Below are 72,089 nucleotides of genomic sequence, written 5' to 3'. Positions count from 1 at the left end.
CCCACTATATATAGGGGAAGGGGAGGGGCTGTGCCCCCATCTAGGGTTCCCCCCCTAGGGGTGGCGGCCAGCCCTAGATGCATCTGGGGGGGGCGGCAAGAGGGGAAGAGAGGGGGGGGGGGGCGCACCCTAGGTGGGCCTTAGGCCCATCTGAGCCTAGGGTTTTCCCCCTTCCCCCCTTCCCTGCGCCTTGGCCTCTTGTGGGAGGCGCACCAGCCCACCTAGGGGCTGGTCCCTTCCCACACTTGGCCCACGCAGGCCTCCGGGGTTGGTGGCCCCTCCCGGTGGACCCCCGAACCCTTCAGGTGGTCCCGGTACGTTACCGATAACGCCCAGAACACTTCCGGTGTCCAAAACGGGACTTCCCATATATAAATCTTTACCCCCGGACCATTCCGGAACTCCTCGTGACGTCCGGGATCTCATCCGGGACTCCAAACAACATTAGGTAACCACATACATCTATTCCCTATAACCCTAGCGTCATCGAACCTTAAGTGTGTACACCCTATGTGTTCGGGAATCATGCAGACATGACCGCGACATCTCTTCGGCCAATAACCAACAGCGGGATCTGGATACCCATGTTGGCTCCCACATGTTCCACGATGATCTCATCGGATGAACCACGATGTCGGGGATTCAATCAATCCCGTATCCAATTCCCTTTGTCAATCAGTACATTACTTGCCCAAGATTCGATCATCGGTATCCCAATACCTCGTTCAATCTCGTTACCGGCAAGTCACTTTACTCATTACGCAATGCATGATACCATGACCAACTACTTAGTCACATTGAGCTCATTATGATGATGCATTACCGAGTGGGCCCAGAGATACCTCTCCGTCATACGGAGTGACAAATCCCAGTCTCGATTCGTGCCAACCCAACAGACACTTTCGGAGATACCCGTAGTGCACCTTTATAGCCACCCAATTACGATGTGACGTTTGGTATACCCAAAGCATTCCTACGGTATCCGGGAGTTACACAATCTCATGGTCTAAGGAAGTGATACTTGACATTAGAAAAGCTCTAGCAGACGAACTACACGATCTTGTGCTATGCTTAGGATTGGGGCTTGTCCATCACATCATTCTCTTAATGAGGTGATCCCGTTATCAATGACATCCAATGTCCATGGTCAGGAAACCGTAACCATCTATTGATCAACGAGCTAGTCAACTAGAGGCTCACTAGGGACATGTTATGGTCTATGTATTCACACATGTATTACGATTTCTGGACAACACAATTATAGCATGAACAATAGACAATTATCATGAACAAGGAAATACAATAATAACCATTTTATTATTGCCTCTAGGGCATATTTCCAACAGTCTCCCACTTGCACTAGAGTCAATAATCTTGTTCACATCACTATGTGATTGTAATGAATCCAACACCCACGGTGTTTGATCATATCTCGCTTGTGAGAGAGGTTATTAGTCAACGGGTCTGAACCTTTCAGATCCGTGTGTGCTTTACAAATCTCTATGTCATCTTGCAAATGCAACTACCACGCGCTATTTGAAGCTATTCCAAATAACTGCTCTACTATATGAATCCGGTTTACTACTCAGAGTCATCCAGATTAGTGTCAAAGTTTGCATCAACGTAACCCTTTACGACGAACTCTTTTACCACCTCCATAATTGAGAAAATTCCTCAGTCCACTAGTTACTAAGGATAAATTTGACTGCTGTCCTGTGATCCATTCCTGGATCACTCTTGTACCCCTTGACTGACTCATGGCAAGGCACACTTCAGGTGCGGTACACATCATAGCATACTGTAGAGCCTACGTCTAAAGCATAGGGGACGACCTTCGTCCTTTCTCTCTCTTCTGCCGTGGTCAGGTCTTGAGTCTTACTCAATACTCACACCTTATAACACAGCCAAGAACTCCTTCTTTGCCGATCTATTTTGAGCTCCCTCAAAATCTTGTCACGCTATGTGTTCATTTGAAAGTACTATTAAGCATTTTTGATCTATCCTTATAGATCTTGATGCTCAATGTTCAAGTAGCTTAATCCAGGTTTTCCATTGAAAAATACTTTTCAAATAACCCTATATGCTTTCCAGAAATTCTACATCATTTCTGATCAACAATATGTTAACAACATATACTCATCAGAAATTCTATAGTGCTCCCACCCACTTCTCTGGAAATACAAGTTTCTCATAAACTTTGTATAAACACAAAATCTTTGATCATCTCATCAATGCATATATTCCAACTCCGAGATGCTTACTCCAGTCCTTAGAAGGATTGCTGGAGCTTTGCATACTTGTTAGCATCTTTCAGGATTGACAAAACCTTCTGGTTGTACATACAACCTTTCCTCAAGAAAATCGCCGAGGAAACAATGTTTTGACATCCTATCTGCAAGATTTCATAAATAATGCAGTAACTGCTAATATAATTTCAACAGACTCTTAGCATCGCTACGAGTGAGAAAGTCTCATCGTAGTCAACTCCTTGAACTTGTCGGAAAACATCTTAACGACAAGTCGAGCTTTCTTAATGGTGATACTTACCATCATTGTCTGTCTTCCCTTTTAAAATCCATCTGTACCCAACAGCCTTACGACCATCAAGTAGTTCTTCCAAAGTCTATACTTTGTTTTCATACATGGATCCTCTTGGATTTTATGACCTCGAGCCATTCGTTGGAATCCGGGCCCACCATCGCTTCTCCATAGCTTGTAGGTTCATTGTTGTCTAGCAACATGACTTCCAAGACAGGATTACCGTACCACTATGAAGTAGTACGCATCCTTGTCGACCTACGAGGTTTGGTAGTGACTTGATTTGAAGTTTGATGATCACTATCATCAGCTTCCACTTCAATTGGTGTAGGCGCCACAGGAACAACTTCCTGTGCCCTGCTGCACACTAGTTGAAGTGACGGTTCAATAACCTCATCAAGTCTCCACCGTCCTCCCACTCAATTCTTTCGAGAGAAACTTTTCCTCGAGAAAGGACCCGTTTCTAGAAACAATCACTTTTGCTTCCGGATCTGAAATAGGCGGTATACCCAACTGTTTTGGGTGTCCTATGAAGATGCATTTATCCGCTTCGGGTTCGAGCTTATCAGGAAAAAACTTTTCAGATAAGCGTCGCAGCCCCAAACTTTTAAGAAACGACAACTTAGGTTTCTCTAAACCATAGTTCATACGGTATCATCTCAACGGAATTATGTGGTGCCCTATTTAAAGTGAGTGCGGTTGTCTCTAATGGCTAACCCATAAATGATAGTGGTAATTCGATAAGAGACATCATGGTATGCACCATATCCAATAGGGTGCAGCTATGATGTTCGGACACACCATCACACTATGGTGTTCCGGGGGTATTAGTCGTGAAACAATTTCCACAATGTCTTAATTGTGTATCAAACTCGTAACTCAGATATTTATCTCTATGATCATATCATAGACATTTTATCCTCTTGTCACGATGATCTTCAACTTCACTCTGAAATTACGTGAACCTTTCAATATTTCAGACATGTGTTTCATCAAGTAAATATACTTAGAATCTACTCAAATCATCTGTGAAGTAAGAGCGTAATGATATTCACTGCGTGCCTCAGCACTCATTGGATTGCACACATCAAATGTATTACTTCCAACAAGTTGCTCTTTTGTTCCATCTCACTGAAAACGTTGAGCTCATTATCGGATGAACCACGATGTCGGGGATTCAATCAATCCCGTATACAATTCCCTTTGTCAATCGGTAAGTTACTTGCCCGAGATTCGATCGTCGGTATCCCAATACCTCGTTCAATCTCGTTACCGGCAAGTCACTTTACTCGTTACGCAATGCATGATCCCGTGACCAACTACTTAGTCACATTGAGCTCATTATGATGATGCATTACCGATTGGGCCCAGAGATACCTCTCCGTCATACGGAGTGACAAATCCCAGTCTCGATTCGTGCCAACCCAACAGACACTTTCGGAGATACCCGTAGTGCACCTTTATAGCCACCCAGTTACGTTGTGACGTTTGGTACACCCAAGCATTCCTACGGTATCTGGGAGTTACACAATCTCATGGTCTAAGGAAATGATACTTGACATTAGAAAGCTCTAGGAGACGAACTACACGATCTTGTGGTATGCTTAGGATTGGGTCTTGTCCATCACATCATTCTCCTAATGAGGTGATCCCATTACCAATGACATGCAATGTCCATGGTCAGGAAACCGTAACCATCTATTGATCAACGAGCTAGTCAACTAGAGGCTCACTAGGGACATGTTATGGTTTATGTATTCACACATGTATTACGATTTCCGGATAACACCATTATAGCATGAACAATAGACAATTATCATGAACAAGGAAACACAATAATAACCATTTTATTATTGCCTCTAGGGCATATTTCCAACACTCGCTTTCCAGCTCGCCGTGCCTTGCCAAACTTCGCCACAATCGCCGTCTTGATGCACTTAACTTTGCACTGGCACTCGCCGACGCCGGAGCACACCGCAGCGAGCACGGGCATGACGCGACCAAGTGTACAGTGCGCCGGTGCCCCTGCTCTCGTCGGCACCCGCATCCCGTGCTCGTCCGCGCTCACCCACAGTGGCCGCGTGAGCCATGGATGTTTCACCCCCTCTCTCTCACGCCGTTTGTCGCCGGGCGCCGTCTCCAGAGAACTCTGACGGAGCCCCAAGCCCCCTCCTCGCTCACCTATAAATAGGACCCCTCCCCTGCAGTCGCCACATCGCACCGTCTTCTCCCTCTCCGGCGAACCCCGACCGCTGCCGCCGCTGGAGAAGAAGATTGCGTGCCATTCCGACCACCTCTAGCCACATTTCAGGTACGTACAGACTCCTTGAAGTCTTGCGCATCCATCCCCTCCATCCACGACGGCGGCCGACCTCTCCTCGCCGGAGAAACGCTGGTGCATCGCCGCCTCTCCTCTCTTTCTCCCTGCCTCTCTCTAAACCTGACAGTGCGGGCCCACTGTCAGCCTCTCAGCCGTGCCCGAAGTGGTATAAGTGGTGGCGCCCCGCTGAAATACGCGTTCGATGTCACCCCCCCTCCGTTTTTCTTTTTAGTTGATTTTAATTCAAATTTTGACCAGAACTTTGACCAGCCATAACTTTTAAGCCATAAGTCCCAATGAATTCATTCTTTTTGCATTGTGTTTGTCTTGTAATTCTCTAGCAGCACACAAAATTTCAGAATTTTCTTTGCTGCCTAGAATTTCTGGTGATTTTCAGAAGTGTTCTTGACATTTTCTTTTTGTGTTTTTAATTCTTTTCAGAGAAGGAAACTTGCCTTGAAGGAAACCAGGAGGAGCGTGACTCTCCTATGTGCTAAGGCAAGCCACCACAAGCATTTGCATGGTGTCTCTTCGATCAATATTTATGATTTTCCAACTTGAATATGAGTTATTTTCATGCATTTAATCATTTATATAAATGATGTTTATGCTAGTTTACGTGTCATGCTTGAATTGCTTAGTTTATAGTAGTGTTTGAATGCATGGACTAGTATGAGGCAGTAGAAGTATGTTTGATAGTATGGTGATGATATGGTTATGATTTGGATATGATCGGTATTATTTTCGTATAGGAGTTATTGATTTTAATATGATAATGGCATAACTAAAAATGATAAGGTAGAAAAGCACTGAAGTTGAAACCAGTGAGTAAAAGTGATGAGTAGTGCAAGTAGCATGGTTCTAAGATGTTTATCCGTTTGTTTTCGTGCTATGTTGACATGTCGGATAGTTGCATGATCATGGCATACTGTGACTCGAGGTTATTTCATTTCAAGCTAAACCTGATGATAAACTCAACTTGAACATAATGTTGATCGGGTCATGGTGCCACTGAATCGAGCTTCCTGGTGCAACCACATTTGGCTTTATGGGAAGGCCATTATTCGGTCCGTTGTAATGCCTCTGGTCGGTACCTCCAATGAGGGAAGGTTATGGGCGTGCGGTACCAGGGCCCGGTAAGCAAACATAACCTTGTGTGCCCGTAGTTGTTGTTATGGTACCTTGTCTCGGTTTGGGACCGTTCATTTGTTTTGCCACGACAGTGGCCGTTGGATGTCTTTGGTAGACATCGGGGCGACCCATGACTTAGCCCAGAGGGGAGTTGGCCGGAGTGGCTGGGAGAGTGTCATGGCAATGGGAAGGTTCTGTCGGAATACCGTTGGTCCACCCGAATGGGAGAGCAAGGCCATGGGTTCTGTGGTGTGGGTACAGTGTACAAACCTCTGCAGAGTGTTTATTAATCTATCGATAGCTGCGTCCTCGGTTACGGACATAGCTCGTAAGTAGGTCACACCATGGGTCAATAGAAATAAGTTAATCTTGCACACTAAAGATATAGTGTGGCACTGGTTATAATGAGATCGTTGAGACCATGAGATGGTCGTTGTTGCGGAAGCCAAAGAGTTGGTTCCGTTTGTGATCCGGGAGTGATCACCGTTATGATGAGATTGGTATTGTTTGTGATCCGGGAGAGATCACCGTTTTGATGATATTGGTTACTAAGTAACCTATTTGGTAAGTGAGTCCGAGGGACTCGATGCACGAGCATGTTTACTGCATGAGTAGTATGTTGACGCTTTGCATGAGTAGGTGTCGATGGTTTTTCATTTAGCCTAGTTAAATGTCATATTATTGTTTGTCATTATGCTTCTGTTTGTTGTGAGCGTGCAAATACATTCAATGTACTGACCTGGTGTGTTCAGCTTCCGCGTAGTTGCCGTGATCGAGGCCCCTTCATGTTCATTAAATAATGTACATATTGTTCAGCCGCACCGTGTGTGCTGCTTGGCCTCTGGATGTAATAGCGAACCTACACTAGTAGAAAACCCCTCATTCGTCCCGGTTCGTGAGGGCTATTGGTCCCGGTTCACGAACCGGGACTAAAAGGGTCGTCACTAAAGCCCTGACACTTTAGTCCCGGTTCGCCCAGGAACCGGGACAGATGGGGACTCCACGTGGCCGTTACCCTAAAGGCTTCCACGCGTCTGCATTTCAGAGGCTTGGCTTTTTGTTTTTTTTCTGAAGGGGGGGGGGGGGTTGGGGGGTTTTGTAGGGTTAATTTACGGGGTTTCATATATTGTATTAGCTAGCTAATAGAGAGAAGTGTCCTCTCTTATCTCCGTGCTTGGTCGATGCTACGTATAGAGAGGACTCGACACGCTAGCTAGCTAGTAAGCAAATGAAGGAAACTATTAAGTATACAGAAGATCGTCATGAACATATACAGAAGTGATCGACCTCCCCTTCTCTGAGAAATTGGTCGAACAACAAGTTTTCGTATATCTTACCGTCGCTACTGGCTACATATATATATATACAATGTGTAAGATCTCTTACAATACCCTAACATATTAACTCAACTTCCAGATGCATGGTGGTATTCTCCGGCTTTATTGATGACGTGGTCAAGAAAGAATCCAGCCAATTCCTCTTGAATTCCTCGCATGCGATCTTCTGGTAGGAGTTCATCCCGCACCTGCCACATCTAATTTGAATAAGGGGGTTAATACATATATATGAATGAAACTCAACAGAAATGATGGTAATAAAATAAACTTGTGAATATTTTTGCTTACGCACTTCATATTGTCTTTTTGAGTAGCCCCGCCTATTCTTGACCGTCGCATTCTAGATGAACTCGGGGACGTAGTATCCACAGTAATTATTCCCGGCTTCCTGCCACAAGCACTTTACGAGAAATAGAGGTCAATCAAACTGATAATGAAGCATTATAAATGGCATTGATGATAGTAGTTAGAATCAACGGAGATGCGCGGAACTAGCTAGCTAGCTAGTAGTACTTACTTTCGGGTATTTCCATACCAGATCCCGCGGCAATGAAGTAACTTGTGCGGTGAATACTTTCCAAACCCTGCAATACAAAGAAAACAATTACTTGATATCGTGAAATGAACAAAGTTGCTTATATGGTGTGATAATGATCGAATCAACTTACTTCTCGAGCATCTTAGACATGGCTGCATACTCCTTGGGATCTTTCGTCTCGAGTCTAAGACGTTTACTAGTCCCTTCTCAAGCTTAATCTCTAGGAGAATATAGTGGAAGCTGCGCACGCATGCATAACTCATCAATTACATTAATTACTATAACAGTAATAATTTAGGGAAACAAAATATGCACAAGAGAGTAACACTCACTTGAAGTTGTCAGGAAAGAGTATTGTATCTTTGTTTTGATTTATTAACAAAGATCGTAGCAAGTTGTCCTCGGTTTCTTTGGCATTATATTTAACCGTAAATTCATCTATGAGATTTGTGTTAATGAACCCAATATCATACATTTCATTTTGTGTGCATTCGACGATCTTCAATCTGCATAATATAGTGAGGATAATTATATATACATGCAATGAAAGATCTGAGCTATATATAGAGACTTAATGACAGAAGTAGTACTTACAGACAGTAGCAAGTGACCGTTAATTTACCGAGGGCCTCTAGATTGAAAAACTGGAAGAACTCCTCAAATGGAACAGACAACTCCTCAATTCCAACGAGGTCGTGCACATCCTCTTTAACTTTCAGTGTCAAAGTATCGATTTTATTCCCAGTTGACAGCGCCTTTCTGCAGGTTTCCATGTACCAATCATGGAATCTTCGCATCATCGTTGTTAGAGTAGTTCCATCTTTGACGAGAGGCTTCCCGTACTCGTATTTGAATAAGTCCGGCTCCATTATATCAAAATGTGCATCGTCGTAATCTCCAGGACCGGTACCGGGCAAGACCCCCGGATGATTAGGGACGATATCGCTAGACACCTTGAGCGGGGGGCACGATTGGTTCGCTTGTTCGCCGAGCTAGGGAATTTTTTTCTCAGTTCTTCGTTCTTGTAACCTTTTGTCACTGCAAGTACTTCCCGACCGCTTCGCTTCCTTATATGTCTTTTCAGTAATGCGCTCATAGTTGGTTTTTGGCGGAGACGGTGGTGGTCACTGCAGGGCATCCAAAGTGCACTTCGCTTTAACCGGATCTATCTTCTCACTAGTAGAAAAAGGGTCATTTGTCCCGGCTCATAAGGGCCTTTAGTCCCGGTTCTGGAACCGGGACTAAAGGGTCGTTACTAAAGCCTCCCCCCTTTAGTCCCGGTTCTTACACGAACCGGGACTAAAGGCCGTCCATGTGGCCGCTATCTGGAGCTCCACCTTTAGTCCCGGTTGGTAACACCAACCGGTACTAAAGGTATTTTTACGAAAAAAAATAATTTTTTTTAAAAAAATCGATTTTCAAATTTCTGAATTATTTTCCAATTTAATCTCTAATCACCCCTCATCATCACTGCTCAATTTAACCTCTAATCTCTAATCACCCATCATCATTCCAAATCATCTAACTTCCCCGCCGGTCACCCATCCTCTGACTACTCCAGCCTGAGCACGCTTAACTTTCGGGTTCTATTCCCCCACAGTAGTTTTTTTTTTTAAATTCGATTTTCAAATTTCTGAATTATTTTCCAATTTAATCTCTAATCACCCCTCATCACTGCTCAATTTAACGCTCAATTTAACCTCTAATCTCTAATCACCCATCAACACCCCTCATTATTGTTTCCAAGTCTGCAATTGTTGTTTTCCTGACAATAGTAAGATGTCAATCCTATTAACCCTCAGGAGTTTAGCTTGAGCATGAAGTCACACGTTTCACTGTTTGAGTTTGAAACTATTATTCTAAAAAACAATAATTATTTAGTAACACTAGTATTTCTTCAATAAGTTGTTTGACCATAGTTTGACGACAGTTTGACCAGATTTGACCAAAATTCAAAAAATTGAAATAATTATTTAGTAACACTAATATTCTTGAATAATTATGTAGTAACACTAATATTTCTTGAATAAGTAGTTTGACCAGATTTGACCAGATTTGACCAAAATTTAAAAAACTGTAATAATTATTTGGTAACACTAATATTATTGAATAATTATATAGTAACACTAATACTTCTTGAATAAGTAGTTTGACCAAAGTTTGACCTGATTTAACCAAAATTCAAGAAAAATTGAAAATTGAGCATAACTTTTTATCCTTTTAGAATTTGAGGATTCTAAAAATTTGCAAACAGGCCGTAGGCACTCAATCGGATGTGGATTTTTGTGCTGAACATTTTGATATATTATACATTTTTTCTGACATCATATGCAAAAGTTATAGCCGTTTTACATTTTCACTACACTTTTTGCAAAACATGTCCAAATTTAAGTTTTTAAATTTTCATAACTAGTAAATGTAGTAACATAACTACATCTGGAAGGATTTTAATTTTTGAAGTTTTTATCATTTTCTTTTGCTTTTTACAAAACTGAAAAGGCGATCGGGGGGTAGAGTGTGAAAATGGGACCTTCAGTACCGGTTCGTGCCACGAACCGCTAATAATGACTCAAACCCCATTAGTTTTGGTTGGTGGCTCGAACCGGGACTAAAGGTCTAACCTTTAGTAGCGGTTTGTGCCATGAACTGGTACTAATGGGCATCACACCCTTTACTCCTGGTTCGTGGCACCAACCGGGACTAAAGGTCCCATTTGAACCGGGAAAATGCCTGTACGGTGCCCCCTAGCCGCTCGAACCGGGACTAATGCTCACATTAGTCCCGGTTCGTAATGCTACCGGGATTAATGCTCTTTTCTGGCCGAACCAAAGCCCTGTTTTCTACTAGTGTCTCCTCCGGAGATGGATGTCTCTTAGCTCTTTGCGTTGCGAAGTAGTCCATCACTTGGGCTTGACAGGTCTCCTCCTTTTCCTTCTCGGTCCTCTCATATGGTAACTTCTCAGGAGTCTTGAGAGATGGACCGAATCTGTATTGCCTCCCGCCTGTACTGCTAGACGCCGGAGCAGGCAGAGCGGCTGCGACTTTCTTCTTTAGTTGCTTACGAGGCGGAGGAGAAGGACTGCGACGCGCCGGAGCAGCCGGAGCGGCGGCGGGTCTCTTCTGCCCTTGCTGACGAGGCGGAGAAGGAGGAGGCTGGCTGGTCGGGCGCGTCGGCGCAGGCGGAGAAGGAGGCGGAGTGCCGCCACGCGCCGGAGAAGGAGGCGGAGTTCCCTGATCACTCGCCGGAGGAGTAGGCGGAGTGCCCTGACTCGCCGGAGGAGGAGGAGGCGAAGGCGTCCAGTTCGGAAGGTTGATGAGCTCCTTCCTCCATAGGCATGGAGTCTTCAAAGCAGAACCCAGCCGAATCTCCCCTTCACTGGTAGGGTGGTCAAGCACGAGCTCCTCAAATCCCACCGTTATTTCTTCCACCGTCACTCTAGCATATCCTTCTGGAATTGGACGGCAGTGAAAAGTTGCGCCGGGTTCAGGCGGTAGAACAGAGCCGACAGCCGCCTTGACTTTGTACTTCTCCCATTGCGTCATAAGGTGGCAATGTTGAGACTCTGTGATAGCATCCACGGGGTAGCTAGCAGGAGTCGTGAAGACAGGCTCCAGCTGAAGCTACTTGGTGGAAGCCACGCTGCCTCTCCGCTGAGATGGCGGGGTAGCTTTGGGGGTAGCTTCGGCAGGTCGCTTGCTTCGAACTACATCTCGTTCCTCTAGCTTCTGTACCCTTGAGTGCAGCTCGTGGAGTTCGCTCTGCTCCACCTTCCTCCTCCTCTCTTGGCATTTGTAACCGCCTGCGTCCAGAAACCCAGCCTTCCACGGAATGGAGCCTGGCGTGCCTCGTGCCCGTCTAGGGTGCTCAGGATTCCCGAGGGCCATTGTGAGCTCGTCCTTCTCTCTGTCTGGAACGAACGTCCCTGCCTGCGCTGCGTTAATATAGTGCTGAAGCTTCGTGAGGGGTATTCGCAGTTGCTCCCTCGTCCAAACGCACTTCCCTATTACAGGGTCCAAGGTTCCGCCAACCCCGAAGAACCAAGTCCGGCAACTGTCTGGCCAGTTCAATGTCTCTATTTCGACCCCTTTATCAAGCAGGTCATTCTCAGCCTTGGCCCACAACGGTCGGGCTTTGAGGTAGCCACCTGACCCCATGCGATGGTGATGCTCCTTCTTCGCAGCATTTATCTTGTTTATGGCTGACATCTTACTCCTCTCCGATGTCTTGTTTGCCACAAATGCGTCCCATTGATCTCTGAGATTCTCATACCGGCCGATGAATTCTGGTGTCTTTTTTTGGTCGACAAACTTTGCTCTCAGGTCATTCTTCCACTTCCTGAATAGATCTGCCATCTTCTTGAGAGCAAAGGACTTGATCAATGGCTCTTTAACTGGATTCTCCGGATCATCCTCTTCCGGTAGGGTGAAATTTACCTTCAGCGCTTTCCAAAGATCATCTTTCTGTCTATCTTCGACAAAAGAAACTTGAAGCTCTTCATCCTTAGGCTGATTCCATAGCTCTATGCTAATCGGGATCATGTCCCTAACAAGAAACCCGCACTGAGCAGTAAATGCCTCCTTGGTCCGGAGGGGTACAATCGGTTGGCCATCGCGCACGATTGGTGTGATCGTCAACCTTTCATCTGATTGCAACTTTTTCTTCGGGCCTCGTTTCTTTACCGAAGTTGTGCTCGATCCGGAGGGCTAGAAATAAGAAGAAAGACAAGAGTTAATATGTGTAGATACCAAAACAATGAATGCATCAATTAGCTATAGTCAGCACATGCTTAATTAATATATATACCTGGCCGGACTCTGTTCGGTCACCAGAGCCGTCATCACGGCCTCCTTCTTGCACCGGCATTCGGTCACCGGTCACGGTCTCCTCCGTTGTTCGAGGACCGTAGCCTGCTTCTTCACCCTCTCCTTCCAGACCATCACTTTCGTTGAGATACGACATGACATCAGCTCTGGCTACGATTATGTCCCCCAACACGCCTTCTGCTTCCTCGTCTCGGCCGTGCTCCATAGTTTCTGCAAATATTACAACATGGCAATTATTATACAAACATGACAGATGGATATATTAGTGGCAAACGTAGACCTAGCTATAGCTATTCACAACAAGGAATTATATTAATTAATGGCCTCGACGCTTCTCTAGGGTTTGGGGTGGCCTCGGCAACTCTTAAAGGGTTCGGGGTGGCCTCGATGACAACGCTCTTTTAACTTGGTAAAGGAGGGGGTATATCGACAAGGACGACATACATACATGGAAAAAATGTTATCGGGGAGGGGGTATATCGACCCCCCCTCATGTCGAAGTTATCGGGGAGGGGGTATCGACCCCCCTCCCCCCTCATGTTGAATATATGTTGAATTCCAGAGAGAAAGCATTCATCGAACAAAATTACAACAGAAAAAATTGACCAAGTTTTCATATATCATCATCATCATCTACTACAAAAAAAAATTGACATATTCTTTACATATGAAGATACAAACGTTTGCATATTCGACAATAATATCACCAAAAAAAATTCTATGAACAATAAAAATTCTAACTTTTGCATATTCCTAGAACCCTCCAACCCTCGACCCTCGACCCTCGAACCCTCGACCATAGAACCCTCGACCCCTCGACCCTAGAACACTGGAACCCTGGAACCCTTGAACCTCAACCCCTCAACCCTCGAACCCTCGAACCCTCGACGACCCTCGAACCCTCGACCCCTCGACCCCTATTCCTCCTCATGTCGAAGTTATCGGGTATATCGACCCCCCCCCTCATGTCGACGTTATCGGGGAGGTGGTATATCGACAACAACATACCCGATAAAGAAAAAAAAGAAAAAAATAGGAGAAGAAGAAAGGAATAGAGGTGAAGAAAAAAAATAGAAATTACTCTATTTTTTTCTTCTTCTCTTCTATTCCGTTCTTCTTCTCCTCTTTTTTTCCCTATTCTTATTTATTTCTCCTCTACTTCCACTCCTCTTCTTCTCATTCTTCCTTCTTCCTAGCTAGATATATTTTTTTTCTAAAAATGTAACTTTTCCATATATAAAACTTTTTCTTCTTCTTCTTCCTTCTTCCTAAATATATAAAACTTTCCTAAAAACAAAACTAACCTAAAATGCACTAAATCAGAGAACATACATAGATAAAACTTTTCTAAAAATCTAAATTTTGCATATATGAACATATATACACAGAGAACATACATACATATGTACATTTTTATAAAAAAGCAAAAAAAAAATCATCATATATATGAACAAAAAATCTGAAAAAAACAGGACATATAATCATATATACACACATACATATAATGACACATATGCACATAATCTCAAAAAAAATCATATATATTAAAAAAAGGGGGAAGGCCGGCGGCCGGACCGAACGTGGCGGCGGCGATGGGAGGGGGGCTGGGGCAGGGGCGCGGGCGACGGCGACGGCGGGGGCGGGCCGGGGCTCGGGCGACGGCGACGAGAGCGACGACGATGGCGGGGGCGGGCTGGGGCAGGGGTGCGGGCGACGGCGACGAGAGCGACGGCGACGGCGACGAGAGCGACGACGATGGCGGGGGCGGCGGACAGCGACGGGGCATCCTGGCGGCGTCGATGTGTTCGGCGTCGTCGGGGGCAACTGGTGATGAACTCTGCAAAATTCTGAAGTGCTACTTATATACCAAGAGCATTGGTCCCGGTTCGTGGCACCAACCGGGACCAATGCCACCCTTTGGTACCGGTTGGTGCCACCAACCGGGACCAAAGGTCTCTTTTCAGCAGCCCAAAGGGCGGGAAGCAGAGGGCTTTGGTCCCGGTTGGTGGCACCAACCGGGACTAAAGGGGGGCATTGGTCCCGTTTCGTGGCACAAACCGGGACCAATGCACCCCTTTAGTCCCAGTTGGTTCCACCAACCGGGACCAAAGGCCCTGTGCTGCCCGCGTCGCGGCACGAAAGTTTAGTCCCACCTCACTAGTTGAGGGTGCTCGAGAGTGGTTTATAATCCCCACTCCTCCTACCATCTCGAGCTCCTCTCAAATGCAGGCTTTCGGGCCTACACACGCTGTATTTGCCTGTGGGCCTACTGGGCCTTCTGCGGGCCTGAATCCTGGCCCATGGGTTGGTTTCTAGTTGTATTCAGGACGTGGTTGCCCAGTAGGTGGCATTTTTTTATTTTTCCCATTTTTTGTTTCTTTGGTACTTTTTTTCTACTTACAACAAAATACTTACTTTTGCTATTTTTATTTATTTTATTAAGGTTTATTTATTTTATTTTATGATAGTTTATTTTATTTTGTTTCTACATATTTATTTTATGCTTTCTTTTTGAATTTATTTTATTTTTATTATTTTTTCTACTTTCAACAAAATACTTTCTTTTTGTTTTCTTTTTTGCTTTTTGTATTTATTTTATGAAAATTCTTTTTGCTTTTTAGTTGCATAAATTCTATATAATTTTAGTTTCAATAATACTAGAGGTTTATAAAAGCTTTTTAGTTGATTCCTTTAGTAACAGTTCTAAGGCTGTTACAAAGGCATTTTATTTGGTACCGGTTCTAAGGCTGGGGCCCCACGAGCACCTTTAGTACCGGTTCGTGGCATGAACCGGTAAAAGAGTTTTTTAGTTGATTCTTTCTGCAGCCGTTTTTTAGTCCCACCTCGCCAAGCGAGAGGCACTCACAGCGATTTATAAGCCCTGAGTGCAGAGACGATGAAGGAGAGGCGCAGTGCTCACCTACACGTTGCTTAGCTTCAAGCATTCAGGAAGTGGTGTAGACTGCACGGAGCTATCAGGGTTTCGGACAAAAACTACACATAGCTCCATGCAGTCTACACGATTTCCTCAAGGCCTGAAACGTGCAGCTGAGCATTGCGCCTCTCTTTTATTTTTAATAACTTATTACAACTTCGGACTTCTTGTGTTTTGGGTGTCCTATGAAGATGCATTTATCCGCTTTGGGTTCGAGCTTATGAGGCAAAAACTTTTCAGATAAGCGTCGCAGCTCCAAACTTTAAGAAACGACAACTTAGGTTTCTCTAAACCATAGTTCATACGGTGTCATCTCAACGGAATTACGTGGTGCCCTATTTAAAGTGAATGCGGTTGTCTCTAATGGCTAACCCATAAATGATAGTGGTAAATCGATAAGAGACATCATGGTATGCACCATATCCAATAGGGTGTAGCTATGATGTTCGGACACACCATCACACTATGGTGTTCCAGGCGGTATCAGTCGTGAAACAATTTCCACAATGTCTTAATTGTGTACCAAACTCGTAACTCAGATATTTATCTCTATGATCATATCATAGACATTTTATCCTCTTGTCACGATGATCTTCAACTTCACTCTAAAATTACGTGAACCTTTCAATATTTCAGACATGTGTTTCATCAAGTAAATATACTTAGAATCTACTCAAATCATCTGTGAAGTAAGAGCGTAATGATATTCACTGCGTGCCTCAGCACTCATTGGATTGCACACATCAAATGTATTACTTCCAACAAGTTGCTCTTTTGTTCCATCTCAGTGAAAACGTTGAGCTCATTATCGGATGAACCACGATGTCGGGGATTCAATCAATCCCGTATACAATTCCCTTTGTCAATCGGTACGTTACTTGCCCGAGATTCGATCGTCGGTATCCCAATACCTCGTTCAATCTCGTTACCGGCAAGTCACTTTACTCGTTACGCAATGCATGATCCCGTGACCAACTACTTAGTCACATTGAGCTCATTATGATGATGCATTACCGATTGGGCCCAGAGATACCTCTCCGTCATACGGAGTGACAAATCCCAGTCTCGATTCGTGCCAACCCAACAGACACTTTCGGAGATACCCGTAGTGCACCTTTATAGCCACCCAGTTACGTTGTGACGTTTGGTACACCCAAGCATTCCTACGGTATCTGGGAGTTACACAATCTCATGGTCTAAGGAAATGATACTTGACATTAGAAAGCTCTAGCAGACGAACTACACGATCTTGTGGTATGCTTGGGATTGGGTCTTGTCCATCACATCATTCTCCTAATGAGGTGATCCCGTTATCAATGACATGCAATGTCCATGGTCAGGAAACCGTAACCATCTATTGATCAACGAGCTAGTCAACTAGAGGCTCACTAGGGACATGTTATGGTTTATGTATTCACACATGTATTACGATTTCCGGATAACACAATTATAGTACGAACAATAGACAATTATCATGAACAAGGAAACACAATAATAACCATTTTATTATTGCCTCTAGGGCATATTTCCAACACTCGCTTCCCAGCTACCCATGCCTTGCCAAACTTCGCCACAATCGCCGTCTTGATGCATTTAACTTTGCACTGGCACTCGCCGACGCCGGAGCACACCGCAGCGAGCACGGGCATGATGCGACCAAGTGTACAGTGCACATGGATGTTTCACCCCCTCTCTTTCACGCCGTTCGTCGCCGGGCGCCATCTCCAGAGAACTCTGACGGAGCCCCAAGCCCCATCCTCGCTCACCTATAAATAGGACCCCTCCCCTGCAGTCGCCACATCGCACCGTCTTCTCCCTCTCCGGCGAACCCCGACCGCTGCCGCCGCTGGAGAAGAAGATTGCGTGCCCTTCTGACCACCTCTAGCCACATTTCAGCTACGTACAGACTCCTTGAAGTCTTGCGCATCCATCCCCTCCATCCACGACGGCGGCCGACCTCTCCTCGCCGGAGAAACGCTGGTGCATCGCCGCCTCTCCTCTCTTTCTCCCTGCCTCTCTCTAAACCTGACAGTGCGGGCCCACTGTCAGCCTCTCAGCCGTGCCCGAAGTGGTATAAGTGGTGGCGCCCCGCTGAAATACGCGTTCGATGTCACCCCCCCTCCGTTTTTCTTTTTAGTTGATTTTAATTCAAATTTTGACCCGAACTTTGACCAGCCATAACTTTTAAGCCATAAGTCCCAATGAATTCATTCTTTTTGCATTGTGTTTGTCTTGGAATTCTCTAGCAGCACACAAAATTTCAGATTTTTCTCTGCTGCCTAGAATTTCTGGTGATTTTCAGAAGTGTTCTTGACATTTTCTTTTTGTGTTTTTAATTGGTTTCAGAGAAGGAAACTTGCCTTGAAGGAAACCAGGAGGAGCGTGACTCTCCTATGTGCTAAGGCAAGCCACCACAAGCATTTGCATGGTGTCTCTTCGATCAATATTTATGATTTTCCAACTTGAATATGAGTTATTTTCATGCATTTAATCATTTATATAAATGATGTTTATGCTAGTTTACGTGTCATGCTTGAATTGCTTAGTTTATAGTAGTGTTTGAATGCATGGACTAGTATGAGGCAGTAGAAGTATGTTTGATAGTATGGTGATGATATGGTTATGATTTGGATATGATCGGTATTATTTTCGTATAGGAGTTATTGATTTTAATATGATAATGGCATAACTAAAAATGATAAGGTAGAAAAGCACTGAAGTTGAAACCAGTGAGTAAAAGTGATGAGTAGTGCAAGTAGCATGGTTCTAAGATGTTTATCCGTTTGTTTTCGTGCTATGTTGACATGTCGGATAGTTGCATGATCATGGCATACTGTGACTCGAGGTTATTTCATTTCAAGCTAAACCTGATGATAAACTCAACTTGAACATAATGTTGATCGGGTCATGGTGCCACTGAATCTAGCTTCCTGGTGCAACCACATTTGGCTTTATGGGAAGGCCATTATTCGGTCCGTTGTAATGCCTCTGGTCGGTACCTCCAATGAGGGAAGGTTATGGGCGTGCGGTACCAGGGCCCGGTAAGCAGACATAACCTTGTGTGCCCGTAGTTGTTGTTATGGTACCTTGTCTCGGTTTGGGACCGTTCATTTGTTTTGCCACGACAGTGGCCGTTGGATGTCTTTGGTAGACATCAGGGCGACCCATGACTTAGCCCAGAGGGGAGTTGGCCGGAGTGGCTGGGAGAGTGTCATGGCAATGGGAAGGTTCTGTCGGAATACCGTTGGTCCACCCGAATGGGAGAGCAAGGCCATGGGTTCTGTGGTGTGGGTACAGTGTACAAACCTCTGCAGAGTGTTTATTAATCTATCGATAGCCGCGTCCTCGGTTACGGACATAGCTCGTAAGTAGGTCACACCATGGGTCAATAGAAATAAGTTAATCTTGCACACTAAAGATATAGTGTGGCACTGGTTATAATGAGATCGTTGAGACCATGAGATGGTCGTTGTTGCGGAAGCCAAAGAGTTGGTTCCGTTTGTGATCCGGGAGTGATCACCGTTATGATGAGATTGGTATTGTTTGTGATCCGGGAGAGATCACCGTTTTGATGATATTGGTTACTAAGTAACCTATTTGGTAAGTGAGTCCGAGGGACTCGATGCACGAGCATGTTTACTGCATGAGTAGTATGTTGACGCTTTGCATGAGTAGGTGTCGATGGTTTTTCATTTAGCCTAGTTAAATGTCATATTATTGTTTGTCATTATGCTTCTGTTTGTTGTGAGCTTGCAAATACATTCAATGTACTGACCTGGTGTGTTGAGCTTCCGCGTAGTTGCCGTGATCGAGGCCCCTTCATGTTCATTAAATAATGTACATATTGTTCTGCCGCACCGTGTGTGCTGCTTGGCCTCTGGATGTAATAGCGAACCTACACTAGTAGAAAACCCCTCATTCGTCCCGGTTCGTGAGGGCTATTGGTCCCGGTTCACGAACCGGGACTAAAAGGGTCGTCACTAAAGCCCTGACCCTTTAGTCCCGGTTCGCCCAGGAACCGGGACAGATGGGGACTCCACGTGGCCGCTACCGCTTGCCGAGGCAGGGGGCCTTTTGTCCCGGTTGGTGCCACCAACCGGGACCTAAAGGCTTCCACGCGTCTGCATTTCAGAGGCTTGGCTTTTTGTTTTTTTTTTTCTAAAGGGGGGGGGGGTTGGGGGGTTTTGTAGGGTTAATTTACGGGGTTTCATATATTGTATTAGCTAGCTAATAGAGAGAAGTGTCCTCTCTTATCTCCGTGCTTGGTCGATGCTACGTATAGAGAGGACTCGACACGCTAGCTAGCTAGTAAGCAAATGAAGGAAACTATTAAGTATACAGAAGATCATCATGAACATATACAGAAGTGATCGACCTCCCCTTCTCCGAGAGATTGGTCGAACAACAAGTTTTCGTATATCTTACCGACGCTACTGGCTACATATATATATATATATATATATATATATATATACAATGTGTAAGATCTCTTACAATACCCTAACATATTAACTCAACTTCCAGATGCATGGTGGTATTCTCCGACTTTATTGATGACGTGGTCAAGAAAGAATCCAGCCAATTCCTCTTGAATTCCTCGCATGTGATCTTCTGGTAGGAGTTCATCCCGCACCTGCCACATCTAATTTGAATAAGGGGGTTAATACATATATATGAATGAAACTCAACAGAAATGATGGTAATAAAATAAACATGTGAATATTTTTGCTTACGCACTTCATATTGTCTTTTTGAGTAGCCCCGCCTATTCTTGACCGTCGGATTGTAGATGAACTCGGGGACGTAGTATCCACAGTAATTATTCCCGGCTTCCTGCCACAAGCACTTTACGAGAAATAGAGGTCAATCAAACTGATAATGAAGCATTATAAATGGCATTGATGATAGTAGTTAGAATCAACGGAGATGCGCGGAACTAGCTAGCTAGCTAGTAGTCTTACTTTCGGGTATTTCCATACCAGATCCCGCGGCAATGAAGTAACTTGTGCGGTGAATACTTTCCAAACCCTGCAAGACAAAGAAAACAATTACTTGATATCGTGAAATGAACAAAGTTGCTTATATGGTGCGATAATGATCGAATCAACTTACTTCTCGAGCATCTTAGACATGGCTGCATACTCCTTGGGATCTTTCGTCTCGAGTCTAAGACGTTTACTAGTCCCTTCTCAAGCTTAATCTCTAGGAGAATATAGTGGAAGCTGCGCACGCATGCATAACTCATCAATTACATTAATTACTATAACAGTAATAATTTAGGGAAACAGAATATGCACAAGACAGTAACACTCACTTGAAGTTGTCAGGAAAGAGTATTGTATCTTTGTTTTGATTTATTAACAAAGATCGTAGCAAGTTGTCCTCGGTTTCTTTGGCATTATATTTAACCGTAAATTCATCTATGAGATTTGTGTTAATGAACCCAATATCATACATTTCATTTTGTCTGCATTCGACGATCTTCAATCTGCATAATATAGTGAGGATAATTATATATACATGCAATGAAAGATCTGAGCTATATATAGAGACTTAATGACAGAAGTAGTACTTACAGACAGTAGCAAGTGACCGTTAATTTACCGAGGGCCTCTAGATTGAAAAACTGGAAGAACTCCTCAAATGGAACAAACAACTCCTCAATTCCAATGAGGTCGTGCACATCCTCTTTAACTTTCAGTGTCAAAGTATCGATTTTATTCCCAGTTGACAGCGCCTTTCTGCAGGTTTCCATGTACCAATCATGGAATCTTCACATCATCGTTGTTAGAGTAGTTCCATCTTAGACGAGAGGCTTCCCGTACTGGTATTTGAATAAGTCCGGCTCCATTATATCAAAATGTGCATCGTCGTAATCTCCAGGACTGGTACCGGGCAAGACCCCCGGATGATTAGGGACGATATCGCTAGACACCTTGAGCGGGGGGCACGATTGGTTCGCTTGTTCGCCGAGCTAGGGATTTTTTTTCTCAGTTCTTCGTTCTTGTAACCTTTTGTCACTGCAAGTACTTCCCGACCGGTTCGCTTCCTTATATGTCTTTTCAGTAATGCGCTCATAGTTGGTTTTTGGCGGAGACGGTGGTGGTCGCTGCAGGGCATCCAAAGTGCACTTCGCTTTAACCGGATCTATCTTCTCACTAGTAGAAAAAGGGTCATTTGTCCCGGCTCATAAGGACCTTTAGTCCCGGTTCTGGAACCGGGACTAAAGGGTCGTTACTAAAGCCTCACCCCTTTAGTCCCGGTTCTTACACGAACCGGGACTAAAGGCCGTCCATGTGGCCGCTGTCTGGAGCTCCACCTTTAGTCCCGGTTGGTAACACCAACCGGTACTAAAGGTATTTTTACGAAAAAAAATGATTTTTTTTTAAAATCGATTTTCAAATTTCTGAATTATTTTCCAATTTAATCTCTAATCACCCCTCATCACTGCTCAATTTAACCTCTAATCTCTAATCACCCATCATCATTCCAAATCATCTAACTTCCCGGCCGGTCACCCATCCTCTGACTACTCCAGCCTGAGCACGCTTAACTTTCGGGTTCTATTCCCCCACAGTAGTTTTTTTTTAAATTCGATTTTCAAATTTCTGAATTATTTTCCAATTTAATCGCTAATCACCCCTCATCACTGCTCAATTTAACGCTCAATTTAACCTCTAATCTCTAATCACCCATCAACACCCCTCATTATTGTTTCCAAGTCTGCAATTGTTGTTTTCCTGACAATAGTAAGATGTCAATCCTATTAACCCTCAGGAGTTTAGATTGAGCATGAAGTCACACGTTTCACTGTTTGAGTTTGAAACTATTATTCTAAAAAACAATAATTATTTAGTAACACTAGTATTTCTTCAATAAGTTGTTTGACCATAGTTTGACGATAGTTTGACCAGATTTGACCAAAATTCAAAAAATTGAAATAATTATTTAGTAACACTAATATTCTTGAATAATTATGTAGTAACACTAATATTTCTTGAATAAGTAGTTTGACCAGATTTGACCAGATTTGACCAAAATTTAAAAAACTGTAATAATTATTTGGTAACACTAATATTATTGAATAATTATTTAGTAACACTAATACTTCTTGAATAAGTAGTTTGACCAAAGTTTGACCTGATTTAACCAAAATTAAAAAAAAATTGAAATTTGAGCATAACTTTTTATCCTTTTAGAATTTGAGGATTCTAAAAATTTGCAAACAGGCCGTAGGCACTCAAAATCGGATGCGGATTTTTGTGCTGAATATTTTGATATATTATACTTTTTTCTGACATCGTATGCAAAAGTTATAGCCGTTTTACATTTTCGCTACACTTTTTGCAAAACATGTCAAAATTTAAGTTTTTAAATTTTCATAACTAGTAAATGTAGTAACATAACTACATCTGGAAGGATTTTAATTTTTGAAGTTTTTATCATTTTCTTTTGCTTTTTACAAAACTGAAAAGGCGATCGGGGGTAGAGTGTGAAAATGGGACCTTCAGTACCGGTTCGTGCCACGAACCGGTAATAATGACTCAAAACCCATTAGTTTCGGTTGGTGGCTCGAACCGGGACTAAAGGTCTAACCTTTAGTACCGGTTTGTGCCATGAACTGGTACTAATGGGCATCGCACCCTTTACTCCCGGTTCGTGGCACCAACCGGGACTAAAGGTCCCATTTGAATCGGGAAAATGCCTGTACGGTGCCCCCTAGCCGCTCGAACCGGGACTAATGCTCACATTAGTCCCGGTTTGTAATGCTACCGGGATTAATGCTCTTTTCTGGCCGAACCAAAGCCCTGTTTTCTACTAGTGTCTCCTCCGGAGATGGATGTCTCTTAGCTCTTTGCGTTGCGAAGTAGTCCCTCACTTGGGCTTGACAGATCTCCTCCTTTTCCTTCTCGGTCCTCCCGTATGGTAACTTCTCAGGAGTCTTGAGACATGGACCGAATCTGTATTGCCTCCCGCCTGTACTGCTAGACGCCGGAGCAGGCAGAGCGGCTGCGGCTTTCTTCTTTAGTTGCTTACGAGGCGGAGGAGAAGGACTGCGACGCGCCGGAGCAGCCGGAGCGGCGGCGGGTCTCTTCCGCCCTTGCTGACGAGGCGGAGAAGGAGGAGGCTGGCTGGTCGGGCGCGTCGGCGCAGGCGGAGAAGGAGGCGGAGTGCCGCCACGCGCCGGAGAAGGAGGCGGAGTTCCCTGATCACTCGCCGGAGGAGTAGGCGGAGTGCCCTGACTCGCCGGAGGAGGAGGAGGCGAAGGCGTCCAGTTCGGAAGGTTGATGAGCTCCTTCCTCCATAGGCATGGAGTCTTCAAAGCAGAACCCAGCCGAATCTCCCCTTCACTGGTAGGGTGGTCAAGCATGAGCTCCTCAAATCCCTCCGTTATTTCTTCCACCGTCACTCTAGCATATCCTTCTGGAATTGGACGGCAGTGAAAAGTTGCGCCGGGTTCAGGCGGTAGAACAGAGCCGACAGCCGCCTTGACTTTGTACTTCTCCCATTGCGTCATAAGGTGGCAATGTTGAGACTCTGTGATAGCATCCACGGGGTAGCTAGCAGGAGTCGTGAAGACAGGCTCCAGCTGAAGCAACTTGGTGGAAGCCACGCTGCCTCTCCGCTGAGATGGCGGGGTAGCTTTGGGGGTAGCTTCGGCAGGTCGCTTGCTTCGAACTGCATCTCGTTCCTCTAGCTTCTGTACCCTTGAGTGCAGCTCATGGAGTTCGCTCTGCTCCACCTTCCTCCTCCTCTCTTGGCATTTGTAACCGCCTGCGTCCAGAAACCCAGCCTTCCACGGAATGGAGCCTGGCGTGCCTCGTGCTCGTCTAGGGTGCTCAGGATTCCCGAGGGCCATTGTGAGCTCGTCCTTCTCTCTGTCTGGAACGAACGTCCCTGCCTGCGCTGCGTTAATATAGTGCTGAAGCTTCGTGAGGGGTATTCGCAGTTGCTCCCTCGTCGAAACGCACTTCCCTGTTACAGGGTCCAAGGTGCCGCCAACCCCGAAGAACCAAGTCCGGCAACTGTCTGGCCAGTTCAATGTCTCTATTTCGACCCCTTTATCAAGCAGGTCATTCTCAGCCTTGGCCCACAACGGTCGGGCTTTGAGGTAGCCACCTGACCCCGTGCGATGGTGATGCTCCTTCTTCGCAGCATTTATCTTGTTTATGGCTGACATCTTACTCCTCTCTGATGTCTTGTTTGCCACAAATGCGTCCCATTGATCTCTGAGATTCTCGTACCGGCCGATGAATTCTGGTGTCTTTTTTTGGTCGACAAACTTTGCTTTCAGGTCATTCTTCCACTTCCCGAATAGATCTGCCATCTTCTTGAGAGCAAAGGACTTGATCAATGGCTCTTTAACTGGATTCTCCGGATCATCCTCTTCCGGTAGGGTGAAATTTACCTTCGGCGCTTTCCAAAGATCATCTTTCTGTCTATCTTCGACAAAAGAAACTTGAAGCTCTTCATCCTTAGGCTGATTCCATAGCTCTATGCTAATCGGGATCATGTCCCTAACAAGAAACCCGCACTGAGCAGTAAATGCCTCCTTGGTCCGGAGGGGTACAATCGGTTGGCCATCGCGCGCGATTGGTGTGATCGTCAACCTTTCATCTGATTGCAACTTTTTCTTCGGGCCTCGTCTCTTTACCGAAGTTGTGCTCGATCCGGAGGGCTAGAAATAAGAAGAAAGACAAGAGTTAATATGTGTAGATACCAAAACAATGAATGCATCAATTAGCTATAGTCAGCACATGCTTAATTAATATATATACCTGGCCGGACTTTGTTCGGTCACCGGAGCCGTCATCACGGCCTCCTTCTTGCACCGGCATTCGGTCACTGGTCACGGTCTCCTCCGTTGTTCGAGGACCGTAGCCTGCTTCTTCACCCTCTCCTTCCAGACCATCGCTTTCGTTGAGATACTACATGACATCAGCTCCGGCTACGATTATGTACCCCAACACGCCTTCTGCTTCCTCGTCTCGGCCGTGCTCCATAGTTTCTGCAAATATTACAACATGGCAATTATTATACAAACATGACAGATGGATATATTAGTGGCAAACGTAGACCTAGCTATAGCTATTCACAACAAGGAATTATATTAATTAATGGCCTCGACGCTTCTCTAGGGTTTGGGGTGGCCTCGGCAACTCTTAAAGGGTTCGGGGTGGCCTCGACGACAACGCTCTTTTAACTTGGTAAAGGAGGGGGTATATCGACAAGGACGACATACATACATGGAAAAAAATGTTATCGGGGAGGGGGTATATCGACCCCCCCTCATGTCGAAGTTATCGGGGAGGGGGTATCGACCCCCCCTCCCCCCTCATGGTTAATATATGTTGAATTCCCGAGAGAAAGCATTCATCGAACAAAATTACAACAGAAAAAATTGACCAAGTTTTCATATATCATCATCATCATCTACTACAAAAACATTGACATATTCTTTACATATGAACATACAAACGTTTGCATATTCGACAATAATATCACCAAAAAAAATTCTATGAACAATAAAAATTCTAACTTTTGCATATTCCTAGAACCCTCGAACCCTCGAACCTCGACCCTCGAACCCTCGACCATAGAACCCTCGACCCCTCGACCCTAGAACACTGGAACCCTGGAACCCTCGAACCCTCGACCCCTCAACCCTCGAACCCTCGAACCCTCGACGACCCTCGAACCCTCGACCCCTCGACCCCTATTCCTCCTCATGTCGAAGTTATCGGGTATATCGACCCCCCCCCCCTCATGTCGAAGTTATCGGGGAGGTGGTATATCGACAACAACATACCCGATAAAGAAAAAAAAGAAAAAAAATAGGAGAAGAAGAAAGGAATAGAGGTGAAGAAAAAAAATAGAAATTACTCTATTTTTTTCTTCTTCTCTTCTATTCCGTTCTTCTTCTCCTCTTTTTTTTCCTATTCTTATTTATTTCTCCTCTTCTTCCACTCCTCTTCTTCTCATTCTTCCTTCTTCCTAGCTATATATATATATTTTTTTCTAAAAATGTAACTTTTCCATATATAAAACTTTTTCTTCTTCTTCCTTCTTCCTAAATATATAAAACTTTCCTAAAAACAAAACTAACCTAAAATGCACTAAATCAGAGAACATACATAGATAAAACTTTTCTAAAAATCTAAATTTTGCATATATGAACATATATACACAGAGAACATACATACATATGTACATTTTTATAAAAAGGCAAAAAAAATCATCATATATATGAACAAAAAATCTGAAAAAAACAGGACATATAATCATATATACACACATACATATAATGACACATATGCACATAATCTCAAAAAAAATCATATATATTAAAAAAAGGGGGAAGGCCGGCGGCCGGACCGAACGTGGCGGCGACGATGGGAGGGGGGCTGGGGCAGGGGCGCGGGCGACGGCGACGGCGGGGGCGGGCCGGGGCTCGGGCGACGGCGACGAGAGCGACGACGATGGCGGGGGCGGGCTGGGGCAGGGGTGCGGGCAACGGCGACGAGAGCGACGGCGACGGCGACGAGAGCGACGGCGATGGCGGGGGCGGCGGACAGCAATGGGGCAGCCTGGCGGCGTCGATGTGTTCGGCGTCGTCGGGGGCAACTGGTGATGAACTCTGCAAAATTCTTAAGTGCTACTTATATACCAAGAGCATTGGTCCCGGTTCGTGGCACCAACCGGGACCAATGCCAACCTTTGGTACCGGTTGGTGCCACCAACCGGGACCAAAGGTCTCTTTTCAGCAGCCCAAAGGGCGGGAAGCAGAGGGCTTTGGTCCCGGTTGGTGGCACCAACCGGGACTAAAGGGGGGCATTGGTCCCGTTTCGTGGCACAAACCGGGACCAATGCACCCCTTTAGTCCCAGTTGGTTCCACCAACCGGGACCAAAGGCCCTGTGCTGCCCGCGTCGCGGCACGAAAGTTTAGTCCCACCTTGCTAGTTGAGGGTGCTCGAGAGTGGTTTATAATCCCCACTCCTCCTACCATCTCGAGCTCCTCTCAAATGCAGGTTTTCGGGCCTACGCACGCTGTATTTGCCTGTGGGCCTACTGGGCCTTCTGCGGGCCTGAATCCTGGCCCATGGGCTGGTTTTTAGTTGTATTCAGGACGTGGTTGCCCAGTAGGTGGCATTTTTTTATTTTTCCCATTTTTTGTTTCTTTGGTACTTTTTTTCTACTTACAACAAAATACTTACTTTTCCTATTTTTATTTATTTTATTAAGGTTTATTTATTTTATTTTATGATAGTTTATTTTATTTTGTTTCTACATATTTATTTTATGCTTTCTTTTTGAATTTATTTTATTTTTATTATTTTTTCCTACTTTCAACAAAATACTTTCTTTTTGTTTTCTTTTTTGCTTTTTGTATTTATTTTATGAAAATTATTTTTGCTTTTTAGTTCCATAAATTCTTTATAATTTTAGTTTCAATAATACTAGAGGTTTATAAAAGCTTTTTAGTTGATTCCTTTAGTACCAGTTCTAAGGCTGTTACAAAGGCATTTTATTTGGTACCGGTTCTAAGGCTGGGGCCCCACGAGCACCTTTAGTACCGGTTCGTGGCATGAACCGGTAAAAGAGTTTTTTAGTTGATTCTTTCTGCAGCTGTTTTTTAGTCCCACCTCGCCAAGCGAGAGGCACTCACAGCGGTTTATAAGCCCTGAGTGCAGAGACGATGAAGGAGAGGCGCAGTGCTCACCTACACGTTGCTTAGCTTCAAGCATTGAGGAAGTGGTGTAGACTGCACGGAGCTATCAGGGTTTCGGACAAAAACTACACATAGCTCCGTGCAGTCTACACGATTTCCTCAAGGCCTGAAGCTAAGCAACGTGCAGGTGAGCATTGCGCCTCTCTTTTATTTTTAATAACTTATTACAACTTCGGACTTTTGTGTGTTCCAAATGCAACATTCGAGATATCAGGGTTTCATACGGAAACTCGTCTGTTACAAAAAGCATTCGAGATATAATTTTAGTTTCAATAATACTAGAGGTTTTATAAAAGTTTATTTTGTTTTTACTTATTTATTAAAGTTTATTTAGTTTCTACTTATATTTTCTTTTCTTTTTTGCTTCTTTTATTTATTTTATGAAAATTCTTTCTTTTTTGCTTTATTTATTTTATTTTGTTTCTACTTACTGTTGCTATTTTTATTTATTTTAGTTTATTTATTTTACATTATTGAAGTTTATTTTGTTTCTACTTATTTATTAAAGTTTTTTCTGTTTCTAATTATTCATTTTATTTTGTTTCTACTTATTTATTTTCTTTTCTTTTTTTGCTTTTTTATTTATTTTATGAAAATTCTTTTTGCTTTTAATGTTTTACACACAAAAGCCCTCTCCCCTGGCTGGATTGGTACCGGTTTGTGGCCTGACCCGGCCCGAAAGATGACGCATTGGTACCGGTTCAGGCAACAAACCGGTTCCAGTGGTGTTGGGCCAAGAGCGGGGCCTATTGGTCCCGGTTTGTGCCGCCAACCGGGACCAAAGGGGCCAGACGAACCGGGACCAATGGGCCCATTTGCACCGGTTCGTGAGCGAACCGGGACTAATGGGCTTATCTGGCCCGGACGTATGCCCTGTTTTCTACTAGTGCTATGTTTCCGCTAGCATCAATAAAGCGGTTGTTTCTGTACCAAGTTGTTGTGTGTTGTAAGAAGACTCGATCTCTAGGCTGGCAATGCAAGGTAAACCAGTTCCTCTGAGACGGGGTGCCAAACCGCTTGGTATCAGAGCCGCGCAGACTATATGAATGCTAGACCACCGACTCGCTAGTTGAATGGTAGCTAGGTTGATTTGAGTGTCGGTAGTGTGTTGCATCTGATTGTTGCATTGCATGCACTTGATTTATTATTATTTCTAACCGACTAATGGTTGTGAGTGTAGATGGCTCCAGTACCGTATCTGTGCCAGTTGGTGATGTCCCCGTACACTTCGCCGCATCTTCTTCGGAATGTATGGCGTCGCCTCTATCCTCACGGAAGCGACCCAGAGTATCGGGTGTACCGGGAGCACCTAGCAGACTCGGTATACGAGTATCATGCCGTGGTTACATTGAGTAGCAGTTCAGCATCTGGCTCTTACACTCGTTCCTCTAGGAGTGGTTTCGCTTCCACCGCCGCTCAGGCTGTCCAGTTTGGTGCATTTGAGATCCTCGTTGAGCTATTCTACAACGAAATTCAAATGCAGACTCACCCAGGTTTTTACTACTATCCATCCCTCCACGCCGATGGTCATGTCCGCTTTCCTATCATTGATCCGGCGGCCGATAGTGCTACTAGCCACCTTTCTCGCTATATCACTGGTAGTTATCTTCTGATTCTTGAGCTGGCTCGCGAGCTGACTCATGCTCGCACTGCTTTACCAGCCGCTAGATCCTTTCCCAATCCACCTTCCAGGGGATTTACTCCTTATATTGCATCTGCTTCTAGCTCGCCAGTTACCCCGGTTACTCCTTCTAGTAGCTCGGGCACCTCGACTGTGACTTCCCGTAGTACCCCTGCCGAGTGGACTTCACTTCTCGCTACTCCCACAGCCCCTATGCTCCAGTCTCATTTGAGAGCCCTCGAGCCAGCGTCATCGTGCCACTTTCAACCCGGAGGTTCCCATTAGCACCATCAGTTCAGAATCCGAGTCCGGGTCAGGAGAGGACCCCGCAGGTCCAGCAGAGCAGTAGATCGTCAGGTTAGCCGAGGTTGGTAGTATGAGCATAGTCGTATTAGTCATGAGGTTTCTTCATGTATGAGTACTTGTCATGATGTTCCCTGTCATGTATGAGTCTATGTATAATTATGTTGGAACTTTCTTTTATTCACCCTAGTTTTCATCGTTTTTCCTCGGCTTTGTGATGCGCCCATTTTGCATCATGCTTTTATATCGATATTTATTGCATTATGGGCTGTTACTACACATTATGTCACAATACTTATGCCTTTTCTCTCTCTTATTTTGCAAGGTTTACATGAAGAAGGAGAATGCCGACAGCTGGAATTCTGGGCTGGAAAAGGAGCAAATATTAGACACCTATTCTGCACAACTCCAAAAGTCCTGAAACTCCATGAAAGTCAGTTTTGAAATATACTAAAAATATTGGGCGAAGAAAGCACCAGAGGGGGGCCACCACAGTCCACGAGGGTGGGAGGCGCGCCCCCCTGCCTCGTGGGCCACCTGGAAGCCCACCGATGCCCATCTTCTGGTATAAGGTGTCTTTTGCCCTGGAAAAAATCATAAGGAAGCTTTCGGGACGAAGCACCGCCGTCTTGAGGCGGAACCAATCTAGGGCTCCGCGGAGCTGTTATGCCGGGAAACATCCCTCCGGGAGGGGGAAATCGTCGCCATCGTCATCACCATCGATCCTCTCATCAGGAGGGGGTCCATCTCCATCAACATCTTCACCAGCACCATCTCTTCTCAAACCCTAGTTCATCTCTTGTATCCGACCTTTGTCTCAAAACCTCAGATTGGTACCTGTGGGTTGCTAGTATTGTTGATTACTCCTTGTAGTTGATGCTAGTTGGTTTATTCGGTGGAATATCATATGTTCAGATCCTTTATGCATATTAATACCCCTCTGATTATGAACATGAATATGATTTGTGAGTAGTTATGTTTGTTCCTGAGGACATGGGAGAAGTCTTGTTATAAGTAGTCATGTGAATTTGGTATTTGTTCGATATTTTGATGAGATGTATGTTGTCTTTCCTCTAGTGGTGTTATGTGAACATCGACTACATGACACTACACCATTGTTTGGGCCTAGAGGATGGCATTGGGAACTAATAAGTAGATGATGGGTTGCTAGAGTGACAGAATCTTAAACCCTAGTTTATGCGTTGATTCGTAAGGGATTGATTTGGATCCACATGTTTCATGCTATGGTTAGGTTTACCTTAATTCTTCTTTCGTAGTTGCGGATGCTTGCGAGAGGGGTTAATCATAAGTGGGATGCTTGTCCAAGGAAGGGCAGTACCCAAGCACCGGTCCACCCACATATCAAATTATCAAAGTAACGAACGCGAATCATATGAGCATGATGAAAACTAGCTTGACGATAATTCCCATGTGTCCTCGGGAGCGCTTTCCTTTATATAAGAGTTTGTCCAGGCTTGTCCTTTGCTACAAAAATGATTGGGCCACTTTGCTGCACCTTGTTTACTTTTGTTACTTGTTACCCGTTACAAATTACCTTATCACAAAACTACCTGTTATCGATAATTTCAGTGCTTGCAGAGAATACCTTACTGAAAACTGCTTGTCATTTCCTTCTGCTCCTCGTTGGGTTCGACACTCTTACTTATCGAAAGGACTACGATAGATCCCCTATACTTGTGGGTCATCACTTTGTCATTCTCTTTTTCCCGCTTTTGGATGTTTCTCATCTCGGTTGCTTCACATTGGGAAAATAAACAAATAGGATGACAAGAGGAGGCTGCAGCAGTCATGCTGGTGAGGAGGTACCTGTCCGTCGATCGGCAAGACAGGCAGGGCATTCCCCCGAACCATACCCGCAACCACCGCCTCATCCACCAACAGTTGAACAAATAATGCGTATGTTCGAGGAAAGAAGGAGCAACGATCTGCTTGAACTATTGAGAAGTGTGCAGGCCCTAGTGGGAAATAACGGCAATACAAATAGCAATCACTCCAAGCTCTCAGATTTTCAAAGGACTAAGCCACCCAGTTTTACTCAAGTCGCTGACCCGATAGAAGCTGACGATTGGTTAAGGACTATTGAGAAGAAATTGGATATTGCCCGCACATAAGAAGTTGATAAGGTTCCATTTGCAACCCACTATCTGGAAGGAGCCGCAGCTATTTGGTGGGACAATACTAAAGCCATGTGGCCAGAAAGTTCAAGAAATATTCATTGTGTATTAATAATATTCAACAAATATTGTGTTTTTTATCTTGTATTAAAAAAAAGGTTCATCGTGTAGTAACATTTTTTTTTTGCATTTAAAAATTGTTCATCATGTTTTAAAAATGATTAGCATGTACTAAAGAATGTTTGTCGCACATTCAAGAAATGAACAATGCAACTTTTCAAAAACATGATGTACCTTTTATTTGTACACAATGGATTTTTCTAAAGGCGCAATGAAACTCTTTCAAAAACATGACGAAAATTTTTGTTTGTACATGGTTAACATTTTTCTTAGATAGATGTTTAATGTATTTTTAATACATGAATTTTTTTTAAATACAAATGTACATTCTAAAAATTATGCAATGGACATTTTGACATAGACAACAAACACTTTTAATAACAGAATACAACTGTCATCTGTTTGTTTTCACTCAAAGTGTTTGATAATTAGAACAATGGTCTAATTTATATTCCTATGACATGGAAAAAAGTGTGGACCGCATATGTAGGCTTGAGCCTAAAAAGCAACTACATCACCAGTTCACCATGTGGCTGTACTAGCAAGTGCAATCATAAACCGTAATGTATTGAAAATGATGGAAATTTGATTTGTTTGGTTTTAAAACCTTGATCATTTGCCATTACATTTACAACTATAACAAATAGAAGCATGGTGCTTTGTGTACAGACATGACTTCAGCTTACTTGTTCAAGCCTCCAACATAATCCTTTTTTTAGATCCATTTGGCATTGCCGTTTCTTTTTACCTAAATTGTTTAGCTTTTTCCTAAGTTTTGATATATCAATTAGTTGGCAGCAATATTAGAATTGCGCAAGTCACATCTTACTAGGATTAAACAGGACTCTCCTAACCAACTGATTGCACATAATAGCGCACAACAGGTGCAAAATCGGCATGGACCGAATCACCAGATCTAGTGGTTCTTCCGGAACTTTCTTCCCAAATTGAGACCGTCTCTATTTGAGCGCAGATGCGAGCCTTGTATTCAAACCATATCTCACAAGTAACAAATGAACTCAAAATTTGAGATACAGTAAATTAATCATACAAGCAATCCGTAAATTAATGGACCCAACGATTTGTCCAATGCAGTCCATACAAACATGACAACTAACATCACACCGTCATAATTAAGCACAGCGGAGTATTTTATTTGTATGTAAGTATGGTAAACATGGTCTACCTTTACTATTGTTGCTTGAGAGAGAGGAGCGTCTTGAAGATGCCCACTGGAACACCAACCACGGTGAAGACCGTGACAATGATTTTAAAGTTGTTGTAGATGAACTTGTGCACCTTGATCCACATCCACCTGTTGACTTTGTAGTTCTCAATGCGTGTCAAGATACGGAAGTAGGAGGGGCCGATGGACAGGAGCTTGGTAAGGCTCTTGAAAAACTCAAGCATCTCTTTGTTTGTGAGTTCTCCTAGCACAAGATGCTTCCTTCGTAGCTCGTGAACATCATCCTCCCGGTCCATGAGCATCGAAAGGAGGGCGAAGTACGAGCAGACGGACGTCTCTTCATCATTATATAGATCCCCTGAGGTCGTGCATACCTCAAAAGCCGCCATGTTTACAAGCCAACATGCCCTTGTGCTGCTTAGCACCAGTGGAGTCAGGTAAAGCTCGCCAAAGAGGGGTCCTTTCCTGATTCCGATTTCTGTGAAACTTCCTGTCTTGATGGCTTTCAGCTTGATGCCGATTTCTGCAAGCTCGATGGCACTTGTAGATGCTGACATTGAACTGACTCTTTTACTAGACTTCTTCTTGGCCGTTGGCATATGTCTTTCTATAGCAAACGTTGAGCAGTCAAACGTATGAATGTCGAAAATACATGATTAATGCGGTTTATCTTGCTGACTATTTTGGCCTTCTTGCTGACTTTGATGGTCCTATACTCGTATTGTTGGTTGTTTTGTAGAATCTGAGGAGACCAAGGAGATGAGGAGGCGCATACCCTTCATCCAATTCTGAAAGGATTTCGTCTGGTCCATTATGGTACAAACGGTTTGTGAGACCACCTCCCATCGCTGAAATTAACTTCTTCACTTGCACGGCCACAGGCCTAAAGTTCATGACGGTTTCCACAACCAGCCAGGGGAGTTGGTTCTCTAGCATCATTTCATCACTATTGATATGCAATCTATTGTTGCGAAAAACTGATAGCAACTCTGGACATGGAAGTTGCTCCTTGTTAAACATAAGCACAAACTCCAGCAAGAAACATGCATCATAGAACATCATAGCCTCAAAGTCAGTATCGCTGATACGTGCCACAGCGTCATCATTGTAGAGGCGGCGGGCCTCGTGCGTGACCAAGACAACAGCCCCATAAATCTCCTCAAGTGAGTGGTCTGACCTGCTGATGAAGTGGTAGGCAGCCACGTGCTTCACCTTCTCCATCTGACGGAGCTGGGGTGAGCCATGGTGGTAAGGGCCGATGGCCACAACCCTTGGCACGGTGTAGCAGCTTCCGAGACCGTGCAGGCTTGCAGGGAACCTATGCATTTTCTCTTTTCTTTTGTCGAAATCAACCCTAAACTCTTGTGCTGCTTTCCTCAAGTACTCCTCAACGGGGGTAGCCGGTGCTGCTTTTGCAAAGTCCATGTCCTCATCAACTTGCTCATGGCTACAGCTAGGAAGATCACGCACATCTGTGATCTCATTGGACAAACCAGCCTGAAACTCTTGAGCTGCTTTCGTCAAGTACTCCTCAACGGGAGAAGGTACTACTTCTGCAGAATCCATGGTCTCCACCGTTGAATCAACTTACTGGAGGCTTAGTACGGCTGGGAGTACCGGACAGATATGTTATCTCAGCAGAGAAATCAGCGTTGGACTTGGACTCCTCGGCTGCTTTCTTCAACTAAAGAACTGCTCAATCGGAGCCATGGCCTCAACCACCGAATCAGCCAGCAGGTCGCGCTACGAGTACCAGAGAGATCTGCATCCGAGCTAAGCCCAGTGGATAGTAGGATTGGGGCTACCTGCCTGCTGCTTCTATGCTGTTTGCTACTGATAGCTAGAAAGTCAATTGTGATACCGTGAAAGGAAAACCTGTAGAGAAGTGTGGTTGGAGCTAGTACAGTTTCCAAACTGAAAAACAAAACTGCAGATAAAAAGTAAGAGATGGGATATATAGTTATATACCAAGATGGCACCTCCACTATCCCTTTTGTGTATATATATTTTTTGAAGCTTCCTAAGACATGGACGTTTGAGCCAAAAGACACTAAACTACTGCAAATGGGATTGCCTTTTCCACTACGAGACAGTTTATATTAATTCTCTGAATCCGATCAACCACTCTTTGGCCAGTCCGCGTCAACATGGTGAGCTCACCCGTGCCAACTATCATTTTTTTGTTTTGTTTATCAGAAGATATTATGTTGCTTTGTGCCACTTGAGACTTCTATCATTGGTCTGCGGAAAAGATATAAATTGTTTTAGCCAGGATGCTAATCCATCACCTGTAGTGTTTTTCTTTTGAGGGACATCACCTGTAGTATTAGGGCATCTCCAATGCTGACCCGTAAATTTCATCTCGCATCTGTCCGCGGAAAGGAATGCGAAAGAACACCATCCAATGGTAGCAGCATATATTTTGACAACAGTTCAAACCAACCGGACGAAATTCGTGCAAACACGGCCAGATTTCATATAAACATGACAGATTTTCATATAAACATGACGGATTTCATTACGTTTACGTCAACTAAGCGGTGCTAGTCCAGGAAAACGCAAAGATTGCAGCAAAAAATCACGCGATCACCGCTAGCACCATCTCGCCAGTTGTAGCATCCCCCCTTGCCAGCATGTAGGCGCCTCGTAGCTCGCCAGACCGTGGTTCTAGCTTTCCCCGGCCACAGTTGCGGCATCGCCGAACTGCGGTTGTAGCACCATCGCGCCCATCATCGTCGGCAGCCGCATCACTTGCAGTCGTCAGCCATGGCGTCTCTCATGCTCACCAAGCGCCGTCGTCCAGTGCCTATGCAGCACCACCCCCGCCATTTGCTCACGGCGCACGCCTGTAGTCGCCCTTCAACATCACGCCCTCCCCTCACCATGGACAAAAAGCTCGTCACGAGGCGCTCAACGGCGCGGTGGTGGGGGATCGTAATGAGCAGAAAGAGGAGGTTGGGAGGAGGAAGGGAGAGAGGAGGAATAGATAAGGTGGAGATAGATTGTGTGTGGGCCCGTGATCCACATGTCCCCTTTCCTGCTCGTTTGTGTCACGAGAGAGCTGAGTCGGTGCGAGCCACGAGCGACCGGCCCAACCTTTGGCCGGTCCGCTGATTATAAACGTTTCCCAAAATGAGTAAAAATGGGTCTATCTAGAACTAAAATACGTTTACATATATCCATTTCTCCGACAAGTATTTTCAGACGAAGAGAGTACTAATAAACGAAGAAAATGAGGCTTTGGGTGGAGGGGTTAATATACTTGATAGTGTGTGCAGTGAGACAACTTGTGGCGAGGTTTCCTGGGAAGAGAAGAAGAAAACCCCAAGATTCCGTCTGACATGTGGTGTCCGCCTGTCAAGTTGCATGGCTTGACCCGCCCGCGCCGGGTCAGCATTGTCCTGACTTCACTCCTCGCACCCACCTCCCCTCGGTCTCCTAGCTCTCTTCTCCTATAGTGGGTTGACTTCATCCTCTTTCTCTCTCCTAGCTTCTCCTCGGCCGCCTGCACCACATCCCCATCAGTGTCCAGCGGAGCGGAGATCTTCCCCTGGGTGAGCCCCCGTCTTCCCCTAACCATCTGTCTATTTCGTTTATCTTGGTCGGCGCCGTATTATAATCAGGGTTCCAGGTTCATTCCTATTACGAGAAACATTGAGCTCAGATTTGGATAGATGGATGTGCTAGTACAATGTTTTGCTGCGATGGCTCGAGCTCACCGGCACTATCCGTGTTTTCATTTATCAATAACAACCCTGCTGCATTGGTCTCGATGATTGTGTTCCTGGCAATAATCGTCTTTCTGTTGCTATTGTGGTTGGTGTACCCTTGACTTGTGCAGAAACAAGCTGGATGGAAGAATACCATAGTCACGTCAGTTTCTGACATTTGAGAACACTTCATATGAAGGAAATGCCACCCGGTTGTGAGCTCGAGTTTGCAATTGATCTCATGCAAGGGACAGCACCCATATATAAGAAATATTACGGGATGCCTTCATCCGAGCTAGTTGAGCTGAAGAAGCAGTTGGATGAGAGGCTCAAGAAAGGGTACATCCGCCCTAGTTCGTCCCCATGGGGATCACCTGCCTTATTTGTGGACAAGAAAGATGGTAGTCTTCGTATGTGTGTAGAGTACCGCCAGCTCAATGATGTCACTATCAAGAACAAGTACCTGCTCCCCAAGATTGACGATTTGTTTGATCAACTGAATGGAGCTCAAATATTCTCCAAGATTGATTTAAGGACCGCGTACCATCAGCTCAAAATTAAGAAAAAGGATATTCCTAAGACCGCATTCACCACTCGATACGCTCTATATGAATACACAGTCATGTCTTTTGGTCTAACAAATGCCCCTGCCTTCTTCATGCATATGATGAACAAAGTGTTCATGGACTTCTTGGACAAATTCGTGGTGGTCTTCATCGACGATATTCTCATATGTTCTAAAGGAGAAGAAGGGCATAAACAACATCTCCAAGCAGTATTGCAAAGGCTCCATGATCACCAGTTATATGCAAAATTCAGCAAGTGTGAGTTCTGGCTTAAGCAAGTCGGATTCTTGGGACATATTCTCTCCGCAAAAGGAAGTGTCGTGGATCCAAGTAAAGTCAAGGATGTGCTAAAATGGCCAGCACCAACGACTGTGACCGAGATCAGAAGTTTTCTGGGGCTTGCTGGTTATTATCGACAATTCATTCAAGGCTTTTCCAAGATCGCAAAACCAATGACAGAGCTGCTCAAGAAGGACCAAAAGTTCGTATGATCTGAAGACTGTGAGAAGAGATTTAATGAATTGAAGACTCGTTTAACCTCAGCACCTGTGTTGACGCTTCCGAACATTTATTGAAGCTTTGATGTATATTGTGACGCATCCAGAAGAGGTATAGGGTGCGTGCTCATGCAAGACGGCGAGGTTGTAGCCTACGAATACAAACTGCTACAACCACATGAAGGAAATTATCCTACTCATGACTTGGAATTAGCAGCAGTGGTGCATGCCTTAAAAATCTGGAGGCATTATCTCATCGGCAAGCGGTGCCAAATATTCACCTATCACAAAAGCCTCAAGTACATATTCACTCAACCAGACTTGAATCTCTGACAAAGAAGATGGCTTGAGGTTGTCAAAGATTATGACCTCGGCATAAATTACCATTCGGGGAAAGCTAATATGGTTGCCGATGCTCTCAGCCGCGAACCGCCACACTGAACGCATTAATGGAATCTTTGCCTCCCGAGCTACAAGAAGAGATAGCCTAGATCAACCTGACCATTGTTGAAGCTGACTGCACCCCCATGCTGGAAGTCACCCTCACTCTTGAGGAAGGTATTCGCAAGGCCCAAGCAGAGGATCCATTGCTGCAACACCATGTCACACGTATGCAAGTCGGCAAGACTCAAGATTTCTTGGTGGATGATTAAGGTACCCTAAGATTTCAAGGGCGAATCTGCATACCAGACACGAAAGATCTGAGAAGAAGATATTAACGGAGGCACACGAATCTTCGTACTCGTTCTGATGACGGGAAAATGGCGGGCGTGAGACACGCGTCCACGTCATTGGTATAGAGTTAATATATTTAAGCGCATAAATGCATAAATAAAATAGAGATCGAACATTGCAGGTACATTATTTTCAGAACTCTTACATTTACATAAAAAATTCTGTTAATTACATCTCCGAAAAGAAAACCCCGATTAAGAATTCCAACTATCCTATTACATAGAATTGCAACATATGACTACCACAAAATGATAAAGAAGAAATGGCTCCTCCTCGCTATCGTAGACGCCGGTGTGCTCGGGGGAGCATTCTCTGTCTTCTTCAAATTATCATGTGGCTTGTTCATTTATATTTTTACTCTTGTACCATTATGAGTAGTACATAGAGTACGAGTGCAATGCATGCCTTTTGCATCGGACACCTAATTTATGTAGTCGACTTAACTAACATATGCTAGTATGACCATGCGGCTATCTTAATCAGTTTTTAGGTCATTTCATTTTAACGAGTGATGAGTCGACTAAAAGTATATTCACTTAATACATGCATGTTACATCTTTTACAGGGCCGGTCCTGGGATTTCGGGGGCCCGGGGCGAAATTAGAACCAGGGGCCCCTTAATATAAACATTTAACCTCTCCTGCCACATTTACAGACCTCACTACAATTCTTTGTTGATATGTGGCTATCTAAAAGATCTACATGTTTTACATAATAAAGCAAAAAAAGTCACTTTGGAAGCATACCTCGGCCATCAGCAACACATCGGCTGCCTCCTTGTACATGTTCTTTGATAAGAACTTTGCTTTTTCGTGAAATATTAGAACCTTCTGATAAGCTTTAGAGATAAGTTGGATAATTAGGTAAATGTCATATGCTATATTAGAAAATCATTGAACAGAAAATTGATCAATATATTACTTGATATGTCACATGCAAATCCAAGAACATTTTATCTCTACTTTGATCCTGGAGACCTAAGATAAAATCTTCTACATGGAAGGAGCCATTTGAATGCCTTTCAGATTATGCTTTTGCATCATCCCCAAAATTGACCGTCTGAGTTAAACAGATGAGTTCATAAAAAACTTGATGCAACTTAGTGGTTAATCCTGCTTCAAAGACATCGTCCCATACTTCTAATTTGTAATCGAACAATCACAGCATGGCTCTTAATTTTCGGATACGAAGCAAATAATGCTCGTGGTGACTTCTTTTTTACGGTGGAAGAAAGGAAGGGCAGAAATCTAAAAAATCTGTACTACTCCACAGGATTGGATCAAAAAGTAGCAGAGAGATCCTCACCGGAGTGTGACAAGAAGCCTACTTGCGCGCCCTTCCTCCGTTGCTGCTGCTGTAGAGGCGGCGGCGGCGAAGGCGGCGGCGGCGGCGATTGGGGAGGGTTTGGCGTGCGCGGTGGGCGTAGAAGACGGGGAAAACGCGACATGGGTGTTGAACGCTACTACATGGGGCCTTCCGTAGCGATCAACATGCCACCGGTGCGCTAGGTCATGCCCAGTATCTCCGTGTGGGAATTGTACGGGGCCTACGCTTGGAAACAGTACGTGGTGGGCTATCTACTTCGTGGCTGAGTGTCCGCGTTAGGCTTCCTCTGCATCCCTTGCCGTGGGCTATTTGCGTACCTGGAGGGGGGCCCTGGGATATTGGGGGCCTGGGGCGGTCACCCCCCCTGCCCCTCCCCAGGGCCGGCCTTGTCTTTTATTGATGCATATATGACCATACATGAGATGATGGGGCATCTGATTTAGTCCATGTTGGCTTCTGCGCATGCATGGAAATTTAAGAAAAGCGGGTTCTAATATCAGAACCATCTCATATGTTATCTTGTTTCATTTTGTTTGGTATGTTTGATGATAGCATCTGCTAAGCAAATCAATCTCTTTTGGTTAGGACTAAAGCGAGCTAGATGCAATATCTTTTATTTTATCACGGGTCACATGCATATACTCTAACCATCGGTGGATAGTATATGCGTGTTGCATAGAGTCTGTACGCTCTAGATTTCATATTTTAGATATGTATGATTATATTTTTTACTTAACCTACACGCATTCATTTTCTTTTATGGGCATATTTTATTTAAGTGTGGACCGAGACAACTAGTATTTTCATTATCTCATGTCTACACGTTGGGTTTCACATAGCACATTTTATATGCATTAGAGTATGCTCATTTAATCATCTATATGACAGATGTAAATAACATTTGTATCTTCATGTTTGTATTACTACTGACATGACATAGCATATATGTCCGCGGTGTGACCAACAACAGGCTTCAAACATAATTTGGTGAGCATCCAATTTATACATTTTCATGCTCTAGATTGAAGGTACACGCACAATTTACATCGTCTTATTTTGTGCAACTCAAACAAATGAAGAGTGTATTTCTTGTAGGCACATATTTATTCTATGATTTTTTGTAGATGGTCATATAAGGTTTGTGTATGTTTCATATTTGTTTTCCCCCGAGCTTTACCCTTGCGTCGCTCTCGTCTATGATGAAAGGGAAAATACGTCCTCCTTAGTTTGGGTCGCCATGATCAACCAAGGAGTGAAATTTATCATCTTTGACATAAACGCACTTTGGCTCGTATCACGATGATCAGCCAAGGCAAAAATGTCAAGATGTAATTATATGTTGTATGCTCCTTGATTTGTATCATGATGATCCACAAAGGAGTCTTTTGTGGATCTTAAACATATTCGCACTTTGGCTTGTATCATGATGATCAGCCAAGGCAAAAATGTCAGGGTCAAAATATGCGAAATATGCTCCTTGGTTCGTATCGCAATGATCAACCAAGGGTAATTTTCCTCTCTTGAACATAATTGCTATTTGGCTCGTATCACTATGATGAGCCAATGCAAAATGTTAAGATGAGGCTGTATGGCGAATGCTCCTTGGTTTGTATCACAATGATCAACCAAGGGAAAGTTTCCTATGTTAAACACAACTGCTCTTTGGCTTGCACCATGATGATCAGCCAAGGCAGAATGTCAAAATGAAGATACATGGGTCATACTTCTTGGTTTGTATCACAATGGCCAATCAAGGCCAAATTAATTTTCCTCTCCTAAACATAACTGCTCTTTGGCTCGTATCACGATGATCAGCCAAGGCAGAATGTCAAGATGAGGATACATGAGGCGTACTCCTTGATTTGTATCACAATGATCAATCAAGAAGAAAGATGAATATGATGAGAGATATGTCGAGGAGCAAGAAGATTAGAGGAGGATCATGATTCCCACCTTGTCTACCTTCCTCAGGTTCCTGACCGGACGGCGGCCTTGCAGCAGCAGCAGCGTATATGTGGATGAGAGCAGCAGCGTGAGGCCAGAGATCAAGAATATGAGTAGGGAAAGTAGCAGTAGAGCAGCAGCGGCCGGGAGGGAAAAAGCGCAATTGGCGGCGGCACAGCAGCGGCTAGGAAAAGAGAGCCCCAACCCTTTGTGGTATTTATAGGAGGAAGCAGCATAGGAAATTAACGGAGGGACGCGCCCACGTTCTCCAGTTCGTGGGTGAGATCGTGTCAGCGTGGGGCTGCCTCCTTTATGTATTTGTTTAATCACTAACTAGCAAAAGAGACCGTGCGTTGCAACGGGAGAAAAAAACACAACACACTCTTAACCGAACAACCATCACTCAAGACCATAATAGGTCCATCTCCTTTATTTTAGCGACGCATCATATTTGTGTTGCCGCTTATCCTTCTTCTCACCCTCGCCGGCGATGGCCTTAGTGTTCACACAAACCAAAACGTGTTTGAATGTGGTTAATCCTAAGACGTCCTCCTCTCTCCCTCTCTCTCTCTCTCTCTCTCTCTCTCTCTCCTCCCTCTCCCTCTCTCTCTCTCGCTTTCTCTCACACTCGCGATGGGAAATTTGTTGTTTTCCCCTGCGATGTATTCAGAGGTATGCATGTGTAGTTCTTGATGTTTTCTTTTTCCTATATGACTATAGTGGGTGTTTATTTGCAAACCGGATCGCCGCCTGTACGAAAGAAAAATGGATCGTGCGTTATAGTTATAAGTTTTCTTCCAAAACAATATCTAAAAAATATTTAACAAGTAAAATTAACATCATATTCAAATTTCACACATCTTTCTAATCAAATTTCATATATAACATGTTAAAATCGGAGTTACGGTTTAAATGATACGTATAATTTAGAAAACCATTTGTTTGACTTAAATATCTTCCAAAATAATATTTATAAATATTTAACAGGTTAAAATAATCTTACATTCATATTCTACATATTTTTCTAATCAAATTTCATATATAACATGTTTAAATCGGAGTTACGGTTTAAAAGATATGGATGGTTTAGAAAAGCATTTGTTTGAATTAAATATGATCCGCGGATGGAATACCTAAAAAGTCACGGGGGTTTTTGAAAAACTGTAAAATAACGGTTCGGTGTGACTTAAATCCGGTCTGCGGGTTGATTTCATGAAAATGCAGGGGCTTTTTTTTGCAAAACGGTGCGACGGACGGGCAAAAACCCTACGTGCTTTATTATTAGGTAGAGACTAGTACAAATGCATGTGCGTTGCATCGGGCAAAGAAAACAAGCACAACCTACTTCGCGTGCCATTATGCGCCATTTTTTATATCGAATTCAAATAAACATCAATCATAAGGTTACACTGATTATTGTTTTTTAGCAAGAAGTTTGGACATGAAGAAGCCAACTTGGCCTTCTTCCGATGGAAAAGTAGTTTTGCATGGAATAGTTTGTCCATCGGTTTTGTTTTTTACTTTTTAGGAAAATGCGAAAAAAATCCTTATTTTTAATAAAAATTCACAAAAAATTAGAACACTTTTAAGGAAAGTTCACATTCCTTTGAAGATTTTTTTAACAGATGTCTATTTTGAAAAGGAAAAATTTAATTTTTTTGTACATTTTTAAATGAAAATATTTTTTAGAAAAAGTCGAACATTTTTGGGAATTATGAACCTTTTTAAAAAAGTGTAAACATGTGTAAAATTGTGATCATTTAATCTATTTTACTGTGTTGAATTTTTCTAAAGATAGCTGGTTGTTTGCTTGGGTAGAGTTTATCTTTTCTCTTAAAAATATTGCAAGTGAACATGCCCGTCCACTGTAACTGGAAAAGAAAATATCACACGCCTTTAACCCATTAACGACATCCCACCCATATCGATCTATACGGCGCTGGCGTGGACGAGCGGAAAGCCGGCCCCGTTGTATTTGATACAACCTCCGACTCGACCAGTTCACATTGCACCACGGAAATGATACCTCACAGCTGCACGCCCTAAATAAATGAATTAACCTGGGAACCAAACAACGGCCTCAACCAAAAGCATGGGTAAAGAAATGAACTGAATGACATGAAAAACTATGTCTTAATATATAATTTATATGCATAGAAAGCTGCATATAATAAAAATAATTAGTTACATCTAATGTGAATCTTAGTGACAGTTCAAACAAAAACGATCACCATTGTTTAGTCACTTGTACTTTGAAAACACACTATCTTACCAGACAAAGGGCACAGATTATCCATGATGAAAGTGTCATTAACTTATTATGACAGGAAAATGCACAAAGAAAACAGAAGCATATTTTCCAAAACTTCACCTAAGTTTAGTATTTTTACGCAATTGAATTACTCAGCAGACAATTATTTACCTCTCGGTTAAATTGAGAGTATCCAATGAAATTCGAGGGAGAAAAATGAACATATGTGACCCAGTGACAGTCTGCTCGCTTGACCTCTTCATGGAATTTACTATTGTGGTTATAAATAGTTGCAAATTTGTTACCAATATAATCTAGCAGTTTTTATGAGAACTCTATGAAGGCAAACTACCAACAACACATTTAACTCTAGAAGAAAACTGGGAAAATTTGAGGAACAAGACAAAAAGTCGATCTTGGTGGCAATACTCCTAAAGTGGCATATACTCTCGACTTTGTTTTGCAACAACAACAACAACAACAACAACAACAACAACAACAACAACAACAACAACAACAACAACAACAACAACAACAACAACAACAACAACAACAACAACAACAACAACAACAACAACAACAACAACAACAACAACAACAACAACAACAACAACAACAACAACAACAACAACAACAACAACAACAACAACAACAACAACAACAACAACAACAACAACAACAACAACAACAACAACAACAACAACAACAACAACAACAACAACAACAACAACAACAACAACAACAACAACAACAACAACAACAACAACAACAACAACAACAACAACAACAACAACAACAACAACAACAACAACAACAACAACAACAACAACAACAACAACAACAACAACAACAACAACAACAACAACAACAACAACAACAACAACAACAACAACAACAACAACAACAACAACAACAACAACAACAACAACAACAACAACAACAACAACAACAACAACAACAACAACAACAACAACAACAACAACAACAACAACAACAACAACAACAACAACAACAACAACAACAACAACAACAACAACAACAACAACAACAACAACAACAACAACAACAACAACAACAACAACAACAACAACAACAACAACAACAACAACAACAACAACAACAACAACAACAACAACAACAACAACAACAACAACAACAACAACAACAACAACAACAACAACAACAACAACAACAACAACTTATGTGGTTAGCTTATGTGGGCTAAACTCCTTCTTTACTATTTGGGCCAAAGTTAATCATTTTACTTTGGCGAAAGTTAAACAAAGTCATTTGCTCTTTCTATTTGGCAATTAATCATTTTTACCATTCGAATTAACTTATATTTTTATAATAGCTATTGCACCATATTTTACTTTGGCGAAATTCCATGTCAACACGATCCATCCAAGCGGAACCAAAATGTATGAAGACCTCAAGGCAAATATTTTGGTGGGGTGGAATGAAGAAGGATATTGCATATTTTATCGCCTGCTGTGACATATGCAACAAAGTAAAGGCGGAACATCAGAAACCCGCCGGGTTACTTCAACCTTTACCCGTCCCGCAATGGAAATGGGGCGATGTCTGCATGGATTTCATCACCTGTCTTCCCAAAACTTCCCGAGGAAACGATGATGTATGGGTTGTGGTAGACATGCAGACCAAGGTAGTCCACTTCATTGCCATCCGGACCACATACCGGGCAGATCAGCTCGCTCAACTCTATGTGTCCAAAATAGTCAGCTTGCATGGAGTGCCAAGAACCATCACCTCCGACCGAGGGGTCTCTTTTCACCTCGGCATTCTGGTCACGTCTTCATCAAGCCTTGGGGACAGCATTGAAGTACACCACATCTTATCACCCTCAGTCCGATGGGCAGACGGAGTGAGTAAATCAGATACTCGAAGACGTGCTCCGAGCATGTGCCCTTGCTCAAGGACCCAAATGGGAAGACAGTCTACCTTACGCAGAGTTTTCCTATAACAACAGATATCAGGCTAGTCTCAAGATGTCACCTTATGAAGTACTATATGGACGTAAGTGCCGTACTCCGTTAAAATGGTCCCAGACCGGAGATAGCCACATCTTCGGGACTGACTTGATGATGGAAGTTGGGAAACAAGTAAGAGAAATCCGAGACAGACTTCAAGTAGCCAAGTCCCGACAAAAGAGCTACTATGATTCCAAGCACCGTTAGATCAGCTTTGAACCAGGTGAATATACCTACCTCCAAGTCACACCCATGAAAGGAGTAAAGGGTTTCAGACTTGAAGGAAGCTTGCACCAAGGTATATGGCCCGTTCCCTGTCATGTTCAAGGTTGATGCAGTGGCATATCAACTAGAACTACCACCCGAATTGTCGGAAGTACATGATGTCTTCCACGTATCACAGTTGAGAAGGTGTATCTCACTACCAGAGAAACAGACTGATATGATAGAGATAGAGCTTCCTAAGGATCTGACTTATGAAGAGAAACCTTTCCGAATACTGGATGAGATGGAAAGAGTCGCCCGCAGCAAGTCAGTTAAGTTTTACAATGTGAAGTGGGAACACCATATGGTGGATGAAGCTACGTGGGAAAGAGATGACTTTTTTAGGACAGCATACCCTGAATTGTTTCCCAAGCAACCGAAACTCGAGGACGAGGTTCATCCAAAGGGGGGAGGTTTGTGACACCCTGGGTTCCGCCACTTTTCTTTTCTATGGAGTTTATTGCAAATTTGGTAACTTGGACTTTTGAATCAACCCTTTGGACTTAGCACTTGGGCATTCTTTTGATTTTCACCCAAGTGACTTCTCTCACTCTCAAAAACATCTCTTGCTCTCTTATATCTCAAAATAATGCCATGGGAATATTTTTCTCAAAGGCAAAGTATTCATTTTCCCTCTGAAAATTAATGATTTTCACTTCTGCTCCAAGCAACCCCTATTTTTCTTGCTCCTAAAAATCTGAGAAAATTCCAAAATATTCTTTGGATCATGCCTCATCTTCCTATGCAAAAATATTTCATGGTCATGTGGAATATTTTTGCTGTAGATAACCATTTCTATACTGGTCAACAATGGTACTTTGTGAAGGAAGTGTATTTTTGACTGATCTCCTTGAGCTGAGATTTTTATAGCTTGATGACCTTCCTAACAAACCCTTAACCTCCAAATTTCAGCCTCTAAGTCCATCTAGATTTCTCTCAGATGGCATCAACAGTTTCTGTCCAGAAACTTGCCAAGAAGCTCTAGTCACCTCGTGTCGACCTGGCTTTGATCCAACACCATAGAGTGACTTAACACTGCACGGACAAGCCCCCAGCCATGATTTCACCGCTCGGGCGCACCGCATTGCACCAGTGCACGTGGTGGCCGCGTGCATCCACGGTGCCTGGCATGCATTTGGCGCGCTCTGCGCTTCGTCCAACGCACATCCCCGCCCGTGCATCCACCCCCGGGCAAGCCAGCTTTTCTATCACCTCCGTCAGCCTCGACTCGTACCCACTGACCTCTCGCTAGAGCTCCCCGACGCCGGCGACAGCCGCTGCAGACACGGACACGGCGGAGCAGAGGGCTCAGTGCGCCCGTGTGCCCGTGTCGTCTCCCTCTAGCGCCCTATGCTTGGCTCCTTGCCTCCACTGTGCTCGCGTGATCCTCCATGACCCCTCCCATCAACCTGAGCCCCGTTCGTCGCTGCTTGCCACTCCAGAGCCTTCTCCGGCAATCTCGACCCCTGTCCCACCGGCCCACCCCCACCTATATATAGAGCCCTTCCCGAGCTTCTCTGGCCATCCCAACCACCTCCACTAACCTCCAATCATCAAGTAGAGCGTTGCGGCTAGGCCAGGCGGGCCTCTGGCCGCCGTTGTACACTAGAGTTCGCAGCCGATCTCCCCTCGGTGCCCTGCTTCCTCCAGCACTCCTCGACTCTCCCAACCTCTCCGGCGTGCTCGTGGTGTTCTCCTGGTCGCGACCGTGCTGCTGGAGATGCTCTACCTCACCAGAATCGCCAACTCCGACGAGCTCCCTCCGCCGCCGCCTCTAGAGAAGCTCGCCGCGACACCGTGCGTCCACCTCTGACCACTCTGCTGGTACATGTGTGCTCGCCGTGTTGAGGCGCATACATCAATCCATTCGCCGACGGCAGCCGTTGCCTCCTGGCCGGAGAACCACAGGCGATAGAGCCACCGTCCCCTGCTTCTCTCTCTCTTTTAACCCTGACAGAGGGGCCCACCCGTCAGCCTCTCTCTCGCCCCCCGAAGCGGTATAACTGGAGGCGGAATCCTCAAATACGCCTTTGACATCACCCCCTTTCTATTTATCCTGAAATTCATTTTAAATCCGAAAATTGACCCAGCTTTGAGTAGCTATAACTTTTATTCTACAAGTCCAAATCAGTTGATTCTTTTTGCATTGGTTGTGTCTTGAGCTCCTCTTTCAGCATGCAAAATTTGAGATTTTTGCTTGCTATGGATATTTTCTGATGCATTTAAGTGTGTCATGTGACATTTTCTCTATGCCATTTTAAATATTTTCAGAAGGAACTTCTGCCTTGAGGAGAACCATGAGGATGTGACTCTCCTCTGAACTAAGTCAAGCCATCACTAATATTTGCAAGAGTGACATTTCAGTGACTATGATTTTTACTTGAATATGATCTCATATAACACATAGAGTTATTTCAATAATCTCACATGAGCTAGTTTCATATTCATGCTATGCTAACTATGTTTTCAGTAGTATTTGAGTTGTTTAGTCAAGTTTATGCAGTAGAGGTAATATGGTCATGAGCTTGTTTATGTTGATACCGGCATTATGATGGTGCACATGCATATCATTGCATTTCTCATGGCGTACTATGGCTCGAATAGATTTCATTTCAAGTTAAACATGACTATAATACAACTTGAAAATGTTGTTGATCGAGTCATGGTGCCACCGAATCGAGCTTCCCAGTGCAACCACATTTGCCTTTATGGGAAGGCCCTGATTTGGTCTGTTATCATGCCTCTCGCCGGTGCCTCCAACGACGGAAGGTTATGCACTTGCGCTACCCAGGCCCGGTAGGAAGGCATAGCCTTGTATGCCTGTAGTTGTTTTGGTACCATTTTCCCCGTTTGGGACCGTTTTGTTTTGCCACGACGGTGGCCGTTGGGTGTCACGAGGTGACATCAGGGCCACCCAGGACTAAGCCCATAGGGGAGTTGGTCGGAGTGGCTGGGAGAGTGTCATGCAATAGATCGGTTTTGTCGGAACGTCGTTGGTCCACCCGAATGGGAGCGCAAGGCCATGTGTTCTGTGGTGTGGGTACAATGTACTAATCTCTACAGAGTGTGTTTAATCTATCGATAGCCGCTTCCTCGGTCATGGACACAGTTCGTAGTAGGTCACACTGTGAGTCAACAGAGATAATTAACCTGCACACTAACGTTATACTTGTGGCACCTTATATGATGGTGATGTTGTTGGAACCATTGAGATGGTTTGTTTGTGATCCGAAGGTGATCACAGTGGTAAGACGATGTTCGTGGTTACGAGGTAACCAAGATGCATGCTACGGGAATCACAAACTTTAACACAATCAATAAATAAATCATGCTCCAACTTCATCACATAACAGTTCACCATACGTGCATGCTACGGGAATCACAAACTTTAACACAAGTATCTCTCAAATTCACAACTACTCCGCTAGCATGACTCTAATATCACAATCTTCATATCTCAAAACAATCATAAAGAATCAAACTTCTCATAGTATTCAATGCAATTTATATCAAAGTTTTTATTATATCCCTCTTGGAGGCCATCATATTAGGACTAGTTTTATAACCCAAGCAAATTACCATGATGTTCTAAAAGACTCTCAAAAAATATAAGTGAAGCATGAGAGTTCAACAATTTCTATAAAATTAAGCCACCGCCGTGCTTTAAAAAGATATAAGTGAAGTACTAGAGCAATATTGCCTAGCTCAAAAGATATAAGTGAAGCACATAGAGTATTCTAATAAATCATGATTCATGTGTGTCTCACCCAAAAGGTGTGTACAGCAAGGATGATTGTGGTAAACTAAAAAGCAAAGACTCAAATCATACAAGACGCTCCAAGCAAAACACATATCATGTGGTGAATAAAAATAGAGCCCCAAGAAAGGTTACCGATAGACGAAGACGAAAGAGGGGATGCCTTCCGGGGCATCCCCAAGCTTAGGCTTTTGGTTGTCCTTGAATATTACTTTGGGGTGCATGGGCATCCCCAAGCTTAGGCTCTTGCCACTCCATATTCCATAGTCCATCAAATCCTTACCCAAAACATGAAAACTTCACAACACAAAACTCGACAGAAAATCTCATGAGCTCCGTTAGTATAAGAAAATAAATCACCACTTTAAGGTACTGTTGCAAACTCATTCTTTGTTTTTATTGGTGTAATATCTGTTGTATTCCAACTTTTCCATTGTTCATACCCCCCGATACTACCCATAGATTCATCAAAATAAGCAAACAACATGCGAAAACAGAATCTGTCAAAAACAGAACAGTTTGTAGTAATCTGTAACTCTCGAATACTTCTGTAACTCGAAAAATCTATCCAAATTAGGAAACCTTATAAATTTGTGTACCAATCTAGAGCAAAAATAATCAGATCAAAAGCACGTTTCTTTGAATTTTCAAAACAAATTACTAAGCGGAAAAGTTTCTGATTTTCAACAGGATCAACACAACTGTCACCGTAAGCTATCCTAAAGGTTCCACTTGGCACAAACACTAAATAAAACATAAAACCACATCTAACCAGAGGCTAGATAAATTATTTATTACAAAACAGGAACAAAAATAAAGGGTTACCGCCCGACAAGCGCTATCATTTAACGCCCTTAGCTAGGCAAAAAAACACGGATAGATCTAGGTATTGCCATCTTTGGTATGCAATCCATAAGTGGCTCTAATAATAGATTCGTAAGGGAATTTAATTTTCTTCCTAGGAAAGTGTTCCATGCCTTTCCTTAACGGAAATTGGTATCCAATGTTTCCTTCTTTCATATCAATAATTGCAGCAATCGTTCTATGGAAAGGTCTACCAAGCATAATAGGACATGTAGGATTGCAATCTATATAAAGAACAATGAAATCTATGGGCACATAATTCATATTTGCAACAATAAGAACATCATTAATCGTTCCCATAGGTTTCTTAATAGTGGAATCCCCAAGATGCAAATTTAAATAACAATCATCACATTGACAGAAACCTAACGCATCACACAAAGTTTTTGGAATCGTGGAAACACTAACACCCAAAGCACACAAAGCATAGCATTCATAATATTTAATCTTAATCTTAATAGTAGGTTCCCACTCATCATAAAGTTTTCTAGGGATAGGAACTTCTAATTCAAGCCTTTCTTCAAAAGATTGCATCATAGCATCAATGATATGTTTAGTAAAAGCTTTGTTTTGATTATAAGCATCAAGAGAATTTAACACGGATTGCAACAAGGAAATACAATATATTAAAGAAAAATTATCATAATTAAATTCCTTTAAATCCAAAAGAGTGGGTTCATTGCTACTTAAAGTCTTGACCTCTCCAATCCCACTTTTATCAATTTTTGCATCTAGATCTAAAAACTCCGAATCATTGGGACGCATTTTATCTAAAGTTGACTCATCTCCAGTCCCTTCTTTATCAAGATTCATATTGGAAAACAAAGGTTTAATAGGAGTCACATCAATCACTTTTAGATCTTCATCATTACTATCATGAAAACTAGAAGAAGACGCTTTTACAAACCAATCTTTTTTTGCACGCATCTTAGCGGTTCTTTCTTTTCACTCATCAATGGAAATTCTCATGGATTTGAGAGACTCATTGATATCATGCTTAGGTGGGATAGATCTAAGTTTCAAAGAATCAACATCAAGAGAAATTCTATCCACGTTCGTAGCCAAATAATCAATCTTGAGAAAATTTTCTTCAATCAAAGAATTGAAATTCTTTTGCGAACTCATAAATTCTTTAACACTATTCTCAAAATCAGAGGGCATCTTATTAAAATTTCCATAAGAATTGTTGTAGGAATTACCATAATTATTAGAGGAATTACTAGGAAATGGTCTAGGATTAAAATTGCCTCTATATGCATTGTTACCAAAATTGTTCGTACCAACCAAATTCACATCCATAGATTCATTATTATTCTCAATCAAAGTGGACAAAGTCATATCATTAGGATCAGAAGAAACACTTTTGTTAGCAAATAATTTCGTAAGTTCATCCATCTTTCTACTCAAAACATTAATCTCTTCAATCGCATGATCCTTTTTACTAGTGGATCTTTCAATGTGCCATTGAGAATAATTAACCATAATATTATCTAGGAGCTTAGTGGCCTCTCCTAAAGTGATTTCCATAAAAGTGCCTCCCGCGGCCGAATCTAAAAGATTTCTAGAAGCAAAATGCAATCCGGCATAAAAAAATTGTGTCGGCGTCCTGGATATGGGGGTATCCGGCCTTGCCTGCCTGCGGCCCACCACGTGGCTCCATCGACGGCCTGGTACGGCCCAGCTTCAGCATCAACAACACAAGACCCCACTACAGGAATCAGCTACTTTGCCGTCTGCCACGGCAGACGGCAAAGGCAAGGATGGCGGACGGCAAAGGCCTTTGCCGTCTGCCGCGGACGGCAAAAGGCTCCGGCAAAGTAGGCTACGGTAAAGAGCTTCTTTGCCGTCTGCTTTCTGAAGCGGACGGCAAAGGGGCCTTTGCCATCAGCGGCGGACGGCAAAGAAAGCCGACGGCAATAAATTCGCTGTTAGTCCGTTAGGCGTCTAACGGCAGCCTTTGCCGTCCGCCGCTGACGGCAAAGAGCATCAAGCCTTTGTCGTCTGCCACTATAGGCAAACTGACCAAATGGGTCAGCTGCCAGGAAGCACAGGTGGTTGCCACGTGGCTTCTTTGCCGTCCGCGGCGGACGGCAAAGAGGCCGTTGCCGTCGGTGGCAGATGGCAAAGAGCCTGCATTGCCTCTTTTTCTGTTTTTTCTTATACCCAACCATTTTCACAGCAAATAGATGATACATATATATTTTTCACATGGCAAGTTCACAGCAAACATATGAGATATCCAACACATATAATTTCATCATACATGCATAGTTCCCTCAACCATACATAGCAAGTTCCACATACATGCATCCAACCATACATATTACGATAGTGTCATCCTACCATACATGCATAGTTCATCGATACAAAAGAAACATAGTTCATCCAAACAAGCACTCCATCTATAAAAGCACAAATGGAAAAGAAGCACTCCATCCATGCAAGCTTCCGTGAATTAAATCAAATCTGCAAATGATAAACAAGATGTTAGAAAAAGAAGAAGAAAATGAAGAAGAAGAAGAAGAAGAAGAAGACTATAAGAAGTAAGCATACTTAAGTAAAATGGAGCTAACCTAGAAGAAAATGAAGAAGAAGAAGAAGAAGAAGAAGAAGACTGGAAGAATACTAGAAGAAGACTAGAAGAATACTAGAAGAAGAAGAAGAAGAAGAAGAAGAAGATGAAGAAGACTATAATTAAGCTTATTATGTAAACTTGGTCATTTTGTGCTAACAGAAGTAATTTTGGAGTTAACCTATAGGAAACTAAGCATATTAGAGATAACTTAGCATATTAGAGCCAACTTAGGTAAAATGGAGCCAACCTAGCTAATTATGCCATCTTTGAGTGAACTAAGCATATTAGAGCTAACTTATAGCTAACTTATGTCATTTTGGAGAAGAAGAAGAAGAAGAAGAAGAAGACTATAATTAAGCTTATTATGTAAACTTGGTCATTTTGTGCTAACATAAGTAATTTTGTAGCTAACCTATAGGAAACTAAGCATAGTAGAGATAACTTAGCAGATTAGAGCCAACTCAGGTAAAATGGAGCCAACCTAGCTAATTATGCCATCTTTGAGTGAACTAAGCATATTAGAGCTAACTTATAGCTAACTTATGTCATTTTGGAGAAGGAGAAGAAGAAGAAGAAGAAGAAAATGAAGAAGAAGAATATATGACATTTATGAGCTAATTTAGGTGAAATTGATCGTTTGTGAGCTAATCTAGGTGAAATGGATCGTTTATGAGCTAATCTAGGTAAAATGGGTCATTTTAGAGCTAACTTGGGTAAAATGCATCATTTTGGAACTAACCTAGGTAAGATGGGTCATTTTGGAGCTAACCTAGGTAAAATGGGTCATTTTAGAGCTAACATAGGTAAAATGGATCATTTTGGAGCTAGTCTAGGTAAAATGGGTCATTTTAGAGCTAACTTGGGTAAAATTGATCATTTATGAGCTAATTAAGGTAAATGGGTCATTTTAGAGCTAACTTGGGTAAAATGGATTGTTTATGAGCTAACTAAGCTAATTATGCTAAGTCTAGGTCATTGTGGTAAGCATATTGGAGGAAATGAGGCTAAGTCTAGGTCTTTATGCATTTGTTAAGCAAAACACTAGAGAAACTTACCATGATCATGGAGGTGTAAGAGCAGGCTGGCTTGTGCCGGTAGCTGGACAAGGATCGTGAGATGCTTGTCTGGAGTTACGCTGCACCAAAGATCATTTCCAATGTCTCGTTAGCATGATGACACTCAAATGTTAAGACTAGCAAGTAATGTCCATTCAAATTAAACTCACCGTGGTCCTAGGAGGAATCACTGGCATCGGCGGAGCGGTCTGACCGGTCTTCTCGCACACAGACTGCACATTTGGTTTTGACGACTCTGTCATACTAGTTAGTAATGAGACAAACACTACATGAATGTTTTGGCTAATCTGCAGAAGAAACTTACCACAAGGAGCTCGTACATGGCCCTTGCCTGCATGTCATTCTGTGCCCTCTCCTCCTCCAACATCTTTGTAGTCCTCTCCTCCAACTCCCGCTGCCTCTTCGCCACCTCCGCCAGAAGATTCTCCGCTCTATCTCTCTCACTCTGTATAGCAGCCTGCAACACCACTCCTCGTTACCATTTGTAATCATTGATGGAAGCACACACAATGTAATGGAGAAAGATAGCTAAGTACGTATAACTAACCTTGATGGCGAGTTGGACTGGCCGTTCACGAGGCCTTATCTCAAGAGCGGAGCTCGACTAGCGCGCCTTGCTCTCCGCGAGAGTGCTAGGATAATGGATAAGTCCATCTCCAATGGCTATGGAGCCATGGGACCTCCCGCCACCAGATATCATCACCAGCTCTGGATCAATGGGACTCTGGCTCGGGTTGAAGTCCTCCCCTTTCCTCCCCTTGTCCTTGGCCGCGTTGTGGACGGCTAGCCATTCTTTTGAGCACCACTCATTGACCAACACCTCCCAACAATCCATCCGATCCGCACACCATCTCGAAGGCGCCTAAGTTAGCAAATAGAAACTTGAGCGCTATGGCTATGAATTACTAAATGAAGGAAGTAAGTACAAGGCCTTATGAATTACCTTACTGCTCCTTACTTAGGAACTTATCGCGGCACGCCGGCTTGGGGTTCTTGGTACCACGCAAGGCGTAGTAGTCTCGAACAGCCTGCACCCGAGCCTCGTGCCGTAAGTTCTGTAGTAGGCGCTTGCAGACGTTCTCGATAACATTTGCCGCCTCCTCCTCGTATCCCTCCTCACACCTGTAGAATGTCTGCAATCAAATGAGACAATATTGATTAGTACAATTAATAACTAGCTAGTTGAAGATTTTTAAATGTGTAAAGGAGAAATTACCCAGAACTTTCTGATCACCACGTCTGCCCTCGTGTCGCACAAGACAACGTCGATAATCTCACCCGGCGGGGCCGGGGCAGCCAAGTAGTGCTCCCAGCTCAATCCAAGCTCTGGAAGCCGACCCTCACCAGGCAACGTGACAAACCCCGGGAAGTTTTGCCGGCAAAGCACTCCAAGGACGGAGTTGGGCCGGCGACACTATGATGGTGGTCCCAACCCCTACAGCATGACAAGGCCAACGCATTAGATATTTGAAGAAACGTGAATGCAGAAGGTACAAAAAGATTAAATGCACTTACCTCTCCCCATCAGGCTCAATCAACCACCTCTACTCGCGGGTCGCCGGCACGGACGGGAGCCGTGTACAACCACGCTGGTAGACGGTGCCCCCCTCCTCCTTAATATCAGTCGGCTCCCCGCCATCATCAGCATGGCCACTCGGCCCCTCAGGCTCATCCGGCCAAGTACCCCATCCAGATGTGTGCTCCTCCGGGGTCTCGTGGGCCGAAGGCCCGTCGACCCGAGGCTCGTGGGCCGAAGGCTCGTGGACCGGAGTCCGTGTAGCCTCATCCTCGGACGAGTCCACCCTAGCAGTCACGTGCTCGGGTGAAACAACTGGGGGTGGCGGCGAGGAAGGTGCCCTAGCAGTCACCCTACCTCCTCTCCCGCGACCACGTGCTCCTCTCTTCTTCCCTCCCTTACCTCGTCCCCTGCTGGGCACCGCTGTCGACGAAGAAGGGCCGGCGGTGTCGCCATACTGTCCAGCAACGCTCGGCGGAGAGGTGCATGTGGAATGGAAGACCTCCCACCACGTGCCGACGAAGAAGGGGCCTCAGAGCGCTCCCGACCAGCGCCCACCATTTTTCAACACATGCCATGACAAAGAGTAAACGAAATTAGTACAACATAAAAAAATACCGACATGAATAATAATATATGATGTTTTTCATAACAAAATCAAAAAATATATATGATGTTTAAATCTACCCGATCAACACAGTTATATATGATGTTTCTCATAACAAAATCGAAAAATATATGATGTCAGGGTGTCGGGGGTCGGGGTCGGGGTGTCGTGCCGGGGTGTCGGGGTGGCGTGTCGGGGTCGGGGTGCCGTGTCGGGGTCGGGGTGTCGTGTTGGGGTCGGGGTATCAGGGTGTGGTGTCGGGGTCGGGGTGTCGGGGTCAGGGGGTCGGGGTGTGGTGTCGGGGTCAGGGTGTCGGGGTCAGGGGGTCGGGGTGTCGATGTGTGGTGTCGGGATCGGGGTGTCGGGGTCAGGGGGTCACGGGGTCGGGGTGTTTCCTTCTCTCCTTCTTCTTCTTTCCTTCTCTTCTTCTTCTTCTTCTTTCCTTTCTTCTTTTTATTTTTTCCTTCTCTTCTTCTTCTTCTTCTTCTTCTTTTATTTCTTCCTTATTTTCCTTTTTCCTCTTCTTCTCATCTTCTCCTCTTTTTCTTCTTCTTCTTCTTCTTCTTCTCCTCTTCTTCTTCTTCTTCTTCTTCTTCTTCTTCTTCTTCCCCCTTCTACATATTCTTCTTTTCGTCTTCTTCTTTTTTCATCTTTTTTCTACTTCTTATAATTATATAACTAATTAACTAAAACCATGCACTAGTCTAATCTAATATAATCTAGCACTAAATCTAACACTAACACATATCTAGTCTAATCTAACAATTAAACAGCAAAAACGAAAAAACAGAAAAAAAAACTCACCAGAGATGGCGTTGGCCGGGGCTTCGAAGCGGCAGGGTGGCGGTGGCGACGGGGGCCGCAGGGCTTCGGGGCGGTGGCGCCGGGGGCGACGGTGGCGCCGGGGCGTTGGGCAGGTGGTGGGGGCAGCGGGGCGTCGCGACGGTGGGCTGTTCGGGCGGTCGGGCGGCGGGGCGCCGCGGCAGTGGGCCATTCGGGCGGCGGGGCGACGGGGCGACGGGACGACGGGGCAAGGGGGCGACGGGCCGGCGGGGCGACGGGGCAAGGGGGCAGCGGCAGGTGGTGGGGCAAGGGGGCGGCGGGTGGTCGGGGCGACGGAGCGAGGGGCGATGGGTGGGCAGGTGGCGGGGCAAGGGGGCGGCGGCGGGTGCTGGGGGCGGCGGCGGGTGCTGGGGGCGGCGGCGGGGGCGGCGGGTGGGCGGGCGGCGGGGCAAGGGGCGGCGGGGGGTGGCGGTGGTTGTCGGGGAGGAGACAAAAACAGAGAGATGAAGGGGCGGGTTGGGGCTCAGCCGTTAGTTAGGTTAGCTCTTTGCCGTCCGCCCCACCTTTGTCGTCCGTTTTTTTTCTCTTTGCCGTCTGCCAGCGGCAAAGAAGGCGGCCCGTTAAGTTTTTTATGATCAGCTCGTTAGCGGGGGCCACCTCTCTCTTTGCCGTCTGCCAACTGACGGCAAAGATTCTTTGTCGTCCGCTAGCGGACGGCAAATAATTGGCTGATGGCAAAGACCTTCTTTGCCATCAGCCAGTTCGTTGCCGTTCGTTTTCCTGAAGCGGACGGCAAAGACCTTCTTTGCCGTCAGCCAGCAGGCGGCAAAGAACTGGCAGACGGCAAATAAGCTAATCCCAGTAGTGCCCTCGCGAGGGGCCAAGCCTCGCAAGGCGGACGACGCCAAGAGCCCCGAGGGGATCGGCCTCCTCAGGCTGGCTCCCGAGGGGCGGAGAGTTCTATGCAAGGTTCACCTCACGAGGCTCAGCTGTCGTGAGCCATGACGACCAAGGCAGGCGGGCACAGAGCGCAGGTTTCCTCTTCGGTGCAAAGGAGGCAAGCCACAGGCGCGGAGTCCCGAGGAATCAGCCAAAGGTTTCCATTCTGGTGCAACGAGACCAAGACCGCCAGGACGGCAGGATGGAGGTCATCAACGAGCCCACCGCGGCGTCACGACCAGAGGCTTTTCGCAGGCGAAGACTACTTTTGTCAGGATAAGCTGTACTACTTGTCCCCTTTCAAAACCGGCCGTTGTGGGATCCCTTCCCGCCAACATTTGGGAAGAGGACCAAGGCCACTATAAATAGGACTAGCCACCACCATAGAAGGAGGACAAGTCGAATTAGCACACACCACACCAGCTCAAGAACACCTCACCTCCTGAGGCTAGTTCATCCACTGTACTAGTTTCTCCTCAGCCCTCCGAGGCAATCCACCAAAACGCTGGAGTAGGGTATTACACCGCAAGGTGGCCCGAACCAGGATAAACTGTTGTGTCTCTTTGTCTCTTTTAGCTTGACGCGCTAGGCTTAGGAGGATCGCGAGTAAGCAGGCTGGGTAGGTTGACATCTCCGCACGCACCCCAGAGTTCGAACATCTCAAGGGGTTGCGGATCCCTTAATCTCTTCCGTCGATCGATCCACCGCCACTCCGACACCTCCACGGCCGACGCATGCCGAGCACGCGCCGAGCGTCGGGCCGCACTCGCCGCCCGCGTCGCTCAGACGGCTCCGGCGGGCAATGGTTGTGCCCGTCGCGCTCCGTCTCCGGTGGCCAACGTCGTCACGGGCCCTGCCGGCCACGAGCAGCAAGCTTCATCGCTGCACCCATCGGTGCGTCGTGACGAGCGCACCGCTACTCCGTCACTGACCCAAGCAACTTCGTCATTCCACGCGCATCGCGGCCAAGCGGAAGCGCAGGCCGCTCTGCTCATGGCGTGGGAGCTCCTTCGCTACCGCCCGGTTGGTGACCTCTACGAGGAGTGGCTCGAGCGGATCACTGAGCTCGTCAGCGTCGCGCATGGGGGCTCCGCCGAGCCGGCTCGCTCGCTGCTTCAGCAACCACCTGCAGCGGGTGACGTGGCGCACTGGGCTCCTCCACCACCTCCGGCCCAGGGCGTCATCGTCGAGCCAAGGCGTGTGGCTCCACGGCGCGACCCGCTACGCCCTGCGCCGGCTCGGGAGGACATGAGTTGCCAGGTGGTGCAACATCCCCAAGGAGAAGCGCGCGTGCTTCCAGCGCCCCAGCACCAGGCCCACGTACCGCCGCAGGAGGTGGCGGTGCGCGTGCACCAGGACCAGTTTCCACCCCTCGACGACCTTCGGTGGCCACGGCAGGATGCCGCGCGTTCACTCCGGAGCTCCGCAACGTCGTCTGGCCAAGCAAGTTCTAGCCTGACCTACCTCCACGCACTGCTGGCCCCGCCGACCCTGATACGTCTCCAACGTATCTATAATTTTTGATTGTTCCATGCTATTATATTACCCTTTTTGGATGTTTATGGGCTTTACTTTACACATTTATATCATTTTTGGGACTAACCTACTAACCGGAGGCCCAGCCCGTATTGCTGTTTTTTGCCTATTTCAGTGTTTCGAAGAAAAGGAATATCAAACGGAGTCCAAACGGAATGAAACCTTCGGGACCGTGATTTTTGGAACGAACGTGATCTAGAGGACTTGGAGTGGAAGTCAAGCAACCACCGAGGCGGCCATGAGGGTGGAGGGCGCCCCCCCTACTGGGCGTGCCCCCTGTCTCGTGGGCCCTTCGGGCGTCCACCGACCTACTTCTTCCTCCTATATATACCCACGTACCCCGAGAACATCAGAAGCGACCACGAAAACCTAATTCCACCGCTGTAACCTTCTGTATCCACGAGATCCCATCTTGGAGCCTTCGTCGGCGCTCCGCCGGAGGGGGAATCGATCACGGAGGGCCTCTACATCATCTCCAAGGCCCTTCCGATGAGTTGTGAGTAGTTTACCATAGACCTTCGGGTCCATAGTTATTAGCTAGATGGTGTCTTCTCTCTCTCTTTGAATCTCAATACAAAGTTCTCCTCGATCTTCTTGGAGATCTATTCGATGTAACTCTTTTTGCGGTGTGTTTGTCGAGATCCGATGAATTGTGGGTTTATGATCAAGTTTATCTATGAGAAATATTTGAATCTTTTCTGAATTCTTTTATGTGTGATTAAGTTATCTTTGCAAGTCTGTTTGAATTATCAGTTTGGTTTGGCCTACTAGATTGATCTTTCTTGCAATGGGAGAAGCGCTTAGCTTTGGGTTCAATCTTGCAGTGTCCTTTCCCAGTGACAGCAGGGGCAGCAAGGCACGTATTGTATTGTTGCCATTGGATAAAAATATGGGGTTTATATCATATTGCATGAGTTTATCCCTCTACATCATGTCATCTTTCTTAATGCATTACTCTGTTCTTTATGAACTTAATACTCTAGATGCATGCTGGATAGCGGTCGATGTGTGGAGTAATAGTAGTAGATGCAGAATCGTTTCGGCCTACTTGTCATGGACCTGATGCCTATATACATGATCATGCCTACATAATCTCATAATTATTCGCTTTTCTATCAATTGCTCGACAGTAATTTGTTCACCCACCGTAATACTTATGCTATCTTGAGAGAAGCCACTAGTGAAACCTATGGCCCCCGGGTCTATCTTTTATCATATAAGTTTGCCATTTACTTTTATTTGCATCTTTTACTTTTCCAATCTATGTCATAAAATACCAAAAATATTTTTATCTTATCATATTATCTCTATCAGATCTCACTTCAAGTGGCCGTGAAGGGATTGACAACCCCTTTATTGCGTTGGTTACGAGTTCTTGTTTGTTTGTGTAGGTGCGTGGGACTTTTGAGGAGCCTCCTACTGGATTGATACCTTGGTTCTCAAAAACTGAGGGAAATACTTACGCTACCATTGGTGCATCACCCTTTCCTCTTCAAGGAAAACCAACGCAAGCTCAAGACGTAGCAAGAAGGATTTCTGGTGCCGTTGCCGGGGAGGTCTTCGCTCAATTCATGACATACCAAGTACCCATCACAAACTCATCTCCCTCGCATTACATTATTTGCCATTTGCCTCTCGTTTTCCTCTCCCCCACTTCACCCTTGTCATTTTATTCGCCCTCTCTTTCCCAATCTCCTCTCTCTTTCACTTGTCTTTTTGTGCCTGTTTGCCTTTATGGCCTTGCCTAAGAGCACCGACCTTCATCTTAGAAGGTTGGAAGAGATTGAATTAAACGTTAGAAGTTTTATGACTTTACAATTTGAGCATAAAAATTTCTTCAGAAAAGAGCTTAAAGAACAAAAAGATTTTTTTGGAGTTTATGAACAAAGAGCTTGATGATATGTCTACGGAATTTTATGGTTTGAACTCCCAAATTACTTGGCTTGAAAATTCCATAGCCCAAATTTCTGATAAGCATGCTACCTTAGTCAATAAGATGGCTGCCAAACCAGAAAAAATTCATGAAAATAATGATGAAGATCTAAAAGTTATTGATGTGTCCCTTATTAGATCTTTGTTTTGCAATATGAATCTTAATAATGATGGGACTGGAGATGAGTCAACTTTAGTTAAAAGGCGTCCCAACAATTCGGAGTTTTTAGATCTTGATGCTAAATTTGGTAAAAGTGGGATTGGAGAGGTCAAGACTGTAAATAGCATTGAACCCACTATCTTGGATTTTAAGGAATTTAATTATGATAATTTTTCTTTAGAAGATTGTATTTCCTTGTTGCAATCCGTTGTGAATTCTCCTCATGCTTATAGTCAAAATAAAGCTTTTACCAAACATATTGTTGATGCTTTGATGCAACCTTATGATGAAAAACTTAATTTGGAAGTTTCTATACCTAGGAAACTTTATGATGAATGGGAACCTACTATAAATATTAAAATTAAAGATCGTGAGTGTTATGCTTTATGTGATTTGGGTGCTAGTGTTTCCACGATTCCTAAAACTTTATGTGATATTCTAGGTTTCCATGATCTTGATGACTGCTCTTTAAATTTGCACCTTACGGATTCCACCATTAAGAGGCCTATGGGAAGAATCAATGATGTTCTCATTTTTGCAAATAGGAATTTGGTGCCCGTAGATTTTATTGTTCTTGATATAGATTGCAATCTTTCATGTCCTATTATTCTTGGTAGACCTTTCCTTAGAACGATTGGTGCAATTATTGATGTGAAGTAAGGGAATATTAGATTCCAATTTCCATTAAGGAAAGGCATGGAGAATTTTCCAAGAAAGAAAGTCAAATTACCTTATGAATCTATCATGCGAGCTACTTATGAATTGAGTGGCAAAGATGGCACTACTTAGATCTATCCTCGCTTTTATGCCTAGCTAGGGGCGTTAAACGATAGTGCTAGTTGGGAGGAAACCCAATTTTCTTTGTGTTTTTTTGTTTTTGTTTCTGTTTATTAATAAATTTATCGTCTACCTTCTGTTTAGATGCGTTTTCATGTTTAAATTAGCGTTTGTGCCAAGTAGAACCTATAGGGTAACCTATGGTGATAGTTAATTTGATTCTGCTGAAAAACAGAAACTTTGCGCGCACGAGAAAAAATTTAGTAAATCAGAGAAAAGTGCTTTTGCGTTGATTCTTTTTTCTGTAGATCAATAGACAAATTGCCTAGGACTTCCTATTTTGGTATAAGTTTTTGAGTTTCAGAAGTTTGCGTTAGTTACAGATTACTACAGACTGTTCTGTTTTTGACAGATTCTGATTTCCGTGCGTTGTTTGCTTATTTTGATGCATCTATGGCTAGTGAAATAGTTTATAAACCATAGAGAAGTTGGAATACAGTAGGTTTAACACAAATATAAATAAAGAATGAGTTCATTACAGTACCTTGAAGTGGTGTTTTGTTTTCTGTCGCTAACGGAGCTTACGAGATTTCTGTTGAGTTTTGTGTTGTGAAGTTTTCAAGTTTTGGGTAAAGAATTGATGGACTATGGAATAAGGAGTGGCAAGAGCCTAAGCTTGGGGATGCCCATGGCACCCCAAGATATTCAAGAGTAGCCAAAAGCCTAAGCTTGGGGATGCCCCGGGAAGGCATCCCCTCTTTCGTCTTCGTTTATCAGTAACTTTACTTGGAGCTATATTTTTATTCGCCACATGATATGTGTTTTTCTTGGAGCGTCTTGTATTTTATTAGTCTTTGCCTTTTAGTTTACCACAATCACCCTTGGTGTACACACCTTTTGTAAGAAACCCACATGATTGGAATTTATTAGAATACTCTATGTGCTTCACTTATATCTTTTTGAGCTAGATAGTCTTTGCTCTAGTGCTTCGCTTATATTTTTTAGATCACGGCGGTGGCTTAATTTTGTAGAAATTGTTGATCTCTCTTGCTTCACTTATATTATTTTGAGAGTCTCTTAGAACAGCATGGTATTTTCTATGGTTATAAATTTGGTCCTAGAATGGTGGGCATCCAAGTTGGGTATAATAAAAACTATCATAGAAAGTGAATTGGATGCTATGATCAATTTGATACTTGATAATTGTTTTGAGATATGGAGGTAGTGATAGTAGAGTCATGCTAATTGGGTGATTATGAATTTAAAGAATGCTTGTGTTGAAGTTAGCAAGTCCCGTAGCATGCACGTATGGTGAAAGTTGTGTAACAAATTTGAAACATGAGGTGTTCTTAGATTGTGCATCCTTATGAGTGGCGGTCGGGGACGAGCGATGGTCTTTTCCTACCAATCTATCCCCCTAGGAGCATGCGCGTAGTGCTTGGTTTTTGATTACTTGTAGATTTTTGCAATAAGTATATGAGTTCTTTTGACTAATGTTGAGTCCATGGATTATACGCACTCTTACCTTTCCATCATTGCTAGCCTCTTCGGTATCGTGCATTGCCCTTTCTCACCTTGAGAGTTGGTGTAAACTTCGCCGGTGCATCCAAACCCTGTGATACGATACGCTCTATCACACACAAACCTCCTTATATCGAAAACAGCCACCATACGTACCTATTATGGCATTTCCATAGCCATTCCGAGATATATTGCCACGCAACTTTCCACCGTTCCGTTCATTATCATGACATGCATCATCATTGTCATATTGCCTTGCATGATCATGTAGTTGACATCGTATTTGTGGCAAAGCCAGCATGCATAATTTTTTCATACATGTCACTCTTGATTCATTGCCCATCCCGGTACACTGCCGGAGGCATTCATATAGAGTCATATCTTGTTCTAATTTTGAGTTGTAATTCATGCGTTGTAAATAAATAGAAGTATGATGATCATCATTATTAGAGCATTGTCCCCAAATAAAAAAAAAGAAAAAGGCCAAAGAAAAAAAGGAAGGCCAAAAAAAGGGAAAAGAAAAAAAAGAAAAAAAATAGTAAAACATGGGCAATGTTACTATCCTTTTCCATACTTGTGCTTCAAAGTAGCACCATGTTCTTCATATAGAAAGTCTTTTATGTTGTCACTTTCATATACTAGTGGGAATTTTTCATTATAGAACTTGGCTTGTATATTCCTACGATGGGCTTCCTCAAATGCCCTAGGTCTTCGTGAGCAAGCAAGTTGGATGCACACCCACTAGTTTCTTTTGTTGAGCTTTCATACATTTATAGCTCTAGTGCATCCGTTGCATGGCAATCCCTACTCCTCATGTTGACATCAATTGATGGGCATCTCCACAGCCCGTTGATTATCCTCGTCAATGTGAGACTTTCTCCTTTTTTGTCTTCTGCACACAATTCCCATCATCATATTCTATTCCACCTAGAGTGCTATACCCATGGCTCACGCTCATGTATTGCGTGAAAGTTGAAAAAGTTTGAGATTATTTAAGAACGAAACAGTTGCTTGGCTTGTCATCGGGGTTGTACAAGATGGGAGCATTTTTGTGTGACGAGAATGAAGCATAGCCTAACTATATGATTTTGTAGGGATGAACTTTCTTTAGCCACGTTATTTTGAGAAGACATGATTGCTTGATTAGTATGCTTGAAGTATTACTATTTATTATGTCAATATGAACTTTTATTTTGAATCATTTGGATCTGAACATTCATGCCACAATAAAGAAAATTACATTGTGAATTATGCTAGGTAGCATTCCACATCAAAAATTCTGTTTTTATCATTTACCTGCTCGAGGACGAGCAGGAATTAAGCTTGGGGATGCTTGATAAGTCTCCAACGTATCTATAATTTTTGATTGTTCAATGCTATTATATTACCCTTTTTGGATGTTTATGGGCTTTACTTTACACATTTATATCATTTTTGGGACTAACCTACTAACCGGAGGCCCATCCCGTCATCAGCAACGTGGTCGTCACCAAGACTCTCTTCGATGGCGGGGCAGGGCTCAATGTTATGTCTGTTTGGACGTTCGACAGGCTCCAAGTGCCATACTACCAGCTTCACCCAACCAAGCCATTTTCAGGAGTGACAGACGGTTCTACACACACGATAGGGCAGGTTCGCCTCCCTGTCACCTTCGGCGAGCGCAACAACTACCACACGGAGCTCATTGACTTCGACGTCGCCGACATCCACTTTCCCTACAACGCCGTCATAGGGTACCCAGCACTGGCCAAGTTCATGGCGGCTACGCACCACGGCTACAACGTCCTCAAGATGCCAGGAAGCGGCGGCATCATCACGGTCGTGTGTCAAGAGAAGGATGCGGTGTGCTCCCTCGAGCGCGCCTTCCAGGCTGCAGTGGTCAAGAACCCTGAAGACGAAGATGGCGCCCTCCCTCCTAAGGCCGCCCCCAAGACGAAGAAGCTGCAGCTGGGATAGGGGTCTCGTGAAGGAGCATCACTCGAGGACGTTGCGCTGAGCCTCGCGTCTCCGGACGCGGCACCGTCACCCATCGCATAGGAAGGCGCGCCCGGCGCCCCTCTCAGGCTGGGCTCGGAGGCTCTCCTTTGGAGGGCCTCAGACCTAGCCAGGGTCACGAGGAGGCGCTCGGGCACCATGTGGAGGCGCTCTTCAGAGCACGCTTCCCAAGAGAAGGCAGCAGGCGTGAGGCACCAGGCGTTCAGGAGTTCATCAGCAAGGCAATCGAGGAGATTGAAGAAGCAAGGGTTCTGCAAGGCGATCGTCGCCTGCCGCGCGGCGCAGCTCACTGCCCTGGCGAGGGTAAGGAGTTCCGCGTCTGCATCGACATCCCCAGGCTCAACAGGGCCGCGTCTCGGCAGCTCCTCTGGCCGTCTCGTGTCGGCCGGTGTGAGGGACCACCTCACAGCTACGTCCGCATGCCCTTCAGCCTGCCGGGCGCAGCTGAAGTGTTCCAACGCTGCATGAGGGACGCCCAGACGGCTTGCGAGGCCAGGCATCACGCGATCCTGGCGGAGATGGAGGAGCACCTTCAGGAGCCTCTCGGTCCCTCTGAGCCTCCCGAGGCTCGGCACCAGAGCGGCTCGTGAGGAACGACTCCAGCGGCGCGCATTTTTTGGCTACCTCAACACCTCTTCAGCGATGGTACCAGGTGACATCCCTCTAGTTCGTTTAGTCTGGGGGCGTCTCTCGGGCTGCATCATCCCGAGGCCGTGTGGGTCCGGCCCTATGGCATGTATCACTTTGCATTCACCAGGACTATATAACCGTTTCTGTGAGTTTACCTATGATTGTCACCCTATGACCGCCGCCTCACGGCCCCCACGTGTTCGCTGGCTAGCACCTCTCCCGCATCGCTGCATGATAACTCAGGTCGGCAAGACGCTTGTGCTCGGGTCCGTCCCTGCAACGCTGATAAACCCGAGGATCGAGCTCTGGTTTGCGACCCGCCTCGCGCACACCACCTAGCCAGGTCCTCGGTGCCTCTGTCCTACGCCCTGGGCTACAGGCCTCCTCTGCAGGGGTTCCCGGTCTTTCCTGTCACCTAACCTGCAGGTTCGTCTGGTAGTGGGCCATGGGTCGGCCTGAACAACCACCATCTGGCCTTGCGAGTCGCTTGCGCGTTAAAGGGGGGCCTCCCGAGCATCACGTGTCGGGGGCTCCTACTGGCTCTCTAGCCCTCACCCCCTGGCCTTGACCACGGCATCGCGACCTGGCATACCAGCGGCGGCTGAGCTCACTCAAGGGCCGGGTCCCGAGGACGTAGAGCACCTTGGCGAGCGAGGCAGGAAGGTGGCCAATGCAGGTTGCGCCAACGGTACCACAGGCGCGAGAGAAAGCGTCATCTCCCTGATGGACCACGACACCAAAAGATAAGTTTTGGCTCGCTGCGGCACCAGCTTCGCTCCCCGCACACCCTGCCTCGCAGTTCCATTTTGGCAGTCTACTCCCCTTTTCGATTCTCTGAGCAGCTGCTTTCACGCCAAGGGGGACCTCGTGAGCGTCGCGTCTCACAAGCTCTTACCGGACCTCGGGCTGCTCACCTCCTAGCCTTGACCACGGCATCGCGACCTGGCATACAAGCGACAGCTGAACCCTGCCTGGGGACTGGGTCTTGTCGACGTAGAGCGCGATGCTGCCTAGGGAAAAGAAAAGGGAGGAACTGTGTCAAACTAGGATACGTGAGTTCATTGCAAGATCAAAAGAAGCGACGCTGATATTAAGTACATTCCGATCTTTACAAACCCCATGGGGGCTGATCTTCATTCCGCACAGGGAAAGCAACTACTAGGCCCTACGGTATCATCGGCGACGCCGGGCGGCAGCCACGGCCGCGCTCCGACCTCGGCGAGAGCTTGGCGGCACGTAGCTGTCGTCACTCGACTCCGGAGAATCACTGGGCTCAGGAGAGTCGCTGGATTCCCATGAGTCGCCACTGCTGCTGGACGAAGCGCCGAAGGGGACAGCAGCAGGTCCAGCACCCGCTGCAGCGTCCCACGCGCTGTCTCCTCCGAGGCAGCATTCCAGCCGTTCGCCCTCCTCATTGAAGACCTTGAAGAACAGAGTGGCCACGCCGTCATACTCGAAGTGGATCGCCAGGGCTCCCTCTGCGCGGCAAGCCCGGGCGATCTCACCCCACCCTCGCGTCATGAAGACGTCTCCTGGGGGCACCACCTCGACTTCAGCTCCGGTGGCCGAACTGTGACACCCGACATGCTGCAACCACAGCTCAACCGCCCCCCTTGGAGGTAGCTAACTGGCGAAGAACCGCGGGAGTCGGATCCAGGTGTCGGGAGGCATCGCCACCCACACCATGAACTCGCGCGAGCAACCCTCGGCGTGGGTCCGTGGTGCGGTTGGCAGGGCAATGGCGGCCCTGCTATCTTCGACAGGCGCCACTCGACGGCGCGCTCCTTCGTCATGAGCACGAGCATATATGGGAAGGGGGAAGCCAGGCGGAGGCCTCGACTGCCAAGGCATAGTCGCCTCTCGCCCCATACTGGTGTCGTGAGGGAGGTGGAGCCACTTCTTCGGTGGGAGAGGATCGGGCCCCTTCCTAGGGGCCTTCCCCTTCTGGGCCGCGGAGTACCTCCTAATCGGCACCATGAGAGCAGGATGGACAAGAGAGGAGTAGGCGGAAGCAAGACGAAAGAGAGATGGGCAGGGGCTCCGCCCGCTCCTGCATTTATAGCCAGGAGAAGGTAAATGGTCGGCCTCCCACGATCTCCAGTAATGATGATTCTCTCTGCATGCAGCATGCAGTTGTCAAGTCGAGCAGTTGCCGAGGCAGCGTGGGGAAGCGGAGTCACCCACGTCCCATCAATCACCACGCGTCATCAAGGCCACAGGCGGTTAGGGCCCGCGGCGCTATGCACTTGCCCTTTGGCTTCGCCTGGAAGCCAAGTCCGAGCGCGCCTTGGGCCCGGGGGCTACTGTTGGCGTCCTGGATATGGGGGTATCCAGCCCTGCATGCCTGTGGCCCACCACGTGGCTCCATCAACGGCCTGGTATGGCCCAGCTTCAGCATTAACAACACAAGACCCTCGCGAGGGGCCAAGCCTCGCGAGGCGGACGACGCCACGACCCCCGAGGGGATCGGCCTCCTTAGGCTGGCTCCCGAGGGGCGGAGAGTTCTATGCAAGGTTCACCTCACGAGGCTCAGCTAACGTGAGCCATGACGACCAAGGCCAGGCGGGCGCCAGGCAGGCGCAGAGCGCAGGTTTCCTCTTCGGTGCAAAGGAGGCAAGCCACAGGCGCGGAGTCCCGAGGAATCAGCCAAATGTTTCCATTCTGGTGCAACGAGACCAAGACCGCCAGGACGGCAGGAAGGAGGTCATCAACGAGCCAACCGCGGCGTCACGACCAGAGGCTTTTCGCAGGCGAAGACTACTTTTGTCAGGATAAGCTGTACTACTTATCCCCTTTCAAAACCGGCCGTTGTGGGATCCCTTCCCGCCAACATTTGGGAAGAGGACCAAGGCCACTATAAATAGGACTAGCCACCACCATAGAAGCAGGACAAGTCGAAATAGCACACACCACACCAGCTCAAGAACACCTCACCTCCTGAGGCTAGTTCATCCACTGTACTAGTTTCTCCTCGGCCCTCCAAGGCAATCCACCAAAACGCTGGAGTAGGGTATTACATCGCAAGGTGGCCCGAACCAGGATAAACTGCTGTGTCTCTTTGAGCTTGACGCGCTAGGCTAGGAGGATCGCGAGTAGGCAGGCTGGGTAGGTTGAGATCTCCGCACGCACCCCAGAGTTCGAACATCTCAAGGGGTTGCAGATCCTTTAAACCGACAATTTGTATAATCATCCACAAATTCAAACCATGTGTAGGGCAATTACGTATCATCAATTTCATCCTCTCCCAATATTGTGCAACATGCTCATAATCAAGTTGCTTAAAATTCATAATATCGTTCCTATGGGAGATGATCTAAGCGGGAGGAAAATACTTAGCTATGAAAGCATCTTTACACTTGTTCTCAAATCAATATTATTTTTAGGAAAAGATGAAAACCAAGTTTTAGCACGATCTCTAAGCGAAAACGGAAATAACTTCAATTTAACAATATCATTATCCACATCTTTCTTCTTTTGCATATCGCACAAATCAACGAAATTGTTTAGATGGGATGCGGCATCTTCACTAGGAAGCCTAGAAAATTGATCTTTCATAACAAGATTCAACAAAGCGGCATTAATTTCACAAGATTCAGCATTAGTAGTGGGAGCAATCGGAGTGCTAATAAAATCATTGTTGTTGGTATTGGAAAAGTCACACAATTTGGTATTATCTTGAGCCATCGTGACAAAGCAAGCAATCCAACACACAGGCACACAAGAATCAAGCAAAAAGAGACGAACGGAAGAGGGTCGAAGAAAAGGCAAAGGTTTTCAAAAATCGTTTTAGAAGTGGGGGAGAGGAAAACAAGAGGCGAATGGCGAATACTGTAATGCAAGAGAGAAGAGTTTATGATGGGTACTTGGTATGGTTTGACTTGACGTAGATCTCCTCGGCAACGGCGCCAGAAATCCTTCTTGCTACCTTGATGACCCACAAGTGTATGGGGTCAATTGTAGCTCTTTTCGATAAGTAAGACTGTTGACCCCAACGAGGAGCAGAAGGAAATGACAAGTGGTTTTCAGCAAGGTAATGTCTGCAAGTGCTAAAATTGTAAGTAGTGGAGTAGTTTGGTAGCAAGATAATTTGTAACGAGCAAGTAACAATAGTAGTAACAAATGTGCAGCAAGGTAGCCCAATCATTTTGAGGCAAAGGACCGGCCAAAACGGTTTCTTATGATAAGCAAAGTGTTCTTGAGGGTACACGGGGATTTCATCTAGTCACTTTCATCATGTTGGCTTAATTCATGTTCGGTACTTTGATAATTTGATATGTGGGTGGACCGGTGCTTAGGTATTGTTCTTACTTGAACAGACCTCCTACTTATGATTAACCCTCTCGCAAGCATCCACAACTACGAGAAAAGTATTAAGAATAAATTCTAACCATAGCATTAAACTTTTGGATCCAATCGGC

General features: G+C 45.0%; 1 protein-coding gene across 1 annotated transcript; it reads right to left on the bottom strand.

Moving 5' to 3' along the window:
* Positions 1-33,724: 33,724 nt before the first annotated feature.
* On the bottom strand, positions 33,725-35,285 carry LOC109764739 (UPF0481 protein At3g47200-like). Its single transcript, XM_020323522.1, has 2 exons — positions 34,436-35,285; positions 33,725-34,326 (listed from the first exon to the last, which is right to left on the bottom strand). Exons 1-2 carry the CDS (start codon positions 35,283-35,285, stop codon positions 33,725-33,727), a joined length of 1,452 nt encoding a protein of 483 aa, XP_020179111.1.
* Between the last annotated feature and the right edge of the window lie 36,804 nt (positions 35,286-72,089).

The sequence above is a fragment of the Aegilops tauschii genome, chromosome 3, assembly GCF_002575655.3.
Source record: "Aegilops tauschii subsp. strangulata cultivar AL8/78 chromosome 3, Aet v6.0, whole genome shotgun sequence".
Lineage (NCBI taxonomy): Eukaryota > Viridiplantae > Streptophyta > Magnoliopsida > Poales > Poaceae > Aegilops > Aegilops tauschii.
The sequence above is the reverse complement of the archived record's forward strand: the minus strand, read 5'-3'. Positions and strand labels throughout refer to the sequence as shown.

Excerpts from the sequence above, each read along its gene's own strand:
- LOC109764739 (XM_020323522.1), bottom strand. The coding sequence starts at position 35,285 with ATGGATTCTGCAGAAGTAGTACCTTCTCCCGTTGAGGAGTACTTGACG. Across the intron at positions 34,327-34,435 it reads CAAAACAACCAACAATACGA|AAAGACATATGCCAACGGCC; the intron begins GTATAGGACCAT and ends CGTTTGCTATAG.